This window comes from Rattus rattus, chromosome 10 (genome assembly GCF_011064425.1).
Source record: "Rattus rattus isolate New Zealand chromosome 10, Rrattus_CSIRO_v1, whole genome shotgun sequence".
NCBI lineage: Eukaryota > Metazoa > Chordata > Mammalia > Rodentia > Muridae > Rattus > Rattus rattus.
Window position 1 is genome coordinate 5,190,938 of NC_046163.1, and position 72,089 is coordinate 5,263,026.

At 40.3% G+C, this 72,089-nt stretch overlaps 1 protein-coding gene across 3 annotated transcripts; it reads left to right on the forward strand.

Moving 5' to 3' along the window:
• Positions 1 to 6,444: 6,444 nt before the first annotated feature.
• LOC116911384 (zona pellucida sperm-binding protein 3 receptor) lies at positions 6,445 to 58,233 on the forward strand. 3 transcript variants are annotated; one of them, XM_032915335.1, is made up of 12 exons: positions 6,445 to 6,522; positions 16,733 to 16,836; positions 17,705 to 17,884; positions 21,090 to 21,189; positions 38,697 to 38,782; positions 38,934 to 39,128; positions 41,511 to 41,693; positions 47,681 to 47,878; positions 49,461 to 49,661; positions 50,103 to 50,189; positions 54,928 to 55,130; positions 57,825 to 58,233. In XM_032915335.1, exons 2-12 carry the CDS (start codon positions 16,743 to 16,745, stop codon positions 58,029 to 58,031), a joined length of 1,734 nt encoding a protein of 577 aa, XP_032771226.1. In that variant the 5' UTR covers positions 6,445 to 6,522; positions 16,733 to 16,742; the 3' UTR covers positions 58,032 to 58,233. The 3 variants fall into 3 exon arrangements, with proteins under 3 accessions (XP_032771226.1, XP_032771227.1, XP_032771228.1); XM_032915336.1 differs by lacking the exon at positions 38,934 to 39,128 and having other exon boundaries at positions 16,655 to 16,836; XM_032915337.1 differs by lacking the exon at positions 38,934 to 39,128.
• Positions 58,234 to 72,089: the final 13,856 nt, after the last annotated feature.

Here is a 72,089-nt window from a genome sequence, read left to right on the forward strand (position 1 = left end):
TGTGTGTGATATTTAATAGCAAAATATTGAATAACATTGAGAAATTATTACTACTATTGACTTATCAGGTCAATAACAGGAGGTGTGCAGGTACATCACATTAAAAATGGCTGTGTCACAGATTTCTATAGAGCTGCACAGCTTTAAACACAGAACATCCAAATGGACTGTCCCTCTGCAGCCTCCAGTAGCACTGTTCTTTAGCCACTGCCAGCATCTGGGGTGACGAGAGAGCACAGTGCCCAGGACTTTGGGACAGGATATGAATAATTATCTGGCACTTCTTTTTCACACACCTCCTTTTGCTAATCTTTTCTCCATGTTTTGCCATCAGCATTCGAGACTACATGACCCTCCTCATGGCACCAAATGTCACTCCAAAATATCTCCACTAATTCGATAATTATTTTAAGACTTTTAAAAAACTGTGAGGTGCTAATTGAATAATAATTTTCTCATTTATTACTTATGCTACATTCCAGTACATTTATTCAGTAGTCCAGAATAGAATATAATTATAATTAGTTTGGGTACTATGAAAAAAAACCTCCCATGCTCACGGATTGGCAGGATTAATACAGTAAAGATGGCCATTTTGCCAAAAGCAAACAGATTCAATGCAATCCCCATCAAAAATCCAACTCAATTCTTCAGAGAGTTAGAAAGAGCAACTTCCAAATTCATTTGGAATAACAAAAAACTCAGGATAGCAAAAACTATCCTCAACAATAAAAGAACTTCTGGTGTAATCACCATCCCTGACCTCAAGCAGTATTACAAGAGCAATAGTGATAAAAACTGCATGGTATTGGTACAGAGATAGGAAGCTAAATCAGTGGAATAGAATTAAGGACCCAGAAATGAACTGACACACCTATGGTCACTTGATCTTTGACAAAGGAGCTAAAACCATCCAGTTGAAAAAAAGATAGCATTTTCAACAAATGGTGCTGGTTTAACTGGTGGTCAGTATGTAGAAGAATGAAAATCAATCCACTCTTATCACCCTGAACAAAGCTTAAGTCCAAGTGGATCAAGGACTTAAACATCAAACCAGATACACTCAAACTAATAGAAGAAAAAGTGGGGAAGAATCTCAAACACATGGGTCCTGGAAAAAATATCCTGAACAAAACACCAATGGCTTATGATCTAAGATCAAGAATCGACAAATGGGATCTCATAAAACTGCAAAGCTTCTATAAGGCAAAGGCACTGTTGTTAGGACAAAACGACAACCAACAGATTGGGAAAAGATCTTTACCAATCCTACATCTGAGAGAGGGCTTATATCCAAATATACAAATAACTCAGGAAATTAGCCTCCAGAGATCCAAATAATCCTATTAAAATGGGGTGCAGAATTAAACAAAGAATTCCCAGCTGAGGAATGCAAAATGGCTGAGAAACACCTAAAGAAATGTTCAACATCTTTAGTCATAAGGGAAATGCAAATCAAAACAACCTTGAGAATGACTAAGATCAAAAACTCAGGTGACAGCAAATGCTGGCGAAGATGTGGAGAAAGAGGAACACTCCTCCATTGTTGGTGGGATTGCAGACTGGTACAACCATTCTGGAAATCAGTCTGGAGGTTCCTCAGAAAATTGGACATTGAACTACCTGAGGACCAAGCTATACCTCTCTTGGGCATATACCCAAAAGATGCCCCAACGTATAACAAAGACACGTGCTCCACTATGTTCATAGCAGTCTTATTTATAATAGCCAGAAGCTGGAAAGAACCCAGATGCCCTTCAACAGAGGAATGGATACAGAAAATGTGGTATATCTACACAATGGAATACTATTCAGCTATCAAAAACAATGACTTCATGAAATTCACAGGCAAATGAATGAAACTAGAAAATATCATCCTGAGTGAGGTAACCCAGTCACAGAAAAACACACATGGTGTGCATTCATTGATAAGTGAATATTAGCCCAAATGCTCGAATTACCCAAGATGTGCACAGACCACAGAAAGCTCAAGAAGGATGACCAGAATGTGAATGCTTCATTCCTTCTTAAAGGGAGGAACAAAAATTTTCATAGGAGGAGATATGGAGGTGAAGTTTGGAGCAGAGACTGAAGGAACAGCCATTCAGAGCCTGACCTACATGGGCATACAGCCTATATAGGGCTGATATAGCTGTCTCCTGAAAGGGTCTGCCAGAGCCTGACAAATACAGAGGCAAATGCTCACAGCCAACCATTGGACTGAGAACGGGGTCCCATTGGAGAAGTTAGAGAAAGGATTGAAGGAGCTGAAGAGGTTTGCAACCCCATAAAAACAATACCAACCAACCAGAGCTCCCAGGGACTAAACCACCATCCAAAGAGTACACATGGACAGACCCATGGCTCCAGCTGCATATGTAGCAGAGGGTGGCCTTGTTAGGCACCAAGGGGAGGAGAAGCCCTTGGTCCTGCCAAGGCTGGACCCCCCAGTATAGGAGAATGTTGGGGTGGGGTGCGAGGGGGTGGTGGTTGGGGAGGGGAACCCCTTATAGAAGAAGGGGATGGGAATGGAATAGGGGGCTTACATCTGGGAAACCGGGAAAGGGAATAACATTTGAAATGTAAATAAAAGTATCCAATAAAAAATTTATTAATATGTTCCTAAGTTACTGGGAAGATAATTGTCATATTAAATATGTTATATGTATAAATCTGTGCTGGTTATTTGTAGCTGTGGAATACCTAATAAATATAAAGTGGTTTGAAAGTGGGGTTAAATAGGAACAAGCGTTTTTGTTCTATTCTCAAAATGAATTCCATAATTTCATAAATGAAATAGACTTGCCCTCTCTTAACAGCACTTCCCGCACCATCTTACTATATCATAGAGTATACACCTGAGCTCACTTCTGTCTTCCTGCTCTCCATATGTTCAAAGCATTACATACCACCAGCCACAGTCTTTAAGGCAGAGAAGGAATACGTGAAGCTTTGGTTCCTGGTCCTTTTCCTTTCTTCACGGAGACACATGATCAGTGCAGAATTATTTTTGCACTAATGTAATTAGTCTTCCATTTAAAAATATATTTATTATTATTATTATTATTATTATTATATTTGCTTTCAAAAACTGTCTAAAACAAGTATAACGTATACAAAATAATAAATATTAATAATGGATAGGGGTGGATAAAAGTAGTTAACGCCTATGAGATTTCCTTTTTCTTTCCTTGCACTTTAAACATCAACTTTGTCTTTAGACTTAAACTGCTGTAAATAATTCCAAAAAATATTCACCAGACTACCAACACGCTTATTTCTGGACCTAACAGATTAGTGTTTTAAAAAAAACTTAAATTATAACGATGTTTAAAGAAATTATTCCTGCCAGGATTCACCAGAAAAATTCCATTGTCTTCCTCCCACAGGAGCAGTTTTAGCTCTTATTACATTTCTTCTGGATTTATAGTCATATTTTCAGAAAATACATTTTTTTCTATTTTTTTTGTCTCTGCAAGGAAGGGAAAAGTGGAAAATCCAATGATACTTCCTTCCAGTAGGTAAAAAGAAATAAAATGAGAAGTGAAAATGTATTTGTTCCTAGTAAAATAGAAAAATAAATTTCAAACTTAGAAAATCGTGGTTTATTTTGTAAGAAGCAGAGAGAAACATTAAGAAGCAACACCACTAGCAAACAAGCACAAATCTAGGCTTCAAATTTCCAAATACATCATCAGTCTACATGCACGGTTAACTTATTAAAACATACTGTAAAAGCTATGCTTTTGCAAAAAGTTAGGCAAATACCAGTATCCACACATGACCTCCACACTCCACCTCAGTTTGAGAGAAAAGATCCTGTTGCTCAGTTTCTTTCTGGGAAAATGGCAAGAATAAAAACAGTTTCTTGAAGAGCAAGCAAGTTAATCTTGAACACATCAATTAAAGGTGGACGAGACCAGTGACTGGCATAATAACAAAATCATAATGAAGAACGGCTAGAAGCAGACCTCAATATCTAAGGATAATTTCCTGTCAATATTTCTCTGCTCTTAAAGCATAAAACATTTTGCTTTATTTTCAACTGTCTTAGTGTTCATGAGATGTACTTTTTAGATTAATCTACTTTGTTATCTCATGTGTATGAGTGTTTTGGGTGCATCTATATTTATGTACCCATGTGCATGTCCCATGCTTGAGGGCTAAGAATAATCACCAGATTCCTTGGAACTGGACTCATGGGCAGTTGTGAGCCACCATGTGGGTTCTGGAAATTGAACCCAGGTCCTCTGGATGATCAGTCAATGGTTTAACTCCTGAGCGAAGTTCCAGCACCCTTAAAAATTTTTTTTATTATAGTTATATGTTTCATAAAAGAGAATGACTTGGTGGTGTTATTGTATTATATACTATATTATTATTACTGTAATCAAGTTTTGGGAACCTACAGTATGGCTAGACAAAGCCAGTACCTGTGGGTATGCATGTGTGAATGTTAAACGACATAGTAAAATATTTTTTATTACTCTCTAATATTGTAGGACTAAAATTCACAGCCTGAATCACTGCGTGTGAGATCAGATTTAGTGCAGGGATTTTTATGAGTTGTTTAAATTGTAATAACTAATCAATTTTGCATGTTCTGAGCTAGAGCTGACCTAATGAGTGTAATTTTTTTCTCCAATAAAATGGCAAAGACTATGGGACAGGAAAAACTTCTATACCCAGCTAACCTTGCTGCACTCTCCACTACATAAAGCTTTTCTGCAGTACCACAGTAGGGAGTGGAAATTTTCAGGTTTTCTGGAGACTCGGTTATGCCATGTAATGTTTTGCTGGAAACTGTCTTTCTTATGAGAGGATGTTTTTGCTGAAGCTGACACAGGGGAAGATGCTTTGTTGATGTGACATTTTGCTAGAGCAGACACTTGAGAGTACGTGTGATGTTTGGAAAGGGTATAAGTATAAAGCAACAGACCATAGACAACACTGTAGTACTGGTTCGTCTTGCTTCCTCACTGATCAGTTTGCTGGGGTCTTGAAGTCAGAAGTGCACCAAAGAACTTCTCCTGATATTCTGTCGGCTTCTTGCTGCTTCCATGGACTCTGGCCAATGGGCAGAGCCTCACAGTTTCTTCTGGATTGAACTACCATTGCTGATTCATCAATGCTGTTTGCTAGTGGATAAAGCTACCACTGCTGATTCATGTGAGCTGATATCTTGACAGTGAAGACTAGCATTGCCCAAGAGAACTATTTCTAAACAGGTCCACATCCCCCGTTGTCCTAGTAACCTTTCCTTTCCACTCCCTCCGGTGGGTGGTGCTCTAGAAGGAGGTGAACGTGTTTAAGGACCCTTATTAAAGTAGGTTTTGAAAAATCTAAGCCTACAGCAGTAGGTTGGGATCTGATTTAAATTCTGTAGATAGTAAGGGACCAAGTGACTAATTTCCTGGAAAGACATCAAGCGGTCCATGAAGGCTGTTGAGAACTGCAGTGATCATAGAGAGGTTGGGATACTGAAGGTCCAGAGCCTGGCTACACTTTGGAGCATGGCTTGTGGCAAGGGGTATCTTTAGCTTCGTTCATAGCTATTCCTTGCCCAGTTTTATATATCACCCAGTGTCCTTGTGAATGTTGTGTGAGACCTTTGGGGATACATTAACTTAACAGGTCACTGGATTGCATCAACCCAGAAGACAAGAGGGCCTTCAGATAGCATCTGAGGGCCACAGCAGAAGTTCTCTGCTTTGCTGTCACCCACTGATATTTCTAGCAACGTTTTGAAGAGTGTTGATTTGTGACTTTCTTGGCTCTGTTACTCTAAAACTTTCATGTAACCATGGCCTCACAGAAACATGAGACTTAGTAAACCCAATTCTGTGTTTCTTGCACATGGTCACTGATATTTGGCTCTAGAATAATCAATTTCTTATTGTCTTTGAAGACAGAGTTTAAGGATTACTATCATATATCCTTGTGTTTATTCTATATCATTTCTATAGTAATTATGATATATACAAGATGTAAATACTCTGAAAATTCTTTTTACGTGGTATTATTTTGGGAATAATGCACAAGATAGTTTGTACATATTCGGTACAGATGTAACCACTATGTCCCTTCCTACAAAATCTACCTGTCTAGCACTGCCCCTGCAGAATCCACAAATTCTATTGTGGATTGTATTGTGGTTACATCTGTAGAAACACCCTCCCAGTGGCCTCTCATGGGCAGGCAAGACAAAAACAAACACTAGTATATTTTATCCCATTTGAAAGGTTAGCTGAGAGGAAGGACCTGCAGTTAATCCTTTACAAGAATTATGACCGACTCCGTTTCTACTTGAACTCATCCCCACTTGCTCAGCCAACCACTAACCGCACCACTGGAACTTCAGATTTTGACCAGAACATTTGCCTGAAAGGAAAGAATGTTGTGGTAATTCTGTTCCAGGGAGGGGCAAGGAATGTCAGTAACCAAAGACACTTCATTCTGAGAGGGGGGAAAAATCCCAAGGCAACACTGGAGTCTTCCTACGTCTTATTCAGATACCTACAGGTCAGTCATTTACTAAACACACAGACTATCTTGGGGGAAAGGCTAGAGTTTGATCACCTTGATGAGTATAGAATTAGGGAAATAGTAACAAGGAAATAAGGTGCATAGCAGATTAGAAACGACTGGTACCATTTTTTCTGATTGTGAAGGCGAATGTGTGGTCTGTTTACCTACTCCTTGCATATGGGGGTGAAAATGCCAAATGATACTAGTTACCCATGAGTAAAAGGGGTAGAGAGTGGGAAGCACATAGCACAGGGGAGGTTGGAGCCAGCCACACTGAAAAGCTTCTCTCTTCATTGGCCATAGACTTTTGAGAGAGAAGACAGATGAGATAAGAGGATACCTGTTCCCCCTCAATGCCATCCCTCTAGAGAACGTTTAGTCTTCACTGTGTCTCCCTTACTTTTCCAGAATTAGCCTTGTGCCTCTGCTATAAAAAATAAAGAAAAGACTTTTGACCTAAATGTAAAAGGCAGACTGTAAAGCTTCTATGAGAAGCCACAAGAGTCAATCGTTACTTCCTGAATAGGCAGCAACAAAAAAGAGAAAAATTGGGCTACATTAAAATAAAAAAGCATACTCTTGTGCCTAGAGAGATTCTGTTAAGGATGACTAGAAAACCAGGCATGATGTCTGTCACCAATAATTTCAGCATGTGGGAAATGAGCCTGGAAGACAGGAAAATTTAAGGACACTTTGGTCTACTGAGTCTTTAAAGTAGACAGCATTTCTCCATAAATACAAGGAAGGCAAAAAATAATAATAACTTTCACAGGTTAACAATAAAGACGGTGAATTAAATTTAAAATGAAGCTATTTGAATGCACATTTCTCTAAAAGACTGATTCATATGAACTGCAAACAACTGCATACAAATATCATTTGTATCGATTTTCCTTAGAGAAATTTCAATCAAACTCGCAGGGAGACACCATGCTCATAGCAACAGGGATACTGCATCTCAACCAAATTAACACCACCACCGCCACCAAGAAAAACATAGTAAACACAAGCTTAGAGGGAAAGGTCAAGAAACTAGGATCTTCATGAGTTATTGGTATGAATGTAAAATGATTATTAACTTTGGAAACCAGTTTGCTATCACTAAGAATGTTGACAAACTAACTCTCTGGGCTAGCTATATATGCCTAGGAAAACATGCTCACCCAGAGAGATGTACACAAGTGTTCACGGCAGCATTGTTTATAATGTAGATGATCTCCAACATGACAGATTGACATATAACTTTCAGAACTTCTTGTTGTTAGATATGCACGCTATTGAAGACATACTTTGAGTTTTGAAATCTGGTCTTCTCCTGGGTTAGCAATATCCAGTGCACCAGCCTCTTAGGAGACTGAGCAGTGGTGGAAACTTGCAGCTCCCAGTCAAACATGGCAGTGGGAGGGGAAATGACCGATGGTTTGGGATGAACTGTGCTACCAGTGGGGTTTGGGATGTGGAGTTTTATGGTTTCCATCCTGTGGTGTCTATGAAATGCCCCCTCTTTGTGTGTGTGAGACTTCTAGTACCAGGTAGGTTTGGTAGATGGTTTTGTCCGAGTGTAGTCTAAGTGTTCTGAGTGTGTTTAGTGTAGATTAGGGCAAGCCGTGCTGTTTTGTGGGTATGACGGTAATGTTAATGCATCAATTTGATAGGATCTGGAATCTCCTAGGAAATAAGCTTCTAAAAACACCTAAAACAGATACAACTTAGCCATTTTTCTCAAGCTCTAGCTGTAAGAACTTCCCCACCTAGGAGGCTGTACTTTCAAACCATGGGCTAAAATAAAACTCTCTCCCGCTTAAGTTGTTGCTGTTAGGGTATGTTATCCCAGCTACAGGGAAAGTAAACTGAGACTGTAGGTTCACTATATCATATTTTTTTATTTATGATACATAGTTTTAGTTGGACAATGAGACACCAGAGGGCATCTTTAGTTTAACATATCAACAACCCACTTAATATACAGTATATAATATATTATATATAACATGTGTATGATATATGAAAAAACCCACTTAATGCATATAATATATAAGCTGCTAGGTTTGGGGAAGAAAGGAAATGCTTACTAGTGAGAATATAGCTTTGGAGGATGTGATGAAAAATACCTTGCAATTCAGTGAAATATCAAACCTCACAGAACTAGACACTTTAAGTGGACAAGTTATCCTCAATCCTCACACGTGGGAGGGAGTGACGGAATAAGACCGTCGTCAACTGAGTCCAGTGTTCTGTGTAAAATTTACAGATGTCAGACAAGGCTGTGAGAGCACATGAATTCCTCCTAGGGAGAGAGTGGAAAACCAGGGAAAAATTGCAGGACAGTTCTGTCCATCTGCTCTGCATATAAACAGGCTCTTTCAGAGGACCAAGAGCTCCGGTACCAGCTCTTGGGTGTTTCTTTCCACTGGGGTATACATACATAACTAAAGTGCCCTAGTGACACAATCATCCATTATTATATTTTAAATCATATTATTATACTTTAAATCATACTAATGATGTCTCAATTTCTTTTCTTTCTTTTTTTTTTTTTTTCGGAGATGGGGACCGAACCCAGGGCCTTGCACTTGTTAGGCAAGCGCTCTACCACTGAGCTAAATCCCCAACCCCGATGTCTCAATTTCTAAGAGTTCTGGTTTTGGCAGAACTAATTCTAATCTCGGTTCTGTTACTATCTTCCAAAAATATTTTCTAATATAAAAACATATTTGTGTGTTCTTGGTATTATACCGAGTCCTTTAAAAAGGATACCAATGTTAAATCCTCTTGAAAATTCTAACGGACATACACAACTAAAATTACAGTTTTCTAAAAGAAAAAAAATACTATAATACCAAGAGAAGAACATCTCCGAAGGCACAGTGCCCTCTGTGAGCCTAGCACTTCGGCAGTGGTCTCAGCGCGGGGCTTCGGTGAACAAGGGATGTGAAATGGTGCCTTTACTGCTAAGCAGATAAGCCTGGCATCCGTCTACTGTCAGGACTTAAACCAGCTGCTGCAAGCCCTTCAGAGAAGGCAGGGATCTTCACGCTGCCCCCTCTCTCCCATCCATCGCCTCCTTATAGAGATCACCTTTTTTTTTTCCCTTTTCTTTTTCTCGGAGCTGGGGACCGAACCCAGGGCCTTGCGCTTGCTAGGCAAGCGCTCTACCACTGAGCTAAATCCCCAACCCCTAGAGGTCACCTTCTTACAGATGTGCCTACCTTTAAAACAGGTGAAAACTCTCCTCAGGTAACCCAGGCAACCTCACACTGACATTCTCCAACTTTAGTTTCCCTAGTGGGAGAATTAGGAAATAGTCTTCTTTTAAAATATGTGCTTAGTTATTGACACTGTGTGTGTGTGTGTGTGTGCGCGCGCGTGCGCTTGGGCTGGGGGTGGGGCATGTGTTGTAGTGTGCATATGGCGATCAGAGGAAAGCTTACGGGAGTCGGTTCTCTCCTTCCACCGTATGGGTTCGGAGAGTCAACTTCAGCTCATCAGGCTGGGCAGCAAGCACCTTTACCTTCTGAGCATCTTGCCAGCTCTTCTGCTGTTGTTTTAATTAAAACTAACATTTTTCATACAATATATTCTGATCACCATTTCAAATCCTCATTTTCTCCCAGATTATCTACCTCCCTACTTATCTCTGGCTCTGAGCCTTCATTCTCTCTCTCTTTAAAAAACAAAGTGCCCCCCCCAAAAAAAATCAGCGTTGAAAAAGAGAAAGAAAAAGCACAAAACACATGCATGTGCGAGCGCGCGCGCACACACACACACACATACACACACACCCCCCAAAACCCACAAACCCCACAAAATCAGAAAGCATAATACACAAGCAAATTACCAGTAAGATTAAAACGAAACAAAAAGCCCAATGCATTTGACCTGCCCTTAAATGTGGCTTATATATATCCAGTGAGACACCTCTGGAAATAACTAATTTTTCCTTTACAAAGGATTGTCATTGGAGATAGCTTCTTGGGTCGAAGAGGTCGTGTCTACTTCCCTGTCTCAGCTCTGGGTTCCTGTTTGGGTTGAACTTGTGCAGGCCCTGTGCACACTGCCACAGTTCTTGTGAGTTAGTTCATGTGTGCATTTGTCCTGCTGTGTCCAGAAGACAGTTTCCATGGTAACACCCATCCTTTGTGGCTCTTACAGATGTCTGTCTCCTATTCTGTGTAGTTTCCTGAGGGAAGAGGTTTGAGGAAGACATCTTGTCTAGGACTGTCTCAAGGTCTCTCGCTCAGTGTTGCCCAGTTGGGGCTCTCCCTATCAGTTGTCATGCGTTGCAAGAGGAGACATCTCTAATGAGACTGTGCCCTAGTGAGACCCAAGTATATGTTTGTTATGCACGAGGATGCACTTCAACAACACATCTTCATTGAAGCACTCTATATGCCTCGACACATCCAAGCTCCATTTCCAGCTCTTGCTTTCTCCTCTGACCTCCCACTGCTCCCCTTCCTTTGCCCAAATAGCCTTTCTTTTAGTTTGGTATTATCTACATAGTTGCATATAAAGTTTAGGAGCCATGTGTGAGAGAAGATGAGTGGTGTTTGTCTTAACACGAGGATCTCCAGTTCCATTTCCAGGAAAGGACATAACTCCATTTTTCTTTGGGGCCTAATAAAACTCCACTATTCACATATAGTACATTTTCTTCCCATAACTAAGTAACTGTGAGTAGTGCCACAAAGGAACATGTGCAAGCAGTCTGTGGTGTGCCAGACAAGGGAGCCCTGTAGGGAGACAGACACCACAGTCAGGTTACAGCTTTAAGGAGAGCCCTCTGCTGTTGGGGTGCCTACATGGAAACTGAAATGCAAGTCTGCTATATTTTTGCCAGGGCCCTCATTTCTAGCCCCTGTATGCTCTTTGGTTGTTGGCTCAGTCTCTGAAAGCTCCCAGAGGTCCAGGTTAGTTGACACTGTTGGTCCTCCTGTGGGGTTCTCATCTCCTTCATGGCCTTCAATCCCTCCTCCAACTCTTCCATAAGAGTTCCTGATCTCTTTCCACTGGTTGGATGTGGGTAGCTGTGTCTGTTTCAGTCAGCTGATGGGTAGAGACTCTCAGAGGACAGGTATGCTAGGCTCCTGTCTGCAAGCATACCAGAGTATCATTAGTAACATCAGGGATTGGTGCTTGCCCATGGGATGGGTTTCAAGTCGAGCCACTTACTGGTTGGCCATTCCTTCAGTTTCTGCGCCATCTTTGTCCCTGTATTTCATTTGGATGGGACAAATTTTGGGCTGAAAGTTTTGTAGGTGGGTTGGTGTGCCGGCTGGTTTTGTGTGTCAACTTGAAACAAGCTGGGGTTATCACAGAAAAAGGAGCTTTCCTTGAGGAAATGCCTCCATGAGATCCAGCTCTAAGGCATTTTCTCAATTAGTAATCAAGGGTGGGAGGGCTCATTATGGGTGATGCCATCCTTGGGCTGGTGGTCTTGGGTTCTATAAGAAAGCAGGTTGAGCAAGCCAGGGAAAGCAAGTCAGAAAGCAGAACCCCTCCATGGCCTCTGCATCAGCTCCTGCCTCCAAGACTTCCTCTGGTGATGAACAGCAATGTGGAAGTGTAAGCTGAATGAACCCTTTCCTCCCCAACTTGTTTCTTGGTCATGATGTTTTATACAGGAATACAAATCCTGACTAAGATAGTTGGTGTTCTTCTCCCTTCCTCGGGGTCCTGCCGGGCTACAGTAGGTGGCCTCTTCAGGTTCCATGTCCACACTATTATGCATCTTGGCTAAGGTCACCACATTGACTCCTGGGTGCCTCCCCAACCTCAAGTCTCTGGGACTTCCTAAAGATTTCCGCCACACCCCTTGGGAGCTGCAGACTTTCATTCATTCTCCTGGTCCCCTCCTCTGTCTCTACACACTTGCCCTCCTATTTCCCCCTCCTTCCCTCTTCCACCCAGATCCCTCCCTCCATCTGCCTCCTGTGACTAGTTTGTTCCTCTTTCTAAATGTAATTTATTTTCACTTGGGCCTTCCTTCTTGTTTAACTTCTTTGGGTGTGTGGGATTTATCATGGGTATTCTGTACTTTATGGCTGATGCCTACTTATCAGTGAGTACATACCATGCATGTGCTTTTGGGTATGAGTTACCTCACTAAGAATGATATTTTCAAGTTCCATCCATTTGCTTGCAAAATTTATGATGTCTTTGTTTTTAATATCTGAGTAGTATTCTGCTGTGTAAATAAATCACTTTTTTAAATCCATTCTTCTGTTAAATCCATTTGGTTCATAACATCTGTTAGCTCCAGTGTTTCTTTGTTTAATTTCTGTTTCAATGAGTTGTCCATTGGAGAGAGTAGGGTATTAAAGTGTCCCACTATAATTGTGTGGGGTTCAATATGTGATTTCAGCTTTAGTAACATGTCTTTTATGGATGTGTGTATCCTTCTGTTTGGGGCATAGATGTTCTAATTTGAGATATCATCTTGGTGAAATTTTCCTTTGATGAATATGAAGTGTCCCTTCCTCATCTTTTTTGATAACTTTTGGTTGAAAGTCTATTAAATTAGACATTAGAATGACTACTTCAACTTGAGTTTTGGGTGTTTGCTTTTAAAACATTTTCCCAGCCCTTTATTCTGAGGTAGTATCTATCTTTGTTGCTGATGTGTGTCTTGAATGCAGCAGAATGATGGGCCCTGTTTATGAATCCAGTCTGTTAGCCTGCATCTTTTTAGTGGTTTGTTGAGTCCATTAATGATGAGAGATAATAATGATCAATGATTGATAGTTTCTGTTATTTTAATGTTGAAAGTTTGTATGTGTGCACGTGTTGTGTGTGATACTCCTTTTTGTTTTCCTGTGATATGACAAATTTATTGTATTTTTGATAATAATACAATAGTTACACCACTTTATTTTTTTATTCTTTAATCTTTTTTTATAGTCCAGGTTTTAGCCCCTTCCCAGTTCACCTTCCAACTGTTTCCCATCCCACCCTCCCCCAGTCTCCAGAGGATGTCCCCACCTCTCCACAACCCTACCAGACCTCCCCACTTCTTGGAGCCCTAAGTCTTTTGAGGGTTAGGTGAATCATCTCTGACTGAGCCCAGACCCGGGAGTCCTCTGCTGTATATGTGTTGGGGGCCTCATCTCAGCAGGTGTATGCTGCCTGGTTGGTGGCTCAATGTCTGAGAGATCTCAGGGGTCCAGGTTAGTTGAGACTGCTGGTCCTCCTACAGGGTTGCCCTCCTCCTCAGCTTCCCCCAGCTTTTCCCTGATTTAACCACCTGAGTCAGCAGCTTCTGTTCATTGGCTGGGTGCAAATATCTGCATCTGACTTTTTAAGCTGCTTGTTGGGTATTTCGGAGGAGGGCAGTCACAATAGGTTCCTGTTTGTAAGCATACCATAGCCTCAGTAACAGTGTCAGGCCTTGGGGCCTCCCCGTGAGATGGATCCCACTTTGGGCTGGACTTTTTTTTTCCTTGGCTTCTCCATTTCCATCCCTGTAGTTCTTTCAGATAGAAACAATTCTGGGTCAGTGTTTTTAACTGTGGGATGGTAACCCCGTTCCTCCACTTGATGCCCTGCTGTTTTACTGGAGGTGGACTCTACAAGTTCCCTCTCCCCACTATAGGGCATTTCATCTAAGGTCCTGAGAGTCCCTGAGTCCTGAGAGTCTCACACCTCCCAGGTTTCTGGTACATTCTAGATGCCTCTCCTCTACCTCCTACCTCCCGAAGTTGCCTGTTTCAATTCTTTCTGCTGGCCGTCAGGGCTTTAGTCCTGTTCCCCCCCACCCCAATATCTGATCATGTTACCCTCTTCCCCTCCCTGTCACCTTTCCCTTACACTCTTTATGTTAGAGTTTTCCTTTTAGTATCCTCTGTAGGGCCAGATTAGTAGAAAGATACTGTTTAAATTTGGTTTTGTCATGGAATATCTTGGTTTCTCCATCTATGGTGATTCAAAGTTTTGCTGGGTATAGTAGTTGGAGATGAAATTTGTGGTTCCTTAGGGTCTGGAAGACATCTATACAGGCCCTTTTGGCTTTTAGAGTCTGTTGAGAAGTCGTGTATAATTCTATGTCTGCCTCTACATCTTACTTGACCGTTTTGCCTTGTAGCTTTTAATATTCTTGCTTTCCTCTGTACATTTAGTGTTTTGATTATTATGAGACTGAAGAATTTTATTTTCTAGTTCAATCTATTTGATATGTAGACTTCTTTTACATCTATAGGCGTCTTTCTTTAGGTTAAGGAAGTTTTCTTCTATGATTTTGTTGATTTATGTTTTCTGGCCTTTTGAACTTAGAATCTTCACCCTTTTCTATTCCTCTTATTCTTAGGTTTGGTCTTTTCATGGTGTCCCAGATTTCCTGGATGTTTTGAGTTAGGAACTTTTCACATGTGACATTTTCCTTGACCAATGTATCAATTTCTTCCATGGTAACTTCCATGCCTGAGATTCTCTCTTTCATCTCCTGTATTCTGTTGCTGATGCTTATGTCTGTAGTTCCTTTTCTCTTTCCTAGGTTTTCCATTTCCTGGGTTGCCTCCATTTGTATTTTCTTTATTATTTCTCTTTCTATTTTTAGGTCTTGGATCATTTTATTAATTTCCTTTGCCTGTTTGATTGTATTGTCCTGTATCTTTTTAAGAGATTTATTTGTCTCTTTCTTAAAGGCCTCTACCTGTTTGTTTTTACCTGTATTTCTTTAAGGGAATTATTTATATCCTCTTTAAAGGCTTCTATCATCTTCATGAGATGGGGTTTAAAGTCACATTCTTGCTCTTCAGGTGTGTGAAGCTATCCAGGGCTTGCTTCAGTAGGAGTGCTGGGTTCTGATGCTGCCATATTGCATTTGCTTTTAGTGATTAGGTTCTTGTGCTTGCCTTTCACCCTCTTATTGTCTCTGGTGTTGGCTGACCTGAGTGTCCTGAGTTGGAGCAAGCTCCTAGGAGGCAGGTGGAGCTATGAGGTGGGGCATGGGGAGCCAGCCTGCAACTGCAGGTGTAGGTTCAAACTGAAGGGAGGTGGAGCTATGACAGGGAAAAGCAGAGCTCATGACTACTGGGCTTGCTAGGATACCAGCAGGTTAGGAAATTGGGGCAGAAGAGGATCTCATCTGTATGTCTCTCAGGTTATAGCAGACCTACTGGTAGGCAGGCAGAATTGTGGAGTGGGACTACTCTGATATTTCTCCATTGTTCATTGTATAGGTAGCTATTCATGAGAATTGTATTGAATCACTACTAACATTATGTGAAGTTATTATGTGTGCCTATATATCAGGTAGTTTTGTTTTATTAACCTGGGTGTGTTGATGTTCACTGCATGTATGTTTTAAATAAACCTCTCTGTCCTCTCTCTCTCTCTCTCTCTCTCTCTCTCTCTCTCTCTCTCTCTCTGATACTACCATCTTATGAAGTCACATGCCATCTTAGAAAATCATAATAATCATGTCACTCAAAACCAACACAAAGGTGGCCCTCTCCATTCCCTGAGGACAAATGTCTAATCTTGGTACTGAACATCCCATCAAATCTACTTCTAATCTGTCTCTAACCAATCATCTTCCTAGTAAAATTCATACCTTCTAAATTAATCAAAGTCGTGACTAGAGAAGATCTTATTTCTCACTGTTAATGTTAGATCTACTCTTGATTTTCACTTTTAATATAAATGAAACCTACCACTCTACCTATCACTTTGGAGTTGACAGCAACACTTACTACATAGGAAACCACTTCTGGAATGCCCATTCCTATCTCCATACGGAATTAGTTGGTCTTCTGAGTAAGTTCCTGGTATATGTTATGCCAAAAAAAGCTATCATGGGCTGAAGAGATGGCTCAGTGGTTAAGAGTATCGACTGCTCTTCCTGAGGTCCTGAGTTCAAATCCCAGCAACCACATGGTGGCTCACAACCATCCGTAATGAGATCCGATGCCCTCTTCTGGTGTGTCTGAAGATGGCAATAGTGTACTTATATACAATAAATAAATCTTTAAAAAAAGCTATCATGTATTGTAAACATTTGATTTAGTATATTTTTATATACGCAATTATAATATCTTTGGAGATAGTTCCTATGGTTTGTTTTGTTTGGGAGGTGTGTGTGTGTGTGATGAAAAGCACAAGACCAATGACTATTGAGTTTTCTTGGCAGAAACATATTGGAAAGGCATCAAAACATGTATTCTCCACAAGATTCAGATACACTCACCGAGAGTTCTGTCCTCCACAGAAAAGGGATAATGACAGCCTGGTCCTTGCATGAGCTGTGGAAAACCTCTCATTCAACACTGTTCCAAGTGACCCTGGCCACTGTTCTGATGGCTCCTGTTCTTGGTAAGTAATTGGGGGAAGATAAGCCATATGTCACCCTATGAGTCCATCACATGCAAGCTTTAAGCAATGTCCAGTGGCTATCCTTTTTCACATCATAGGATATATTAGATGGCTGGAGATTCAGGAAAATTTGCTCTACTTTTGACAAAAGATGGTTTTCTAGGTGCTTTTGATATTCTTTTAGATTAGCCTGTGCAAGGATTTGCAAATAATCTAAATTCAAAGCAACTCTGACCAGGAATAAATATGTGTTATCTGTCTGTCTGACTGTGACAACTCCCCACTGTTTAAGTAATTATGTAGAATAGATGCAGACGGTTCCACTGGGTCATGCGGAAGGTATTTAGTTCTTTATTTAATTATTACTAGAAAAGTAGGATTAAGACTTTCTCCCCAAAGGATTCAATGGAGTAAGAACATTGTGAAGATTTTGAAAGCTCTTTTAAGACAGACGATGTATACAAATTTGAAAAGCTCCAAGTGAACATAAATGAAATGCTCCTTTCTATCCTGTCTTCCGAGACAGCTAATCTTGCATAAGGAAATATGCTTTAAAAAAACAAAAAAAAATTTTGACAGGACATATGACTATATTTCAAGTAGGCAGATGTGATCAATGATAAAATAATGAAATTGACATATTTTACTAACTAGAAGAGGGTAAGTGAAATTTCTATGCCATTGTTGTTGTTGTTATTGCCAGAGCACATACATTAATGATCGTCTATTGAGTTCATTGAGATTTGGGGTACTGAGAGTCATGATGGGAAAGACACATGCTCCATGCTCAGTAAACCTTACTACTCAAATTTTAAGATTCTGTCTCTCAAGGTACAGCTTGTGGTGTTCCTTGTAATTTGGTATCCAGGTGACTGTGGACCTCCACCCAATTTACCGTTCGCTTCTCCAATCAGCCAGTTAGATGAGGTATCCTTCCCACCTGGAGCTGTTCTGAAATATACCTGCCATCATGGCTTCAAGAGAACCAATTCAAGCCATATTACTTGTGATGAGAATGGTTCATGGGTGTATACTACTTTTTGTGCCAGTGAGTATCAACATGTATTCTCCTCTGTAATTTTTCTTCTCAAAAATTCTCATAGAAATGTAATAAATTACTCAAGTCTAAAGAAAACATTTGAATAATTTCGTATTAAAAATTAATACTACTTGGGGCTGGAGAGGTGGCTCAGCAGTTGAAAGGAGCAGACTTGAACCCCAGAACCAGTATGCATGTTCAGTTAATGTCTGTAACGTTAGCTCCTAGGCCTTTGATGTCGTCTCTCAGCTTATACATGCATTGTTGTGTGCACTGTGCACAGAAATTCATAAAACAAGTATTTTAAAGAATTAGAATTGACTACAATATTTGGAGAAAGACATTCAGCAATGTATCATATCCTATTTTTGTAACAGTAAGGATTTAAAATTTATTTTCTATTTTCTTCTGTCTGTGACCAAAGGTAAAGATTTTACATATTCATGTATAAAGTTAACCAGTATATTATGTTCCATATTATATTAATCAACTAAATGAAACCAAGTACAGGCTTTTTTTTTCTTTTTAAAGTATTTCACAAAAATTGGTAATGTATTTATTTTTATTTTTCCTCAAAATAACTATTCAATGAATCAGGACAAAACCCAAGAATTTGAATATACCAACAGAACTATCTGGAAGCAGAAGTTGAAATGAATTAAGTGGCCTTTTACCTTTATTTTATTCTTTAAATTTTGTATAGAGATACACAATATCTTAGTCGCATCTGCCCAGTCCTTTACTCTCATGCCTTTCTCCCTCCCACAACTTGTCATCTCTTCACTTTCTGTAACCCATGGAGTCCAGTTACTGCTATCTGTGTGTGCATGTGTTTGGCGCCATGGACTGGGGCACGAGAACTTACCAGTAGACACCACCCAAAGAAAAATTATTTTCCTTTTCTTAGTAGCCATCAACTGCCTCAGCTAAGAGGGAGAATAGAGAGCTCCTCTCCAACTCTATACTGGAATTTTTAATTGTCTTCATCTCATGAAGGTTGCCATAACTGTTATGAGTCTGGGTGTGCAATAGCTGTCATGACCAGAGGACAAATTTCTCGGCCCTCCTCCCTGTCCTCCAGTTCTGACATTCTTTCTGCCCTTTCTTTGCTGATGTTCCCTAAGCTTTGATGGGTCTGCTTTGATATAAATGATCTATCCATCACTGAGTACCCACACTCACTATTCTTAACACTTTGAACAGCTATGAATCTCTGCATTGATCACTATTCTCTGTATTAAGGAGCTCCTATGACCAAATTCAGGAATAGCTTAGGTTTATAGGTATAAACATGAATATTTAGAAAGCAGTTTGATAACATGACCAAACAACAACAGTCGGTTCAATCCTAGGACCTATGACCTCTATAGCCATAGACTTTTGATCAGGTTTAGAGTACCAGGAATGAATTCTCTTCTGAGAAAGAGGCCTTAGACACACTTTATCCAGATCATTCCATGGCAACCATGCTATTATTATACCAGTGGCCAAGCCTTATCTCAGAGGTCAAGTACTACAACATGTAGAATCTAGCACTGGGTAACACCACTGATGTCTTTTCTCTCCCAGTAGCCTATATAGCACATCTGGCACCATGAAGGTAGCCAACAGCAAGTTTCCTTATTTGTTTGAGATTTATTTTATATCCGGTAGCCAATGTGTGTCGTGTCTTTAGCTATAAGTTCTTACCCACTATGGTCATGGGCAACCAAGAGCAAATATGGCTCTGACCAACAACTCCCTGAGCTTGGAATTGAGATGTTGACTTAGTCACCCATGAGTTCTGGGAGCAGCATTGCTCATCCATTTGGGGTAATTCTGTTCACATGACTTTAAAAATTATACTCGCTTCCAAATTAGTGGGATGCTGTAAGGGTTCTCCATACATCCTTAGGTATGGTTAGCCCATTCTTTATCTCTCCTTTCCCTACCTGCTTGTCACCATCCCTACTTTAACCTTTAGCTCCCAGCATACCTGTTCTGGCTTGTCACGTATGTTGATTATATTTTCACTTGGGTTGAAGATCATAGGTTTGCCTTCTTCATGCACACGTCACTTTGATTAAGCTCCTTCCTGCTCCCATCACTCACTCGGTACTTGAACCTTTCTTTTCCTATTATCCTGCCTTTTTCATCACCTATCTTCTATTACCACCCCTCCTAAATGCATTCCCCAGTGGCCTTTTTCTGGTTTTCTGGCTTCCACATGCACTTCAGACTAAACAGACAAGGTAGAAGATCTGAAGCTAGCACCCGCATCTGAGAGAAGATATGCATTGTTTGTCTTTGGGAGACTGGAGTGACTTAACTCAGTATGATTTTTTTCCCCCAGTTCTATCCATTGAAGCATAAGTGTCATAACTTCATTTCCCATACAGCTGAGTAATATTTCTTGGTGTTTTTGTACCACACTTCCATTATCTCCTCATCAGTTGATAGATATCTAGGTTGATTCTGTTTCCTTGCTACTGTAAATAGAGAGGAAGTAAATGTAGTTGTGCAAGTGTTTCTGAAGTTAGATAGAAAGTGCTTTGGAGAAACTATATACCTTCATTAGAGAAAGAGTGAGTACTGTTCAGATTTTGATGTTATGCCAACAGTATCATGCTTTAGGAGGACAGGAAAGCCAATATTATAAAGATACTAAAATTTAGTTCTATGATTAGAACTAGCCACTAGAAGAAGTGGGGAATGAAAGAATAAAAAAGGCAGCTAAAAAGTCAGAAGTTTAAAAAAGCCCTAAATACCTCAAATTCCAGACCCTGCCCTCTACCTGTATTAGCTGACCATAAAGTTAGATTAAAATCTTAGAGAACAATCTTGAGAAACCGGGAGTTTCTCCTTGTGATTTTTCACTGGTATTCTTGTGAATTTCCAATGACACCACCCCTGCCCCCTTGGGTTGTGGTTTCTCCCTTTAAATACCCTTTCTCCCAGCCTCTCGGGGTCGAACTCCACTGCCCCTGCATGGGATATGAGTCTAGACCTCAGTGCACTGGTTCCTGTCAATAAACCTCATGTTTATTACAAAAAAAAAAGAAAGAATGAAAAGAAAATGCTTTGGATATATGCCTAGGTATGGATGAGTCATTTGGTCATCCTATTTCACGTTCTTTGAGAAAATCCAACTGGATTTCCAAAATTAAGTATCTCCCTCCCTCAATTTTATATCTCTTATTTCTAACCACTAATCACCAGTTTAATTTTCCTCCAGGGAAACGGTGCAAAAACCCAGGCGAGTTGGTCAATGGGAAAATAGAAATCCTGTCTGACCTTTTGGTAGGCTCAAACATAGAGTTCAGCTGCTTGGAGGGGTAAGTGAGAACAAGGCAAGTTGGAAGCAATGATTTTTCTTTTAATCAATTTTACAAGGAGTTAACACATTCATGCTTTAAAGAATAAAACTGTGTATCAATTTATAACTTGAAAAGTTCTTCCTTCTACTCAGTTCCATTTATCCACTCTTCCGGATAAATGGACAAGAAATGGCATTGACTAGTTTCTGAGTGTCTTTTCAGCATTTATTATATAAACATAACCGAGACAAATACTTTTACTAATATCTTACCCCTTTTATACAGTTATCTGACTTTATACATTATTTTGAACTTTGATTTTTTTTCCTTCTCAACTGCATTGCATTGTGCTCAATAGAGTTTTTGTTACCCAAATCTATATTTTCATATACAATGTATTTAGAGATGAGGCCTTTTGTATATCGGTTCCCCCATGCAACCCCCAAAAGAAGAGTTTGTTTCCTCTGCAAACTGATAAGCAACCAGTGCTCAACTACTGAAACACCCCAGGATCGAAGCTTCCAGCCTCCAGAGCTGGGCAAATGAGGTTTTTGTTAAAGGCACATCTTGAAGATGAACACATTCCCTAGATCCTTGATCCTCCTGTTGCATTGTCCACTCATTGCAAGTCTCTATCGTGTATGAGGGTATTGCATTAGTTTTCCATTCTTGGGGCAAAATATCCATGATTAACAATTTACAAGGAAGAATATTTTATTTTGGTCCATGACTTTTGAGGCTTCAGTTTAGAGTATCTAGGTACCATAGCCACTATGTGCTAACAATATGGAGCAAAACTGTGTACCCTGTGGTATTTTGGAAGCAAGAAGAGTGAAAAGGAGCTAGATTTCAGGGTATCCTTCAAGGGCATGGCATCATGGACTTACACACTCCTGCTAGGTTCACATTCTAAATTTCAGTCTTCTTTAGTACCTTTCTACCAGCTTGGGACCACACCCTCAATGCCTGAGCCTTTGAAGAATATTCCATAAGCCTACTACAGCAGATGAAGTTTTTCAAAATATACCAGAGCTTATCACTCTTTATTCAATGGTTCTTGAGAAGAAGCTTCTATATGTTTCTAATCTCGTGTTATAAATACAATTCTCTGATTCTCTGTTTGCTAAATGCAGATGACATGTAGATATTTCTTCAGGTTACATCTCCAGGAGTGGGTTGTTCTAAACCAGCAGTTCTCAACCCCATGAATCAGGACTCCTTTGGGAGGGTTGAGTCAGCTTCTCACAGGGTTCGCCTAAGACCATCAGAAAACATATGTATATTATAATTTATAACAGTAGCAAAATTGCAGTCATAAAGTACCAGCGAAAACAATTTTGTGATTCTGGGCTGCTATCGTAATTTTTTTAAAATAATTTTAAATCTTTTTTTATAGTCTAGTCATTATCCCCTTCCTGGTCTGCCCTCCCACATTTCCTCATCTCATCCCTCCTCCTCCATCTCCAAGAGGATGTCCCCACCCCCTCACCCCACCTCACACTGCTGGACCTTCTCATTCCCTGGGGCTTCAAGTCTCTCCAGGGATAGGTGTATCTTCTCTCACTGAGGCCAGACCAGGCAGTCCTCTGCTGTATATGTGTCAGGGGCCTCAGAACAGCTAGTGTATGCTGCCTGCTTAGTGACTCAGTGACTGAGAGATCTTGGGGGTCCAGGTTAGTTGAGATTGCTGGTTTTCCTATGGGGTCACCCTCCTCCAAAACTTCTTCTAGCCTTTCCCTCAAACACAGGGGTCCCCAACTTCAGTCCAGTAGTTGGGTATAAGTATGTGTTTCTGTCTCAGTCAGCTGCTTACTGGGCCTCTTGGAGGGCAGCCATGCTAAGCTCCTGTGTGTAAGCACATCATAGGATTAGTAATAGCGTCAAACCTTGGAGCCTCCCCTTGAGATAGATCCCAGTTTAGGCCAGGAACTAGACCTCCTTTCCCTCAGTCTCTTCTCCATTTTTGTCCCTGCATTTCTTTTAGACTGTAGAATGACAACCCCATCCCTCTACTTGATGCTCTGTCTATATACTGGAGGTGGACTCTACGAGTTCCCTCTCCCCAATGTTGGGCATTTTATCTAAAGTCCCTCCCTTGAGTCCTGAATGTATATCTCACCTCCCAGGTTTCTGGTACATTCTAGAGGGTCCCCCCACCTCCCACCTCCTGAGGTTGGCTGTTTCCATTCATTCTGCTAGCCCTTGGGGTTTCACTCCTGTTCTTCCCTCCCCAATAACTGATCATATTCCCCTTTTTCCTTCCACCTCCCTCTCCTTCCCAGGTGCCTACCTCCTTCTGACCCCCGTAATTGCTTTCTTCTCCCTCCCAAGTGGGATGGAGGCATCCTCACTTGGGCCCATTTGCTTGTTCCTCCTTGAGTTCTGTGGACTGTATACTGGGTGTTCTGTACTTTTTTGGGTAATATTCACTTATTAGTGAGTACATACCATGCATGTCCTTTTGAGTCTGAGTTACCTCACTCAGGATGATATTTTCTGGTTCCATCCATTTGCCTGAAAAACTCATGATATCCTTGTTCTTCATAGACGAATAGTATGTCATTGTGTAAATGAACCACATTTTCTGTACCCATTCTTCTGTCGTGGGATATCTGTGTTGTTTCCAGATTCTGGCTATCGCAAATAAGGCCACCATGAACTTAGTGGAACATGTGCTCCTTTGGTATGGTGGGGCATATTTTTGGGCATAGTCCCAAAAATGGTATAGCTTGTTCTTTAGGTAGAACTATTTCCAATTTTCTGAGTAACCTCCAGATTGATTTCCAGAGTGGTTGTACCAGTTTGCAATACTGCCAGCAATAGAGGAGTGTTTCTCTTTCTCCACATCCTCACCAACATGTGCTGCCACCTGAATTTTTTATCTTAGCCATTCTGATGGGTGTAAGGTGAAATCTCAGGGTCATTTTGATTTGCATTTCCCTGATGACTAAGGACTTTGAACATTTCTTTAAGTGGATCTTGGACACTTGAAATCCTCTGTTGTGAATTCTCTGTTTAGTTCTATCCCTGCTTTTTGATTGGGTTGTTTGGTTTTTTGTAAGTTAGTTTCTTGAGTTCTTTATATGTATGTTGACTATTAGCCTTCTATTGGATGTGGGGATAGTGAAGATTTTTCCCCAAACTATAATTTGTCGATTTATCCTATTGACTATGTCCTTTGCCTTACAGAAGCTTTTTAGTTTCATGAGGTCCCATTTATCAATTCTTGATCTTAGATCCTGAGCCATCGGAGTTCTGTTTAGGAAATCCCTCCCACCCTGTACCAGTGAGTTCGAGGCTCTTTCCCACTACTTCTAGATTCAGTGTATCTGGTTTTATGTTAAGGTCCTTGATCTGCTTGGACTTGAGCTTTGTGCAAGGTAACATATATGGGTCTATTTTCATTTTTTTACATACAGACTGCTAGTTAGACCAGCACCATTTATTGAAGGTGCTTTCTTTTTCCCATTGTATATTTTCGGCTCTTTGTCAAAGATCGTGTCTGAAGATCTAGTGTCCGTAAATGTGTGGGTTTATTTCTGGGTCTTCAATTCTATTCCATTGACCAGCATGTCTGTCTCTGTACCAGTACCATGCAGTTTGTATCAGTATTGCTTTGTAGTACAGCTTGAGCTCAGGGATAATGATTCTCCCAGAAGTTCTTTTATTGTTAAGAATTGTTTTCTCTATCCTGAGTTTTTTGCTTTTCCATATGAAATTGAGAATTGCTCTTTTCATGTCTTTGAAGAATTGTGTTGGAATTTTGATGGATATCACATTGAATCTGTAGACTGCTTTTGGTAGAATGGCCATTTTTACTATGTTTCTTCTACCAATCCATGAGCATGGGAAATTTCTCCACTTTCTGAAGCCTTCTTCAATTTCTTTCCTGGAAGACTTGAAGTTCTTGTCTTACAGATCTTCAATTGTTTGGTTAGAGTTATCCTGAGATATTTTATATTATTTGTTACTATTGTGAAGGGTGTTGTTTCCCTATTTTCTTTCTCAGCCCATTTATCATTTCCTTTATTTTACCATATAATGAAGGCTACTGATTTATTTGAGTTAATTTTATAATCCAACCAGTTTGCTGAAATTGTTTATCAGCTATAGAAGTTCTCTGGTAGAATTTTTGGGGTCACTTATGTATACCATCATATCATTTGCAAATAGTGATACCTTGACTTCCTCTTTGCCAATTTGTATCCCCTTGACCTCCTTTTCTAGTCTGATTGCTCTGGCTAGAACTTCAAGTACTATATTAAATAGATAATGGGGAGAGTGGGCATCCTTGTATTATCCCTGATTTTAGTGGGATTGCTTCAAGTATCTCTGCATTTAATTTGATATTGGCTGTTGGTTTGCTGTATATTGCTTTTATTATGTTTAAGTATGAGCTGTGAAATCTTTTTAACATGAAGGGGTATTGTATTTTGTCAAATGCTTTTTCAGCATCTAATGAGATGATCATGCAATATTTTTCTTTGAGTTTGTTTATATAGTTTTCTTGTGTGTGTGTATATATATATACACACACACAAAGAAATCCATTAACATATATACATATGTTAATGGATTTTCATATGTTGAACCAACCTTGCGTCTCTGGAAAGAATCCTACTTGATCATGGTGAAAGATGGTTTTGATGTGTTCTTGGATTTGGTTTGCTAGACTTTTATTGAGCATTTTTGCATCAATATTCATTAGCAAAATTGGTCTGAAGTTCTCTCTCTTTGTTGGGTCTTCATGTGGTATAGGTATCAGAGTAAGTGTGGTTTCATAGAATGAATTAGACAATGTTCCTTCTGTTTATATTTTATGGGATAGTTTGAGGAGTGTTGGTATTAGCTCTTCTTTGAAAGTCTGGTAGAATTCTGCACTAAAGCCATCTGTCCCTAAGCTTTTGGGTGGGAGGTTTTTAATGACTTCTTCTATTTCCTTAGGGGATACACCATCATAATTGTTAAGTTTTTGTCTTCAATACTCACCTTTCCTTCTTTTCTTACTGACTTTTGCTATTTTCTGACATTCTGTGTCTACAACTATCATTTCAAGAATGTTCTATACATGGAATCACAGAGTGTATAACATTTTGAGATTGCTTTTAATATTTAGAATAATTCTCTGGACATCCCACAAAGTAATGCTTGTCTGTAATTTTCCCTGTCTTAATACTGAGACAGTATTTTACAGTCTAGAATGTGCTTCACTCTCTGCCTATTGATGGGCACATGAGTTGTTTCCCATCATCTTTAATAAAGAAAGCTTTGTAATTACTTATGGATAGATGTGGAGGAGAGGTGTTGAACTTGGATATTCCATCTCCTGACTGTAATTAATAGGTTAACAATTTAATATTTAACTTTTAAAAGAACTTGCCCACTTTCTAAAGTGAATGTGCCATTTTACATTTTTCCTGACAATGAATGAGTCACCTTTATTATCCACACCAGCATTTAGTAGTCCTGCCGTATTTATTTGTTATGGTGTTACAATGTTACCTGACTTTCTGTGTGAGGTAGTGATTTTGAACCTGTTTTCCTCTGCTAGGCTATCTACTGTGTGGATACTTCAGTAAATCTCTTGCTAATGCGAGTATTTGATGCTTTCCTTTTATGCTTAGAATTCTTTGAATATTCTAGATTCTAGCCCATCACTGAATATGTGCAATGGAAAGTTTCCTTCCTCGCTGCAACTTTTTTTCATCTTCATCACAAGACTTATTTTTTTTTAGCAAATAAGAAGATTTTAATTTTGGTGAGATCCAGTTCAGCAATGTTTCTTTTAAGAAATATGGTTTTAGTGTCAATTATAAATTCTCCCTCGTCAGACCTACTTTCCAGAAGGTCCTAAGGCACAAGCTGCCAGGCTCTTGAGCCATATTGAGAATCCTATACAGGAAACCAGGAGTAATCCCAGCACTATGTGGACAAAACTTATCATGTACTTCAGGGAGCTGTTGCCCCTGCCCAGAGCTACAGAACAGAGCTCTGGTCCACCACCTTCTGGGTCCAAAGGTGTACTTGTGGCTCTCCCTAGATATTTATTGTTTGTTCTAAACATCTTATAGGCTTGAATTATATATTTAAGTTTATGATGATAATTTTTGGAAAAGTTCGTTGCAGTAAATCTCTGACCCAAATAAGCCCATGCAAGGAAAACACAACACAATTAATATGAATACAAGCTGCGTGCCTAGATTGGGCAGATCTACCACTGCACTACTCTATTCCCCAGCTATGAGATCCTTATAACTTGTGCTTCAGCTCCGTTTTCCTTCTACCTCTTCCTATTCAGTCTTCCTCTCTCTCCTCCTCCTCATTATCCCCCTCCTCCTTTCTCTCCCTCTTTATCTAAAACCTTTTGCTCCACCTTTCCCTTCCACTGCCCAATCACCAGCTCTAGCCTTCATGTTACAAGTTAAAATGAGGAGAAGGGTCACATGAAGTCACCTGAGTATGTGGTTCACTCGTCATCCGAGGTAGCTCTTCTTGGGGAAGTAGAATTAGTATCAAAATATGAACAGCACCAGGGCAATCCATAACAGAAATTGGTAAAAATTGGTATTATGGAGTCCCCCTCCTGAAAAGTCATGGATTTCATTATGATGATTTCATGCATATTTGTACCTATATCTTTTCCTAATATGTCTCCAGGACCAACATATTAGAAGGAGAGACCTTAGTGCTGCATGCCCCCCCCCAAATAAATGTAGAAAATGCTTTTAAAAAGTCAATATTTTGGCACTGAAGCTGCAGACCCCCTGCGCCTGAGACACCGCTGGAACCTAAAGGGACTGGATTAACAGCTCTCTGCACCCAAATCCCGTGGGAGGGAGAGCTAAACCTTCAGAGAGACAGACAAGCCTGGGAAGCCAGAAGAGACTATACTCTGCCCACATTTCTGACGCCAGAGGAAAACACCAAACGCCATCTGGGACCTCGGTGCATGGGGCTCCCAGAAAGGGCGGCGCAGGCCCTCCTGGTTGCTGCCCTAATGGAGAGCTCATAATCAACACCCCACAAGCAAACTTGAGCCTCGGGACCACAGGTAAGACCAACCTTTCTGCTCCAAACGACCTGACTGGTGGTCTCAGGAAACACAAAGGCAAAATTCCTCTAGGACCAGACACTTCCGGTTTTTAGCTGGATTCCAAACTTCGCTGAGCCCTGCCCTCAGCTCACTGCTCCCGAACCCCGTGGGAGAGAGAGCTCACTGCCCGGACAGGTGGGCACTCCTGAGACTACAAAGCGGAAGAGACGACCAATACTGCCCACCCCTGCCCACATCCCTGGCCCAAGAGGAAACTGTATATGGCCTCTGGGAAACGGTAGATAGGTGCACTGGAGCTGCAGACCACCTGCGCCCAAGACACCTCCAGAACCTAAAGGGACTGGATTAACAGCTCTCTGCACCCAAATCCCGTGGAAGGGAGAGCTAAACCTTCAGAGAGGCAGATAAGCCTGGGAAGCCAGAAGAGACTACACTCGGTCTACATTTCTGACTCACAGGAACACACAGGAACTCTTCAGGCCCACAGGAACAGCTGAAGACCTGTAGACAGGAAAAACTACAGGCCCGAAAGCAGAACAGTCTGTTCCCATAACTGGCTGAAAGAAAACAGGAAAACAGGTCTACAACACTTCTGTCACACAGGCTTATTTATAGGACAGTCTAGCCACTATCAGAAATAGCAGAACAAAGTAACACCAGAGATATTCTGATGGCGAGGGGCAAGCACAGGAACCCAAGCAATAGAAACCAAGACTACATGGCATCATCGGAGCCCAATTCTCCCACCAAAGCAAACACTGAATATCCAAACACACCAGAAAAGCAAGATCTAGATTTAAAATCATATTTGATCATGATGCTGGAGGACTTCAAGAAAGACATGAAGAACTCCCTTAGAGAAATGCAGGAAAACATAAATAAACAAGTAGAAGCCTATAGAGAGGAATCACAAAAATCCCTGAAAGAATTCCAGGAAAACACAATCAAACAATTGAAGGAATTAAAAATGGAAATAGAAGCAATCAAGAAAGAACACAGGGAAACAACCCTGGATATAGAAAACCAAAGGAAGAGACAAGGAGCCGTAGATACAAGCATCACCAATAGAATATAAGAGATAGAAAAGAGAATCTCAGGAGCAGAAGATTCCATAGAAATCATCGACACAACTGTCAAAGATAATGTAAAACGGAAAAAGCTATTGGTCCAAAACATACAGGAAATCCAGGACTCAATGAGAAGATCAAACCTAAGGATAATAGGTATAGAAGAGAGTGAAGACTCCCACCTCAAAGGACCAGTAAATATCTTCAACAAAATCATAGAAGAAAACTTCCCTAACCTAAAGAAAGAGATGCCCATAAGCATACAAGAAGCCTACAGAACTCCAAATAGATTGGACCAGAAAAGAAACTCCTCCCATCACATAATAGTCAAAACACAAAATGCACAAAAAAAGAAAGAATATTAAAAGCAATAAGGGGAAAAGGTCAAGTAACATATAAAGGCAGACCTATAAGAATCACACCAGACTTCTCCCAGAGACTATGAAGGCCAGAAGATCCTGGACTGATGTCATACAGACCCTAAGAGAACACAAATGCCAGCCCAGGCTACTGTATCCTGCAAAACTCTCAATTAACATAGATGGAGAAACCAAGATATTCCATGACAAAACCAAATTTACACAATATCTTTCTTCAAATCCAGCACTACAAAGAATAATAAATAGTAAAGCCCAACATAAGGAGGCAAGCTACACCCTAGAAAAAGCAAGAAACTAAACGTCTTGGCAACAAAACAAGGAGAAGAAAAGCACACAAACATAGCCTCACATCCAAATATGAATGTAACAGGAAGCAATAAACACTATTCCTTAATATCTCTCAACATCAATGGTCTCAACTCCCCAATAAAAAGACATAGATTAACAAACTGGATACGCAATGAGTACCCTGCATTCTGCTGCCTACAGGAAACACACCTCAGAGACAAAAACAGACACTACCTCAGAGTGAAAGGCTGGAAAACAACTTTCCAAGCAAATGGTCGGAAGAAGCAAGCTGGAGTAGCCATTCTAATATCGAATAAAATCAATTTTCAACTAAAAGTCATCAAAAAAAGATAAGGAAGGATACTTCATATTCATCAAAGGAAAAATCCACCAAGATGAATTCTCAATCCTAAATATCTATGCTCCAAATACAAGGGCACCTACATACATAAAAAAAAAAAACCTTACTAAAGCTCAAAACACACATTGCTCCTCACACAATAATAGTAGGAGATTTCAACACCCCACTCTCATCAATGGACAGGTCATGGAAACAGAAATTAAACAGAGACGTAGACAGACTAAGAGAAGTCGTGAACCAAATGGACTTAACAGATATTTATAGAACATTCTATCCTAAAGCAAAAGGATATACATCCTTCTCAGCACCTCATGGTACTTTCTCCAAAATTGACCATATAATTGGTCAAAAAACAGGCCTCAACAGATATAGATAGATAGAAATAATCCCATGTGTCCTATCAGACCACCATGGCCTAAAGCTGGTCTTCAATAACAATAAGGGAAGAACGCCCACATATACGTGGAAATTGAACAATGCTCTACTCAACGATAACCTGGTCAAGGAAGAAATAAAGAAAGAAATTAAAGAGTTCTTAGAATTTAAAGAAAATGAAGGTACAACATACCCAAACTTATGGGACACAATGAAAGCTGTGCTAAGAGGAAAACTCATAGCTCTGAGTGCCTGCAGAAAGAAACAGGAGAGAGCATATGTCACCAGCTTGACAGCACAGCTAAAAGCTCTAGAAAAAAAGAAGCAAATACACCCAGGAGGAGTAGAAGGCAGGAAATAATCAAACTCAGAGCTGAAATCAACCAAGTAGAAACAAAAAGGACCATAGAAAGAATCAACAGAACCAAAAGTTGGTTCTTTGAGAAAATCAACAAGATAGATAAACCCTTAGCCAGACTAACGAGAGGACACAGAGAGTGTGTCCAAATTAACAAAATCAGAAATGAAAAGGAGACAGATTCAGAGGAAATTCAAAAAATCATCAGATCTTACTATAAAAGCCTATATTCAACAAAACTTGAAAATCTGCAGGAAATGGACAATTTCCTAGAGAGATACCAGGTACCGAAGTTAAATCAGGAACAGATAAACCAGTTAAACAACCCCATAACTCCTAACGAAATAGAAGCAGTCATTAAAGATCTCTCAACCAAAAAGAGCCCAGGTCCAGACAGGTTTAGTGCAGAATTCTATCAGACCTTCATAGAAGACCTCATACCAATACTATCCAAACTATTCCACAAAATTGAAACAGATGGAACACTACCGAATTCCTTCTATGAAGCCACAATTACTCTTATACCTAAACCACACAAAGACCCAACAAAGAAAGAGAACTTCAGACCAATTTCCCTTATGAATATCGACGCAAAAATATTCAATAAAATTCTGGCAAACTGAATCCAAGAACACATCAAAACAATCATCCACCATGATCAAGTAGGCTTCATCCCAGGCATGCAGGGATGGTTTAATATACGGAAAACCATCAACGTGATCCATTATATAAACAAACTGAAAGAACAAAACCACATGATCATTTCATTAGATGCTGAGAAAGCATTTGACAAAATCCAACACCCCTTCATGATAAAAGTCCTGGAAAGAATAGGAATTCAAGACACATACCTAAACATAGTAAAAGCCATATATAGCAAACCAGTTGCTAACATTAAACTAAATGGAGAAAAACTTGAAGCAATCCCTCTAAAATCAGGAACTAGACAAGGCTGCCCACTCTCTCCCTACTTATTCAATATAGTTCTTGAAGTTCTAGCCAGAGCAATCAGACAACAAAAGGAGATCAAGGGGATACAGATTGGAAAAGAAGAAGTCAAAATATCACTATTTGCAGATGATATGATAGTATATTTAAGTGATCCCAAAAGTTCCACCAGAGAACTACTAAAGCTGATAAATAACTTCAGCAAAGTGGCTGGTATAAAATTAACTCAAATAAATCAGTAGCCTTCCTCTACACAAAAGAGAAACAAGCTGAGAAAGAAATTAGGGAAACGACACCCTTCATAATAGTCCCAAATAATATAAAGTAACCCGGAATGACTTTAACCAAGCAAGTAAAAGATCTCTACAATAAGAACTTCAAGCCTCTGAAGAAAGAAATTGAAGAAGACCTCAGAAGATGGAAAGATCTCTCATGCTCATGGATTGGCAGGATTAATATAGTAAAAATGGCCATTTTACCAAAAGCAATCTACAGATTCAGTGCAATCCCCTATCAAAATGACAATCCAATTCTTCAAAGAGTTAGACAGAACAATTTGCAAATTCATCTGGAATAACAAAAAACCCAGGATAGCTAAAACTATCCTCAACAATAAAAGGACTTTAGGGGGAATCACTATCCCTGAACTCAAGCAGTATTACAGAGCAATAGTGATGAAAACTGCATGGTATTGGTACAGAGACAGACAGATAGACCAATTGAAGACCCAGAAATGAACCCACACACCTATGGTCACTTTATTTTTGACAAAGGAGCCAAAACCCTCCAATGGAAAAAAGATAGCATTTTCAGCAAATGGTGCTGGTTCAACTGGAGGTCAACATGTAGAAGAATGCAGATCGATCCATGCTTATCACCCTGTACAAAGCTTAAGTCCAAGTGGATCAAGGACCTCCAAATCAAACCAGATACACTCAAACTAATAGAAGAAAAAGTGGGGAAGCATCTTGAACACATGGGCACTGGAGAAAATTTCCTGAACAAAACACCAATGGCTTATGCTCTAAGATCAAGAATCGACAAATGGGATCTCATAAAACTGCAAAGCTTGTAAAGCAAAGGACACTGTGGTTAGGACAAAACGGCAACCAACAGATAGGGAAAAGATCTTTACTAATACTACAACAGATAGAGGGCTTATATCCAAAATATGCAAAGAACTCAAGAAGTTAGACCTCAGGGAGTCAAATAACCCTATTAAAAAATGGAGTTCAGAGCTAAACAAAGAATTCACAGCTGAGGAATGTTGAATGACTGAGAAACACCTAAAGGAATGTTCAACATCTTTAGTCATAAGGGAAATGCAAATCAAAACAACCCTGAGATTTCACCTCACACCAATGAGAATGGCTAATATCAAAAACTCAGGTGTCAGCAAATGCTGGTGAGGATGTGGAGAAAGAGGAACACTCCTCCATTGTTGGTGGGATTGCAGACTGGTACACCCATTCTGGAAATCAGTCTGGAGGTTCCTCAGAAAATTGGACATTGAACTACCTGAGGACCCAGCTATACCTCTCTTGGGCATATACCCAAAAGATGCCCCAACATATAAAAAAGACACGTGCTCCACAATGTTCATAGCAGTCTTATTTATAATAGCCAGAAGCTGGAAAGAACCCAGATGCCCTTCAACAGAGGAATGGATACAGAAAATGTGGTACATCTACACAATGGAATATTACTTAGCTATCAAAAACAATGCCTTTATGAAATTCATAGGCAAATGGATGGATCTGGAAAATATCATCCTGAGTGAGGTAACCCAATCACAGAAAAACACACATGGTATGCACTCATTGATAAGTGGCTATTAGCCCACATGCTTGAATTGCCCTAGATGCACAGAACACATGAGACTCAAGACTGATGATCAAAATGTGAATGTTTCACTCCTTCTTTAGAAGGGGAACAAGAATACCCTTGGCAGGGAATAGGGAGGCAAAGTTTAAAACAGAGGCAGAAGGAACACTCATTCAGAGCCTGCCCCACATGTGGCCCATACATATACAGCCACCCAATTAGACAAGATGGATGAAGCAATGAAGTGCAGGCTGACAGGAACCGGATGTAGATCTCTCCTGAGAGACACAGCCAGAATACAGCAAATACATAGGCGAATGCCAGCAGCAAACCACTGAACTGAGAACGGGACCCCCATTGAAGGAATCAGAGAAAGGACTGAAAGAGCTTGAAGGGGTTCGAGACCCCTTATGAACAACAATGCCAACCAACCAGAGCTTCCAGGGACTAAGCCACTACCCAAAGACTATACATGGACTGATCCTGGGCTCCAACCTCATAGGTAGCAATGAATGGCCCAGTGGAAGGGGAAGCCCTTGGTCCTGCCAAGACTGAACCCCGAGTGAACGTAATTGTTGGGGGGAGGGCGGTAATGGGGGGAGGATGAAGAGGGGAACACCCATTTAGAGGAGGAGGGGTTAGGGGGATGTTTGCCCGGAAACCGGGAAAGGGAATAACATTCGAAATGTAAATAAGAAATATTCAAGTTATTTTAAAAAAGTCAATATTTATTCTAATATTGTAAGAAAAAGTCTTTTAAAATAACACCTTAACTTTCAAATATATTTGGGTCTACTTTGAGGAATTTTATTCCATAATTCTAGTCTGTTTAAATATTCATACACTAAGTTCCTTGCTTTTTATTTTATTTTATATTTTCATATTTCTTCCTTGACCAAGTTATCATTGAGAAGAGCATTGTTCAACTTCCATGTGAATGTGGGCTTTCTTTCATTTTTGTTGTTATTGAAGCCTTAGTCCTTGGTGATCTGATAGGATGCATGGTATTATTTCAATCTTCTTGTATCTGCTGAGGCCTGCTTTGTGACCGATTGTATGATCAGTTTTGGAGAAGGTACACTGAGGTGCTGAGAAGACATTATATTCTTTTGTTTTAGGATGAAATGTTCTATAGATATCTGTCAAATCCATTAGGTTCATAATTTCTGTTAGCTTCTCCATGTCTCTGTTTAGTTTCTGTTTCCATGATCTGTCTATTGCTGAAAATGGGGTGTTGAAGTCTCCCACGATTATTGTGTGAGGTGCAATGTGTGCTTTGAACTTCAGTAAGGTTTCTTTTATGAATGTAGGTGCCATTGCATTTGGAGCATAGATATTCAGGATGGAGAGTTCATCTTGCTAGATTTTTCTTTTGATGAATACAAAGTATCCTTCCTTATCTTTTCTGATAACTTATGGTTGAAAATCAATTTTATTCGATATTAGAATGGCTACCAGCATGTTTCCTGGGAGCATTTGCTGAAAAAAAAAATTGTTTCCAGCCTTTTACTCTGAGGTAGTGTCCTTCTTTGTCTCTGAGGTGTGTTTCCTGTATGCAGCAAAATGCTGGGTCCTGTTTGCATATCCAGTCTGTTAATCTGTGTCTTTTTATTGGGGAATTGAGTCCATTGATGTTGAGAAATACTAAGGAATAGTGATTGTTGCTTCCCGTTATTTTTGTTGTTAGAGGTGGAATTCTGTTTGTTGCAAGATTATTACTTTCTTGCTTTTTCTAGGGCATAGTTTCCCTCCTTTTGTTGGAGTTTTCCATCTATTTTCCTTTGTAGGCCTGGATTTGTGGAAAGATATTGTGTAAATTTGGTTTTTCATGTAATATCTTGGTTTCTACATCTATGGTTTTGCTGGATATAGTAACCTAGTCTGGCATTTGTGTTCTCTTAGGGTCTGTATGACATCTGCCCAGGATCTTCTGGCTTTCATAATCTCTGGTGAGAAGTCTGGTGTAATTCTGATAGGTCTGCCTTTATATGTTATTTGACCTTTTTTCCTTACTCCTTTTAATATTATTTCTTTGTTTTGTGCATTTGGTGTTTTGACTATTATGTGACAGGTGGAATTTTTTCTGGTCCAATATATTTGGAGTTCTGTATGTAAGCTTCTTGTATACATATGGGCATCTTTTTCTTTAGATTAGGGAAGCTTTCTTTTATAATTTTGTTGAATATATTTACTGGACCTTTAAGTTGGGAACCTTCATTCTCTTCTATACCTATTATTCTTAAGTTTGATCTTCTCATTGTGTCCTAGATTTTCTGGATATTTTGGGTTAGGAGCGTTTTGTGTTTTATGTTTTCTTTGCTTGTTGTGTCAATGTTTTCTATGGCATCTTTTGCCCCTGAGATTCTCTCTTGTATTTTTTGTTTTCTGTTGGTGATGCTTGTATCTGTGACTCCTGATCTTCTTCTCTAGGTTTTATATCTTCAGGGTTGTCTCTCTTTGTGATTTCTTTATTGTTTCTATTTCCATTTTTAGGTCATGAATGGTTTCATTCAATTCTTTCAACTGTTTGGTTGTGTTTTCCTGTAATTCTTTAAGAGATTTTTTGTGTTTCCTCTTTAAGGGCTTCTACTTATTTACCTGTGTTGTCCTCTGTTTCTTTAAGGGAGTTAATTATGTCCTTCCTAAAGTCTTCTAGCATCATCATGAGATGTGATTTTAAATCCAAATCTTTCTTTTATGGTGTGTTTGGCTATTTAGTATTTTCATTGGTGAGAGAACTGGGTTCTGATGATGCCAAGTAGTCTTGGTTTCTGTTGCTTATGTTTCTGTGCTTGCCTCTCGCCATCAGGTTTTCTCTGTTGTTAGCTGGTCTCACTGTCTCTGACAGTGGCTTGACCCTTCTGTAAGCCTGTGTGTTAGCACTCCTCAAGACTGGCTTTCTTCCAGCAGGATCTGGGTACAGAGAGCTCTGTCACAGGGTCAGCTCCTGGCATAGGCAGAAACTAGAAGGATCCTGCCCAGACTGTTCCTGGGTTCCTGTGTCCTGAGGGCTCCATACTGGTCCCTTGGAGCAGAAGTCTCAATGTAGTTTTAATTTGTATTTATCTGATTGTTTATGTTGTTGGATATTTTTCTCATGTTTATTGGCCCAGCTTCTTTTCATATAGACTTTATTCTTCTTGGTTTAAGGCTTCATCCTCATGAATCATGATTATTTCCTTATGCAGATATACAAATAATTTACTGTGTCTTGTGACTATGAGGGGTAGGCATGCATGTTCAATTTATAATAATCTATTATAGAATTGTCTGTCCTACATTTAAACCTTTTTATTCTCAAAGTAAGCTTATTTGGTTATAGTACACTTTTCTTTCAAAGCATTTCTCCATTCTGATGGATAAAATTTTATTCATAAACTTTTCACTGATATTCAGGGTAAATGGACATTTCAGTGTTGTAGAATGTGTAGAGCTTGTCAAGAGAAAACATATTATGCTAACAAGTATAAAGTAAATGGTTTATAATGGTATGCCAAGCTTTAAAACCAGAAAATTTAAATCAAATAAAAAACCCGTTTACATTAGTGATATACCTTGATCATGTACTACAAGCAAAATCCTTAAATTCCAGTGAACCATCCATTTGTTATATACTTGTTTGAAACTTTTTATTAAACACATTTATATAATAAGCAAACTATTAAGAGTCTGGGTGCAGCCTAGCATTCAGATTGAGCAGCAGGCCAGTCACTACTGTTCCCATGGACAACTACAGGTGCATCTGAGTACAAGTGATCCTGCATGAAGGTAGAAGGCTCCTCAGGCAACCTCATGAACATGTATGCCTTTCCGATTGGCAATAGACTGAGGACGCACTTGATGGTCTGCAACTCCTTCTGATGGCTCAACTCACACAAGAAAATCATGAACACTGTTTCTGTCAAGGTGGCAGAGGGAAGAGGACAAAGGTCTCTATCCATAGCCCAGACCATACTGTGAATGATTCACTTGGAGAAGGGCTTCTAGGTTAATTCTGGAATGTATTTGTGAAAGTGGTTGAATGGGTTGGCTGAATTTTGGGCTCTCACAGTCATGGTAGTAAAGAAAGAATTTCCTAATTAGCTACAATTATCTTTATGCTTGCTTCAGAAAAGGATGATTATCATGGGGTTGTCAAGTGGCTCCCTGATGCCTCACTACTTTTGCATGTGGTAGGCCCTGATTTTCACTTTCAGCACAACAATAAATAAATAATGAGGAAAAGAAGGAAGGAAGCAACAAAGGAAGGAAGAAAAGTAGGAAGGAAGGGAGAAAAAGGAAGAAAGAACAAAACAAGCCACAAGATAGATTAGGGGTGTTTTGAACCTCTTGTGCATGGCTTCTTAGTGATTTTGCTCCTGCCTTTCACTGCAGTGTAATGAAACCACAAAGGAATGAGAACTATGTGCACATACACATCAAACTATGCTTTGAGGACCAAGTAAGTTCTAATGTGTGGGAGATTTTTCAAGTATTTGTTTAGAGAAAAAGAGTTACATTGTTTCTGAGTTTCTAGTAAGTTGCATTTAGTTTAGAAATAATTATAGCTTCAGAATTATATGTGTTGTTTTTGTTGTTTGCATTATACAACACTTATAAAACTTAATAAACTGTTATAAATGGAGGGAAGAAGTTTTAGGATGAGAAAATGATCTCCAGCTTGATACGGTGAAATTCAACTTCAAGCTGACTCTAATGGTAATTAGTAATCACTAGAACAATCCCTTGTTGTATTTTAAAATGATGAGTAAAATTATATTCATTCAGAATTATTATTCAGAATGAATAATATTCATTCAGAATTTGTATCTAATTGCTATTAGAGTAAACCGCAGTAAGATCTCAGACAAACTCTTGACCTGTCTTTCAGCTATCTTCTGATTGGCTCAGCAACTAGCCGGTGTGAGGTCCAAGGTAAAGGAGTTAACTGGAGTGATTCTCTCCCAGAATGTGTAAGTAAGTAAAGATTCCTTCTGACATGATAATATGACACTTAGTCTGTATTACACACCATTTAAATCTCTCTTGCTTCCCGGACCCACCATTAGACAGAATTTTAGATTCACAATGATACCCTTACTCCTTTCTCTTCCCTTACTCATCAAAGTTGCCACATGTGAGCCCCCTCCAGTCATCAACAATGGGAAGCACAGTGGTAGAGAGGAAGACCTGTACACATACGGCTCCATGGTCATCTACAGTTGTGATCCCAGCTATACACTCTTTGGCAATGCCTCCATTGTCTGCACTCTGGTGAACAAAACAGTAGGTGTTTGGAGTCCACACCCTCCTGCCTGTGAAAGTAAGTTCTTCTTTAAACTGTTCTCATTTATTCATAGGAATAAGGTGCATGCCACTGGAGGAGTGACAGTAGTTAAATACAACTAATGGTTGCAATAATGAAGTAATTCATTTGTTCAGGCGTCACACTATAGTCTTTGGAAGGGTACAGACTAGGTGACAATAATCCACATTACAATCTTGTTGTTTTGTAGGAAAAGCTTTCTGTAAGATCTTCCTCACTGCATTGTTACCCCAGGAAACTTCTCACAAAAGTTTACATTTGTATGGTAGGCAGCTTTGTTTAGATGATCCTCATGCCTCTCTGGCAAAATCGTCCACAATCGAAAACAACAGAAGACTGCAACAGGAGAACAAACAGAAACTGAGGCTGGAAGTATTATTGGTGTTGGCAAGAGTCCTGTGAGTAAGGGCCTAGTGTGTAGCAGAACTGTACAAACCCATGTCTGTTCACCCCAGATGGGCATCAACTGACAAAGCAAAATGTGAACTCACCAGCGTATACCTTGGTGAGACCAATGAGGTTATCAGGCATGCTACAGAGTGTTTAGTTTCTGAACACTGATAAGGAGTTATTTATACAGCCCTAGTGACTCCATAAGTTCCTCCCCATTCTGCCCTGACCCACAAGGCAGTCGACCAGGGTCTGAGGTCCACCTAGGAGCGAATGGGGGACAAGAGATGCAAAGAATGGACAGCAAGTCAAGAAGTCTGATCAAACTGACAACTTTTTAATTTTTCTGGGCAGAAGATATACTGGTAGAAGCAAAATGTAGGGAGGAGTTAGGTAACCACAAAAGAATGGGCCTGGCTCCATAACCAGGATATTGGCTGGGTAAATCTACCAGTGGGGTAACAGTAGGGTGGGTTGCTTAGTGACCTGACCACCAGGGCCAAGTGACCTGACAACCAGGTTTATTCTATCTATTGAGTTCAAGCAGAACTGCAGGTACAGGCCTAGGTATGGCTATTGCTTTTGATCTAACATAGGCTAAAATACAATTGCTTTTTAACATGAAGGCTGTTTCCACCATCTTGAAGCTGCTCCCAACAGCATTCTGCATGGCGACCTCATGGAAGCTGAGTCATGCGGTACCATTTTCAATTCCTCATGGAAGCCGAATCATGCAATACAGTTTTCAATGAATCTTTCACTTCCTATACACTCTTATATTTTTCCAAGGCCACATGCAGTGGAAGAGGAAACTCAGGAGCAATAGCTGGCATCTCCAATGACAGTCTCATGACCCGCTACTTGAGCATGTCAGTAGCTCTATCGCTATCCCCACTGTATTGTTTGCTCTAGTTGTCATGGCGACCATGGGGTGCAAAGCTCAAAGTTAGTATCATATTAGGGCAGTAGTGAAACATCTCTCTATATCACACTGAGAAAGTGAAGTGGTGACATTGAAGGGACAGTTCGAAGTGGGACATCTGTCACCCTCATCCAAAGTGAAAGGGCTTCAGTTGTATCCCTGCAATAGTTGGAAGAGGAGTAAGGAGGAATAGTCAGCAGGAATGGTGAGATCTAGTTGTGTGGGGACTAGAACGTAGGATCGTGTTTGTTCTGTCCTGTGAGGGGCAGGTCACTGATGCTCTCATTTCATAACCACCATGTTACCACGATAGGCTGATGATTTACAAACGAAATCAACCTGGAAATTAGACCGGAATATTGGAAGGATTCAGATGGGTAGAGTTTTGGCTTCGAGACTTAGATGTTGCTAGGCTTGGGTTTTGTTTTGTTTTGTTTTGTTTTAATTGAGAAGCCAACTTTATCACAATGACTAGCATGATGAGGTCTCAGGTTTTTGAGGTGCCATTTTAAAATGTTTTCCTTGCATTTCCTTTAAATGTATACCTGACATAAACTCGTTTTATGAACTGAATTAAGATGTTATAGGCCAGCGTCACATTGTCTTGGGCTATCTTTAGTCCTGTGAAAATCATATACTGTCCACCCCCGTGTCTGACCTAGCATCCTTGTGACTTTTGGTCTTAATATTTTTAGTAAAGTAATAGCTGTCATCGAGTCAAAATTTAAGAATCTAAAGGCTATAGCAGGGCTTTCCCCCCTGTAACCCACCTACCAGGGGTCTCCACCAATACATTTGGTAAACACTTTAATTTATGATTTTCTTTGTTCTGTCACTAATAAAATCTATAACCACTTCCACCTTGGAGCATGGTTCTGGGGGAAACCTGAATCTGTGTTCCCAGGGCACATGCCCTCGCACTGAGTTCCAGAAAGTAACTGTCTTTAATTTCTTTTAAGGTGAGAACTGGGTCAGCCATGGCTCCTGGAACTGTCACAACCCCCGTCACAACCTCTCCACTGCTGTTCCTCTCTTACTACCTAGATGTCTTTCCTGTGTTTCTTTAGAAATCGTCTGTCATCAGCCACAGATTCCAAAGGGAGAGTTGGTCCCTGGATTTCGACATTTCCACACTTACAAAGACGCTCTTGAGATCAGATGCAATAAGGGCTTTGCTCTCAGAGGCAACAGCGTGATCCACTGTGAGGCTAACGGCGAGTGGTTTCCTTCGGTCCCCACCTGTGAACCCAGTGAGTAGGGGCGATGAAGGAGTTACAGTGTTTATATCTGAGGTTATCCAGAGTGTGGGCGGGATACGTTTATGGGTACAAGGCCACTTTAAACTTCACGTTTTTATTTTGTATGTGCATGTCACACACACACACACACACACACACACACATACACAACTCTGTGCACAAGTGGAGGTCACAGAACAACTTCCTGGAACTTGTTTTCTTTTTGTAATTTTTTTTTATTGAATATTTTCTTTACTTACATTTCAAATGTTATCCTGTTTCCTGATTTCCCCTTTGGAATCCCCCTATCCCCCTTCCACTGCCTCTATGAGAGTGTTCCTCCACCCACCCATTCCCTCCCATCTCCCTGCCCTGCCATTCCCGTACACAGGGAATTGAGCCTTCACAGGGCCAAGGGCCTCTCCTCCCATTGAGGCCTGATAAGACCCATCCTCTGCTACATATACGGCTGGAGCCATGGATCTGTCCTTGTGTACTCTTTGGTTGGTGTTTTAGTCCCTGGGAGCTCTGGGGGTCTGGTTGGTTGATATTGTTGTTCTTCCTGTGGGTTTGAAAACACCTTCAGTCCTTTCTCTAACTCCTCCATTGGGGACCCATTTTCAGTCGAATGGTTGGTTGAGAGCATCTGACTCTGTATTTCTCAGGCTCTGGCAGAGCCTCTCAGGAGACAGCTATATCAGGCTCCTGTCAGCATGCCCTTCTTGGCATCCACACTGCTGTCTGTGTTTGGTGATAGTATGTGGGATGAATCCCCAGGTGGGACTGTCTCTGAATGCCCTTTCTTTCAATCTCTGCTCCAAACTTTGTCTCTTTATTTCCTCCTATGAATATTTTGTTCTCCCTTGTAAGAAGGACTGAAGCATCCATTCTTTGGTCTTCCAATTTCTTGAGCTTCATGTGGTCTGTGGATTGTATCTTGGGTAATTCAAGCTTTTGGGCTAACATCCACTTATCAGTGAGTGTATACCATGTGTGTTCTTTTGTGATTGGGCAATGTCACTCAGAATGAAATTTTCTAGTTCCATCCATTTGCCTGAGAATTTCATGAAGTCATTGTTTTTTTAATAGCTGAGTAGTACTCCATTGCGTAAATGTACCCCATTTTCTGTATCCATTCCTCTGTTGAAGGACATCTGGGTTCTTTCCAGCTTCTGGCTATTATAAATAAGGCTGCTATGAACATAGTGGAGCATGTATCCTTGTTATATGTTGGAGCACCTTTTGGGTATATGCCCAGGAGAGGTATAGCTGGGTCCTCAGGTAGTACTATGTCCAATTTTCTGAGGAACCTCCAGACTGATTTCCAGAGTGGTTGTACCAGCTTGCAATCCCACCAACAATGGAGGAGTGTTCCTCTTTCTCCACATCCTGGCCAGCATCTTTGCTATGTGGGTCTAGGAGATGGAATTCAGTTTTTCAAGGTTACTAGCAAGTACCTTTACCTGCTGAACAATCTCACTGTCTCCTCCAACCCACTTTAATGCCATAATCACAAAAGTTAAATTTCTATTTTATTTGCTACCAACATTTTTGCTAGAAGGAAGAAATTTTTATCAATAATCTCTTATTATTATTTGAACTATTTCATGCCAAGATTCTGTTGGTATTATGGATTATATATTTGCTATAAAAATCTTAAAACATAATGATCCAGCATGCTCAGTGTACTTACCCCTGAGCATGATTACTGGAAGTTGATCCCCAGAATCCATATGATGGAAGGTATTAATGAAAGAAACAGTTCTCATCCTAAAGGAAAACAGAAGATGATTCATTCTGCAGTTGACTGTGCGTAACCATGGCCTGATAAAGGAGATTGAGGTTTCCTAATTCAATCTTCCAATAAGGCTACAGCTTCATGACTTTTTTTTATGGAAACAGAAGGGTATAAATCATGTTAGTGGTTACACCTGGTAGTAAGCTTCCATCAAAGTGGGAAACCTCTGTTACCTGCTTTGAATTCTGTAGGATTACTTTCTCAGACGTTTAACTGGTATGGAACTAGGGGGTCTGTTGACCTGTGGAATTGACACCTGATTGTACTTCAGAAACCAGCCTTATTAAGAGAAAAGACCTTTAGGGGAGACAACATTAGAATGGGACAGCATAATCAATTAAAACAGTGTAATAGGACCTTAAAGAAAAGGAAGAAATAAGAGATGGATAAGATATAGATAGATAATTAGATAGTTTGATTGATAGACACATAGATGGTAAATGATTGATTGACAGACATGATAGATAGGTGATATATAAACAGATGATAGATAATTGATAAGTAGATAGATCAATGATAGATAAACACATTTTTGTAAATTCTAGGATCTGATAGGAAGTCTTAGACAATGTAATTTAGTCTATATGACAAGGGGCATGGAGGAGCCAGAGACTGCTTAGCACCAAAAATTAGGAGTTAGAAAATCAGAGCACAGCAGTGTCTCTTAACTCTTCAACCTGAGGAGAGAGCTGCCGTGGATGAAGGGCAGGGCTGATTTCTCAGGTTGTGGGATCAGGCTTTTTAAAGTGACCAGCATTTTACAGGAGCAGGCCTTAATATGACAATCCCAGTCTTTTTGTTTAGTTTTTTCTTTTTTAAAAAAGATAGAAGAATGAATTTATAGGTTAAAAAAATCAGAGGAGGAGACATAAAGAAAAATGGATATTGACTTAAGTCAAGCTGACTAGAAACACAGGACCGATAGATAGATAGATAGATAGATAGATAGATAGATAGATAGATAGATAGATAGATAGATAGATATGGGTGGGTGGGTGGGTGGGTGGGTGGGTGTGGGTGGATGGATGGATGGATGGATGGATGGATGATGGGTGGATGGATGGATAGGTAGATGGGTGGGTGGATGGGTGGATGGATGGGTGGGTGGATGAATGTGATGGATGGATGGAGAGAGAGAGAGAGAGAGAGAGAGAGAGAGAGAGAGAGAGAGTTCAGAAGTTAGATGGTGGGCTCTGAGGCAGCGTCTGACATCCAGAATTAATAATAAGGAAGGCATAGCCCATTATGTTTGTTCAGGATGTCAACCAGTTGCCTGGGCGAATGAGTGAGCAGGCAAACTAAAGAGGGCACGGCAGGCATAAGGACACCAAGTCTAGAGGTCTATGAAGAGTTTTGAAATTCATTTTTGAACTGAAGTTGATGGGACCAGGTGAGGTAAGCAGAAGAATAGACAACAGAACAGACACTGTGAAGATTCTATTGTTTATATATATATTTTATTGTTTATGTTTTAAGGTAGGTTAGGGAAGGCTTGGGGAAGACTGAAAAAGGTAAAGGTGGGCTTTAATATAATTGGGCTTGTTACAGATGTGTCTAAGGTTAATTTTATTAGTCCCCAGTCACAAGAATATTTTCACATGTGGAGGAAGATAGTAGTCAAGGCTAAAAACCTCTGATAATCTTGGCTTTGGATCTGTAACACTGTAACTCTTAGGAATGTCTGTCACAGTTTAACTACACAGGTATAACTTGTTGGAGCTTTAGCACAATGTGCCCTTATTGGTGATAGCACATTGTTTGGCGTGTGGCACTGTTAACTCACATCGCACATGGCTAGGAGCTTCCCCAGGCCTGGGTATGAATGAAGCTAAGGAACCAGGGAGGTCTCCAGGAAGAGAAATTACTTACCAAAACCATTGAGGAAGAAATTCTTGGATCACGTCAATTAATCATTAATCATTAATCATCATTTTTGTCCTCTTCATTTTAAATAACATCTTATATGTGGAATTTTAGAACTAGAGTAATCCAGGACCCAATATGTGCTAAACAAGTTACCAACGATGGAACTGGGTATTTGGAGTTAAACTTAAAAGTGACCTAATCTAATTGGTTGGACCAAATAAGATAGAAGTTTTGGTAAGCAGTTGTTTATATGAATATCCCAAAGGGATTAATTTTGTAAATAAGAAGTCCTGAGATTTCACCTCACACCAGTGAGAATGGCTAAGATCAAAATCTCAGGTGACAGCAGATGCTGGCGAGGATGCGGAGAAAGAGGAACACTCCTCCATTGTTGGTGGGATTGCAGACTGGTACACCCATTCTGGAAATCAGTCTGGAGGTTCCTCAGAAAATTGGACATTGAACTACCTGAGGATCCAGCTATACCTCTCTTGGGCATATACCCACAAGATGCCCCAACATATAAAAAGACACGTGCTCCACTATGTTCATCGCAGCCTTATTTATAATAGCCAGAAGCTGGAAAGAACCCAGATGCCCTTCAACAGAGGAATGGATACAGAAAATGTGGTACATCTACACAATGGAATATTACTAAGCTATCAAAAACAATGCCTTTATGAAATTCATAGGCAAATGGATGGATCTGGAAAATATCATCCTGAGTGAGGTAATCCAATCACAGAAAAACACACATGGTATGCACTCATTGATAAGTGGCTATTAGCCCAAATGCTTGAATTACCCTAGATGCATAGAACACATGAAACTCAAGACAGATGATCAAAATGTGAATGCTTCACTCCTTCTTTAAAAGGGGAACAAGAATACCCTTGGCAGGGAATAGAGAGGCAAAGATTAAAACAGACACAGAAGGAACACCCATTCAGAGCCTGCCCCACATGTGGCCCATACTTATACAGCCACCCAATTACACAAGATGGATGAAGCAATGAAGTGCAGGCCAACAGGAACCGGATGTAGATCTCTCCTGAGAGACACAGCCAGAAAACATCAAATACAGAGGCGAATGCCAGCAGCAAACAACTGAACTGAGAATAAGACCCCCGTTGAAGGAATCAGAGAAAGAACTGGAAGAGTTTGAAGGGGCTCAAGACCCCTTATGAACAACAATGCCAAGCAACCAGAGCTTCCAGGGACTAAGCCACTACCTAAGGACTATACATGGACTGACCCTGGACTCTGACCTCATAGGTAGCAATGAATATCCTAGTAAGAGCACCAGTGGAAGGGGAAGCCCTGGGTCCTGCTAAGACTGAACCCCCAGTGAACGTAATTGTTGGGGGGGAGGGCGGCAATGGGGGGAGGATGGGGAGGGGAACACCCATAAAGAAGGGGAGGGGGAGGGGTTAGGGGGATGTTGGCCCAGAAACCAGGAAAGGGAATAACGCTCGAAATGTAAATAAGAAATACTCAAGTTAATAAAAAAAAAAAGTCCTGCTGATGGTAAGAACGAAGGCTATCCACAGGAGAAGACAAAGGAAACAAACAAAAACTCATAAATATGATGAAGCACAGATCAACTCTTTTTAAAAATCAATAACCTTTGTGTGGCACTTAGATATAGCTCAGACACAAAGCCCAGGCAGTTTTCAAGAGATCTCAATTTTGACAACATCCCAAGTAGTAATCTTGATTGAATCAGACCTTCTAATTAATATTCATCAGGTATAATAAGCAATTCACAATAACCTTTTAATTATCAAACATACTTCATTACCATCTCATTTTTTGCAACTCAGACTCTCTACAGGTTGCTAAGGCTTAACTGTGTTAGCCATTGACTTAGCAAAATGTCTCCTCTATTCATTTTGCAATTCTTACATCCTGCCAACAAGTTTTCCTATGTCCTGGTTTTGCTTTATTTTGCTTTTTTAATAGCATGACCTAGGAAAATACAATTTGCCAGCATAGAAAGAGAGAATTATACTCGAATTACATTTAGAGTCAGAGCTTTAAGAGACCTGTTAAACAGTTTTAGGTGTGTATTATCCTGTTACTGAGAAAGCAGAAAATGTAGTCTATTAACCCTTTAGTCACTGGCCACTTTTAGTACTCTGGAAACAACTCTTGTGTATAAAGTCATTATGTTGAAAGGGAAACCCAGGAAGTTGCTTCTGAAACACAGACATGTGCAGGCCATCACGAGTTATTCTTGGTAAGCAACACTGTGACGGTCATTTTAAATGACATTCTCAGGGCTCCCTGTACCAATCCCAATAACATATTTCCTCATGATTTTTTTCCTGGCCAGATGGTTGTATTGATATACCAGATATTTCCTATGCTTCCTGGGACGGAAATAGGTTTCCATTAGAAAATACTGCAGTATTTGAAATTGGGACCAAATTGAAATACCGGTGCAAGCCTGGCTATCAAGCAAATGCTCACGATGTTCAGATTGTGACTTGTCAGGAAAATCTGACCTGGTCATCTCCTAGTGGATGCGAAAGTAAGTGACCTTGAATGTGAAAGGGCTATTGATTGCATGTGTCCTCTGAATTATCCATTGAATGTATTGAGTACAACCTTTGAAATTTCCTGGAGCCTGTTTCATTCTATGAGATATGGGTAATTTCTGTAAAAATTCAGTGTATGGGGTTGGGGATTTAGCTCAGCGGTAGAGCGCTTGCCTAGCAAGCACAAGGCTCTGGGTTCGGTTCCCGGCTCTGGAAAAAAAAATTCAGTGTGTGTTTGAAAGTATGCATTATTTTTGTGATTATTGTCGTATATTTGCTGATTAGTCCTAATTCTGTGATTGTGATGTTAGAACTTAAATCTATCAATTTCCACTAGAGATTTATTTGAAGGCAGGTTTATCTTCTAGTTTTTAAAACAGTTTTTTTCTTTTTGGTATCTTAAGGTGACATTAATAGAAATGATATGTTTTACTCGTGTATTTAGCCTTTTATTATTATGAAATGACCTCTTATTGCCATAGTTATTTTGTCCTTAAATTCCACTCTCAGGTCAATATAGCTCACGGCTTAAGTTTGTTTTGTGTTGTATAGCTTAGTTTTAAGTTTTCTGTTCAATATTTTAGATATATTTAAAGGCATGTTAATGTGCAATTAAGTAACTAATAGCGTGCTTGAAGTTATGACATGTAATTATATAAAATCTCCTAGTATATTATGTTTTCTGTGTTTTTGTGTTTTTATCTCCTTGACTTCTTTTGAATTGGTAATTTCTTTACTTTTCTTTCTATGTGTTTCTCCCTGCGCCTCTTTTTCTAAACACACACACACACACACACACACACACACACACACACACACACACACCTACCATTCATTTAATTTAGTATGCAATAAAAATTACAGTATGTATTTTTAATGTGATGCAGGTTAATGCCTTTAGCTCTTTCAAGGCTCATAGACTTAAAACCCTAATTTGCTTCCACTGGATTTAAATGTACTTTTTGCACATTTCATTTCTATCCGAGTCTGCTGTGTAACTATCGTCTTTGTGATTCTTACTGCCACTGTTCTCACTGTAAGACTCATACCATTCCCAATGTGTTCTCTGCTTCCTGCTTATAAATCAAAGTATGAGCTCTCACCTGCTGCTTCAACCACCAAGCCCTCATTCTGCCACCACAGACTCTATCCCTATGAAACCATACGTCCAATCAAACTCTTTTTTTTATAAATTGATGGTGTCTTATCACAGAAATAGGAAAACAATAAACAATATGTTTGACCACATAAAGACTTATTCTGCCACCTTGATAAAGCCTTTTCTCTGTTTTTTTCTTCTGAATCATGTTTATCAACACTAAAAGTTAATTAAACTCTATTGATCAGTGTGTATCACTAGAATTGCTAACTGTATTTCTGTATTATTTTTGCATTGAACATTTCCAGAATTCATTCAACTGAGGCTTTATGCCTATCGAATAATTCTTCCTCTTCTCAGAAAGTAACATTCTATCCTGTTTGATTATTAATGTCTTTCATAATATAGAGTGAAAACTTTGGCCAAAGGGGTCTTTCCCACAGGCTGAAATGCACACATCTCTTTTAATCTTCCAGGGGTATGTTGCCCAACACCAAATATGGAGAAAATCAAAATCGTAAGTGAAAGGAGAGATTTCACTGGCACATGTGTCTATGCCTATGGGGACTACGTTTTCTATATTTGTAGTGAAGGTACTTACCCTATGACTACGGATGGAAGGAGTTCATGTCAAGCAGATGGAAAGTGGGACCCTGCAATACCATCATGTGAGGCAGGTAAGAATACTAAGGGAACTTGTCATTGTCCTTTGCCAGATATCTCACAGGATTCTAGGTAGTTCTATGAAGAGTTATCTTTTAAAAAGAAGTGAGTTTGGAATTGTTTGCCCAGTGTGTATTATACAGAAGAGCAAAGATAGTTACTCTGGTACCATCATAGTTATTAAAGGTATACTGACAAGACAGCTTACAAAAGCTTTTGCCAGGAGACACAGCACATTGAATAAGACCCTTCAGTCTCTCATGCTGTTAATGTTCCTCCATGTATTATCTGTTAATTAGTAAAGTAAAAGTCTATTCCCTAAGTCTTTGTGTTTGCACAACCAGGAGGAAAGAATGGCGTATATAATTAATGAAACAGTGGGTGACTTTATTTTGAATGGGAAGGAAGACTTGGGTCCTAGTGACTGACATCAGCGTTTTCATTTTCTTGTTCAGACCCAAGCCTGCAAAACCATTTTGCTCTCACCTTCCCAAACATATCAGAAACCAACGTGACAAACAGAACCTATATGCTTGAAAATGGTAAGGCGCCGAAAATATTATCATAGAACAATGTTAACATCTTACTATGAATGATTCATTGCTTCAACATGACAGACTCTATTGTGGGCCACAGTTTGGGTTAATATAAAACAGAGTTAAAGATGATAACTTGGGATTGAGCAGTTGATTTGGGGTTCATATAAAGGCAAAGTTTAAGAAGATAACTTGGGCTCTAGTACTTAATTGGATCATCATGGGAAAGTAGGGTTGAGAGTTGAGAGATAATCATGAGAAAAAAATAGTAGTCATCCATAGTCTTAAAGATCACATAAAGGAAAGTTAAAGAAGTAACTTATCTCTGATGGGAGGGTTGTTCTTTATATGATTAACATTATTCCACTACTGCTCAGTCTATATTTCCTTCAGTCAGCACTCACATAGGCCTGGGTTTTTTGACAGATGTGATGTCTCTAGCTGTTATTCATGATGAGGATTTCTTGTCTCACAATTGCCTGCTCAGTATAATTTACCTGGGCAGAACCCATGAGATACTCCAGTGATTCTCCTGGGCTCCAGATAGAATATTTCCTGACCAGTATGTACCACACATTTTTGGCTCTTCATCATGACTACAGTTTATTGCCACAGAATATGGTAGTATTTCCCCTCATCCAAGCCTCCCTGGAAGGTGAAGAAGCCTAGAAAAAAAAAATTGATGAAAACAGTAGCTTAAAGATTGGCTTCGCTGCCCACTGATGGGATTGTTTTGCCTCTGGCCTTGCAGGACATCTAGTCCACTATTCTGAAGATACACATAGCAAAGTATATTATGCAAATGTCATGCAAATGTTATGCAAATGTTATGCAAATGATTCAGTGGTATTAACGCTGAGTAGCATGAACCATACCGGCCCTGTATGTTGTTCTTATTAGTCACATAGCTACACAGAGATACTAACCATCATCATGGGAGATAGCATCTCCATTCTGATGTGTGGTGTGGGTGTGGTATGTACATATGGATGTAGGTATATTTTCCTATTTTCATTAATTGTTAAGGTTAACATGCAAACCAATGAGTTTCATTATAGAACTTTTATACGTGTACCATTATACTTTGTTCTAATTTATTCCTCTCCCCTACTCTCCTCTCTCTGCTGCCTACTTTTCTGTTCATTCCACTGAGAGTGTCCCACTGTGCTCCGCTTTCATGCCACAATATATTATTTTCTCTTTATTCCTATCTTAAGAACTATTCCTCCCCTCTTGACTCCCTTTCTATTTACACGACTCACACAAACGCACACACACGCGTGCACACACATGCGCACACATACATACACACACGTGCTTATGCATGCACCCACATGCTAACGTAGAAACAAGAGAAAACAGGAATACAGCCTACACTGGGTTTCTCACAGAGAAGCTAGCTAGCACATGCCTTGCCAAATGGTGTCTGTGGAGAATTCAATTAGGGAAGTATCCTGAAAGATACAAAGTATCTGGTTTGAGGAGATCTGTGAAGCTGCAGATAGTCTGTGCTATGGGAAACCCAAGCCTGTTCACAACCACAGGAAGATGAGAGATGTACACCGTAAAGGGTGTGGGAGATTGCCGATGTACAAATTCCCCCTTCTCTGTTATTGCGTGGAAGAGGGAGTGATGGAAATGATGGAGGGGCTTGACAAAGGCTACACACAGCCTATCTGATCCCGCCAAGCAGAGAACAGTACCACAGAAACCTGTAGCCTTGAACCGAGAAATCTACAACACTCCTCATCATCCCAGTCCCAATATTGTCCCACAGAGCAGAGAACCCGTTCTAGTGCAGCAGTGCTCAGAAGATGATGGGGCATCCTCGTGCAACAGACCTCATCCTGCAGACTCCCAGGATGAGCGGAAGTGGGAGAGTTTGACAGAGATATGTAGCGCTGCCCCTCCCCCCACACACCCTTCACGGCCATGGCAGGGAGGAGCTGATCAGATGACCGGAAGTTTCTGTACAATTTGGTGCAGTATCCTAATGAATAGAACTTAGGTAAAAACAGGCATTGAACTTGCCCTCAACCACTGAGAAGCATTGACAGAGATAATGCTTTATCAAATTTAAAATTTTATTAATTTATAATAAGAACATCCCCCCCAAAAAAATCCCATACCCATATTAACCAGACCTAGAGATTATTCATCTCAATGGACTTCTAATACAGTTAGAAATCTGTTTGAATTTGAGAAACCTCACATCTGACTTGCACTTTCATTATCAAATATAATTTGATGCATTTGCCCAGCAACAGGAAACAAAATCAGTAGCTTTCCTATATACCAGTAATGAACTTTCTGACCAACTATAAAAAATATCCCACTCACAATAGCCTAAAATAATAAAATATCTAGGAATATGGGACTGAAGCAATGGCTCAGTGGTTAAGAGACCTAGTACTCTCCCACAGTACTAGGGTATGGTTCCCAGAAACTGCCATAACTCTAGTTTGAGGGGATACAATATACCTCTACTGACCCCTAGGGGTCAGACGTTCATGGTTCATATACATACATGCAGACAAAACACTCACATACATGAAATAAAACTAATTAACTTAAAGTAAGTTTAAAATATATAAAAATAAACCTAGCCACGGAGAAGAAAAACATTAAGACATTGAATAAAGAAATTAAGAAGACACTAGATATTGAAAAAAATATTTATGCTCCCAGATTGACAGAATTAACATTGTGAAAAAGTGACTGTAGATTCAATGCACTGTCCATTAAAATTCCAGTGACATTCTTCACAGAACCTGAAAAATTCTAGAATTTATATAGAAACACACATATAATCCCACAGATAGCAAAGGTATCCTTAACAGTCCAAACATAGCCAGAGACACATCACCTGACCTCATACTGTGATATAGATTGTTAATGACAAAGACAGCATAGCACTGGTACAAAATCTGACATATAGAGTATGGGATCATAAGGGATCCAGAAGTAAACTTGTCTAGATAGGCACACCTAATTTTTAACAGAAGTCTTAACATTTATCAAAGAATAAAGCCTATCCAATAAGTGGTGCTTGCTGGCAAACTGGACATGTAGCCATGGAAGAATTAAATTAGGCCCATATCTCTCATCCTGTACAAAGGTCAATCCGATGTGGATCCAATATCTTAGTTAAATACCAGAGATGTTGAGACACTTGTAGAAAATATGGTGAAAACTTTTCAGAATATGGATATAGAGAAAAGTGTTAATAGAATTCTAAAAACAGGAAATAGTCGTTATTGACAAATGGGGTTACATGGAAATAAAAAGTTTCTGCTCAACAAAGGAAGCTATCCACAGAGTAAACAGACAGCCAACAGAACAGTAGAAAAGCCTCTCCAGCTACACTTCAGATAAAGGGTTAATTTATAGAATATTAAAAACCACTGCAAAAATCAAATAGATAAGATGTCTTAGTTTGGGTTTGACTGCTGTGAACAGGCACCATGACCAAGACAACTCTTATAATGGCCACATTTAATTGGGGCTGGCTTACAGGTTCAGAGGTTCAGTCCATTATCATCAAGGTAGAAGAATGGCAGCATCCAGGCAGGCATGGTGCGGGAGGAGCTGAGAGTTCTACACCTTCATCTGAAGGCTGCTAGCAGATACCGGCTTCCAGAAAGCTAGTACAAAGCCAACACCCACAGTGACACACTTACTCCAACAAGGCCACACCTACTCCGACAAGGCCAGACCTGTCTAATCCATCCATCCATCCATCCACCTGTTATCTATCTATCTATCTATCTATCTATCTATCTATCTATCTATCTATCTATCCATCTATCTATCTATCATCTATCTATCTATCTATCTATCTATCTATCTATCTATCTATCTAGATATAGATATAGATATTCTAGCCATTATCTATCTGTCTATCTACCTGGTAATATTTAAGATAGGAATGGTAAACTTTAAAACAACGACCAAAAAAAAAAAATGAACTTTAGTTTTCCTCCTGAGCCCTGAAAGAATAGATAGCACATTTCCAGACATAGCCACTCTGAGTCAGTTGTTGGGTATCTTTTTGGAGTACTTAGAAACTAGACTTGATAAGTTGGGTCTAAGAATCTCTTTGTGCCTTTGGTAAACTTTCCACACCAACCTTCATTTCTTTCCAAGTATCCAAGGAAGAGAAGTCTCAAGGGTTCATAGCTCGTGAACTTGCACTGAACTTTTATGATGGCCACCATGTTTCCACGCCCTTTCAGTTTCTATGAGCTGATGATGCTCCTGGTTGCTAAGCCGATATAAAACGAAGATGAGAGATAAGATATGACTGCCTCTCACTGTCCTTGGTTCCTTCATCACTGTGCTAGTAACCAAAGGTTACTCTTTCTACTGAACTCTGGACTGTTAGGAGGGGAGGACAATGAAAGGTGCTCCCTAGTGTCATTCGTTAGATCAAGGCTGTGAAAAGATATGAAAGGCATAGGGCTCTAACACTTAAAAGCTACAGATTTAGGAATTTATCATCGCTCTCAGTTTCCTTGTTGGTAAAATGTTAGTAACAACTGAAACTAATTCATAGAGGTATAATGATAATTTTTATAAGGCAACAAAAATTTGGCCAATAGATATACATAGTAGTTTTCTCAATAGATATCAGGACTATTACAGTTTTCATAGAAATTAGTAAGCTTTGTAGAACCTGAATGCAAGTATGGACAAACTTTCTCACGACTTTCATTGTCTAATTCAATTTGATGCCCCTTTGAAGAAAACGCAACAGAGAGTTTCATTAAAGCTGTGTGTCCCAAACCAGACATCATAAATGGAAAACTGTCAGTGGAGAAAGAGATCTATGCTGAGATGGAAAATATCACCATTCAATGTGATCCTGGATATGACTTAGTTGGTTCCTCAAACATCATTTGTTTAGAGAACAGAACATGGTACCCTGACATACCCTTCTGTATAATGGTGAGTGGAACGACTCAGGGAATCTCTGTGATTTCACCCTTAATTGCAGTGGTCGTTTCCCAGGGCTCTCCCCCAGTCTATGATGGGGTCACCTGACTCCTGCAAGGATGCCCAGTTTCCAGATTCACACTTGTAACTATGAAGCATCCTGGTCAGTTTGAATGAGTAGGTTTTTCTGCTCTATGGCTGGATCCAGAACTTGAGAATGGAGGATTTCCTAGACCTAGTGCCCTGGCCATAGCTTTTCATGCTTGTGGTCTGTATACCTCTGCTTAGCTTCTGAATCATGTGCCGGACTCCCCCCTCACCTACTCTTTTTTTTTCCCTTGGTTCTTTTTTTCGGAGCTGGGGACCGAACTCAGGGCCTTGTGCTTCCTAGGCAAGCGCTCTACCACTGAGCTAAATCCCCAACCCCCCCTCACCTACTCTTAAGGGGTGCTCTAGATCCCTTTGTGGTTCTTCAGCTATACTTTCATACTCTTTAAGAGCCAGGTGTAGTAGCAGATATCTATAATTCTAGCAACAAGGAGGAGGGCACAGGAAGGTCCAGGGTTCAAGTGTGGCCTGGGCTCCAAACTCTGAAAATACACACACACAAATACACACCTCTCTTGATTTTCTTTCCGTCCATCAATTATTCAACCTCACTTTTGCCAAGAATCCCTCTGAGAGTGCATCTTCCCCTACTTAGTTCTGTTTTTTTTTTTATTGGATATTTTATTTATTTACATTTCAAATGTTATCTCCTTTCCAAGTTTCCCCTCTGGAAACCCCTTAAACCATCCTCCTTCCCCCTGCTTCTATGAGGGTGCTCCCCCACCCACCCACCCAATCCTGCCTTCCCACCCTGGCATTTCCCTACACTGAGCAGAACCTGGCCACAGGACCAAAGGCCTCTCCTACCATTGATGCCCAACAAGGCCATCTTCTGCTACATATGTGGCTGGAGCCATGGGTCCCCGTGTGTACTCTTTGGTTGGTGGTTTAGTCCCTGGGAGCTCTGGGAGTGGGGGTCTGGTTGGTTGATATTGCTGTTTTTCCTCTGAGTTACAAACTCCTTCAGCTCCTTCAGTCCATTCTCTAAATCCTCCATTGGGGATCCCGTGCTCCATCCAATGGTTGGCTGTGAGCATCTGCCTCTGTATTTGTCAAACTCTAGCAGAGCTTCTCAGGAGACAGCTATATCAGGGTCCTGTCAGCAAGCACATCCTGGCAACCTCAATAGTGTCTGTCTGGGTTTGGTGTCTGTATATGGGATGGATGCCTAGGTTGAGCAGTCTCTGGATGACCTTTCAGTCCCTGCTCCACACCTTGTCTCTGTAGTTCCTCTCTTGAGTATTTTGTTCCACCTTCTAAGAAGGACTGAAGCGCATCCATGCTTTGGTCTTCCTTCTTGAGTTTCCTGTGGTCTGTGAATTACATCTTGGGTATTCTGAGCTTTTGGGCTAATATCCACTTACCAGTGAGTGCACACCATGTGTATTCTTTTGTGACTGGGTGACTACACTCAGGATGATATTTTCCAATTCCATCCATTTGCCTAAGATTTTCATGAAGTCATTGTTTTTGATAGCTGAATAGTACTCCACTGTGTAAATGTGACACATTTTCTGTATCCATTCTTCTGTCGAAGGACATCTGGGTTCTTTCTGGCTCTGGCTATTATAAATAAGGCTGCTATAAACATAGTGGCGCATGTGTCCTTGTTATATGTTTGAGCATCTTTTGGATATATGCCCAAGAGAGGTATAGCTGGGTCCTCAGGTACTACTATGTCCAATTTTCTGAGGAACTGCCAACTGATTTCCAGAGTGGTTGTACCAGCTTGCAATCCCACCAACAATGGAGGAGTGTTTCTCTTTCTCCACATCCTCGCCAGCATCTGCTGTCACCTGATGACTAAAGATGTTGGACATTTCTCTAAGTGCTTCTCAGCCATTTGACATTCCTTCATTGAGAATTCTTTGTTTAGCTCTCTACCCCATTTTTTAATAGGATTATTTGATTATCTGGAGTCTAACTTCTTGAGTTCTCTGTACATTTTGGATATTAGCCGTCTATTGGATGTAGGATTCATAAAGATCTTATCCCAATCTGTTGATTGCCATTTTGTCCTATTGACAGTGTCCTTTGCCTTACAAAAGCTTTGCAATTTTATGAGGTCCCATTTGTCAATTGTTGGTCTTAAAGCTTAAGCCATTGGTGTTCTATTCAGGAAATGTTCTCCAGTGCCCATGTGTTCAAGGCTCTTCCCCACTTTCTCTTCTATTAGTTTGAGTGTATCTGGTTTTATGTGAAGGTCATTGATCCAGTTGGACTTAAGCTTTGTACAGGGTACTAAGAATGGATCGATCTGCATTCTTCTACATGTTGACCTCCAGTTGAGCCAGCACCATTTGTTGAAAATGCTGTCTTTTTTTCCATTGGATGGTTTTAACTCCTTTGTCAAAGATCAAGTGACCATAGGTGTACGGGTTCATTTCTGGGTTTTCAATTCTATTCCATTGATCTACCTGCCTGTCTCTGTACCAATACCATGCAGTTTTTATCACTATTGCTCTGTCATACAGCTTGAGGTCAGGGATGGTGATTACCCCAGAAGTCCTTTTATTGTTGAGGATAGTTTTAGCTATCCTGGGTTTTTGGTTATTCCAGATGAAATTGCACATTGCTCTTTCTTTAAATTACCTTTAGGAGGGTCCAGAAGACTGCGAAATAGTGAACAAAGGCAGACAACTCTTGCAGTGCCTCTCAAGCCCAGAAGACGTGCAAAGGGCCCTGGTGGTGTACAAGCTGTCTCTAGAGATCGAACGATTAGAACAGCAGAGAGAGAAGTGGGCAAAAGTACACAGGAAAGCTCATTACACAAAAGTCGATGGGCCATTTAGGCCGTTCAGTTAATGTACGGAACCTCCACTCAACAGCTGGACCGACACGTAAGAACCTCCACTCCTGTTAAGAGGTTTCTGGGCCAGAAGAACTTAGGTTGTTTCTTTTTGTTTGTTTTTGAAACTATGTCATTCTTTAGTGTCTAGCCATTGTGGTTCAATTGTCTCCTTGGCTCGACTCACTGAAATGGTTAAATATAAACTCTCAAATATCACATTTTTCTGCTGTCTTTCTATTCAGTGTGTCACAAGAATATGACTTATCTGGAACACAAATCCACTGTCCAAGATGTCTGTAGGTGATTTTATTTCTCCTTTATTTTCTACCTTACAAAGAATGCAACTCACATTGTCCCAATCTCAATCCTGCTGGATTGTCAATGAGTGCCCTTACACGGTGTCTCATGAGCCCAGTGCCTGCCAGTTCTGTACCTGCAGAACAGAATGCTAATTTAAGGAACGAGAGAGAGAGAGAGAGAGAGAGAGAGAGAGAGAGAGAGAGAGAGAGAGAGAGACAGAGAGAGAGGCAGAGAGAGAGGCAGAGAGACAGAGAGACAGAGAGAGACAGAGAGAGACAGAGAGAGGGGGCAGAGAGAGAGAGAGAGAGAGAGAGAGAGGAGAGGGGCAGAGAGAGGAGGAGGAAGAGGAGGAGAGGAGAGGGAGGAGGAAGAGGAGGAGGAGGAGGAAGAGGAGGAGGAGGAGGAGGAAGAGGAGGAGGAGGAGGAGGGAGGAGGAGGAGGAGGAGAGGGGAGGAGGGAAGAGGAGGAGGAGGAGGGAAGGAGGAGGGAGGAGGAGGGAGGGAGGAGGGAGGAGGGAGGGAGGGGGAGGGAGGGGGAGGAGGGAGGGGAGTGGGAGAGAGAGCTTACTGGCCTGTAGAGATTCTTTGGTGCCCCTGCTGGTCACAATCCACACTACAAAGATTTCTCGTCTCTCTTTGAAGGAAATGGTTTTGTGTTCCTCCACATTATAAAAATTAAATCCGATATATGCCCTGGTTTTTTTGGTTTTTTTTTCTTTTTTTTCGGAGCTGGGGACTACTTAGGAAGGATTAACTTCCTAATGCTGCAACCTTGACCCCCAACCGTAAAATTATTTTCATTGCTACTTCATAACTCTAAATTTGCTACTGATATGAATCATTATCTAAATATCTGTGTTTTCAGATGTCAGGTAACCCCTCTGCAAAGGTCATTCAACCTCCAAAGGGATCTCAATGTGGAGATGAAGAACCACTGAATTAGGAGGTGTATACCTGGTGAAGTAGGTATGGCCTTGTCAGTGGAGGTGTGGCCTTGTTAGAGGAGGTGTGGCCTTGTTGGAGGAGGTGTGGCCTTGTTGGAGGAGGTGTGGCCTTGTTGGAAGAGGTGCGTCCCTGAGTATGGGGTTTGAGGTTTCAAAAGCCCACTCTAGGTGGAGTCCAAGTCCATCTCAGCCTGCTGCCTGCAGATCAGGAGGTGAGCTCTCATCTACTGTTCCAGTGTCATGTCAGCCTACCTCCAGCCACATTTCCCTACATGATTCCTGAGATGCCAAATCTTTTAAGTTCAGACTCCATTTTAGAGTACCTGACCTAAGTTAAAACTCAGATAAACTAACAGGCTGGTGCCTCGCTCCAGTCCAAGTTGCCCCCCAACAAAACCCGAGCCTAGCTCCAGTCTCTAGGCCAATTCCCAAGACCAGCATTTCCAGGTTATACCTTCAACAAGCCCAGCATCCCCAGGTTATTCCCCCAACAAACCTGCATGCCCAGGTTACAAGCCCACCCCTTGCCTAACAACCACCAATGCAGAGGGGAACAGAAATTAAGTTTGTATGACTCACAGCACCAGACAATTATGTTAAAGGCCACAGTGGCTTTCCAATTAGATGCTTGCACATGTACTCCTTGCTTGTTGCTACTACAAAGCCTTGCCTAGATAGACATTCTAGGCTCCCCCTGCCTAACCACCAAAACCAGCCTGCATGATGGTGGTGCATTGACATGTGGGGGGCAAGGGGAGGAGGAAGTGTTAGCTGGAATAGAATAAAGACCCTGTTGTGAGTTACATCAGATTGGCTCCTCTCTGATTTTGGGGGGATCACTAACTTTCCCTGGCACGACAATTACCATGGGCTAATCCTCTGAAACTCTAAGCAAGAACCAATTAAATGCTTCCTTTGAAAAGTCACCTCGGTTATGATGTTTTACCACAGCAATAGTAACTAAGAAAGAAATGTATAATTTAACTATGTTTTATTGTACTGATGTCATTTCAGTACAAACAAATTGAGCACATAAACTTAGCTTTATTATTTGGCTTTTGGTTGGTGATGCTGGGTGTATTTGGCTGAATAGGGCAATACCATGGCGTATATCTACTAAAACTCTATGTCCAGTGAAGCCCCACAATATCAATCTACTGATGTTCTTTTTTTCTGATGTCAAGTGAGTTTCCACAGTTTTACTGTAGCAGTTTCCTTGGAGGTTGAAACATTCCATCTCCCAGGGAAGCTCCTTAAGACAGAAGATAAATGATACAGCATGGCTTAAGGAAGTCCCTGAAACTGACCAGACTCACTAGGCCCCTTTTCCTCCCAGAGTAAACAATAAAAACCACTAAGGGTTACTTTCAGAGAAGCCACACAGTAAAGATGTCTCTGAAACCAGATCAGCTGCCAGGAAGAAGCAGAAAGCAGCTGAGCTCTCTGGAAATGGTTTGGACGCACAGAATCTCTTGTAAAAGAACACACTCCCACCCGTTAAAGCTGCCCTGTAGGCTGTGCAGTGTGTGCTCCACATCCCCAGCTTTGTAAACTGTCACCAGTGGTGGGTGGGCTTTGGTAATGCTCCCTTTGAGTCTTCTGTGGTCATGTAGTTAACGCCTCACCCATATTCCTTTAAGGAACACAAATAATACTGATTAGTGCACCAGGACTTTGGTGGTGGTGTGGGCGGCCTATTAGAGGTGAGTAGATATGTGAACCGTGTCTCCCTAGGAAAATTCTTGTCACACAATGATAGTGTGTGGCAGAGAAATTCCTATCAGGACAGAGAATACGCTGCCCAGTAAGTCCACTGTGGAAGAAGCCTGGCCACAGGGATGTAATTCCAAATGGAGGTGAAAATCTATTGCTGAAAAGACCAAACACTGTCCTCCAGAATAAGAAGTCAAGTGATTGGCTGGCCTCCCTGGGACACGGTACCATAAAGGATGCTGGTAGATAAGAACCGCCGGTTCTCATTTCTTGTAGATACAATAGAACGCTTCCATGTGGGGTTCCCTAAGGGACATAGCTCAGTCTGCAGGGAATTGATCACCAATGCGAACTCTATGTACTTTTTTTTCTCATCCATTTTCATTCCTTTTGTTTGTGACTATTCTGTGCTCCTTTTCATGGTTCTTTTTTGGACTCAGTTTTAAGGACTTCTTGGTGTACTAAGGTAATCAGATTTTTTTTTCCACCAGATTTTTCATGTAGATGTTTTTAAGAAAGCGTTTCATTTTTAAGTGTTTTTAAACATTTTACACACACACACACACACACACACACACACACACACACACACTTTTTTTCCCCTCCATCTTTATTAACTTGGGTATTTCTTATTTACATTTCAATTGTTATTCCCTTTCCTAGTTTCCAGGCCAACATCCCCCTAACCCCGCCCCCTCCCCTTCTTTATGAGTGTTCCCCTCCCATCCTCCCCCCAACAATCACATTCACTGGGGGTTCAGCCTTGGCAGGACCAAGGACTTCCCCTTCCACTGGTGCTCTTACTAGGATATTCAATGCTACCTATGAGGTTGGAGCCCAGGGTCAGTCCATGTATAGTCTTTGGGTAGTGGCTTAGTCCCTGGAAGCTCTGGTTGGTTGGCATTGTTGTTCATATGGGGTCTCAGGCCCCTTCAAGCTCTTTCAGTCCTTTCTCTAATTCTTTCAACGGGGGTCCTATTCTCAATTCAGTGGTTTACTGCTGGTATTCACCTATGTATTTGCTGTATTTTGGCTGTGTCTCTCAGGAGAGATCTACATCCGGTTCCTGTCAGCCTGCACTTCTTTGCTTCATCCATCTTATCTAGTTTGGTGGCTGTATGTGTATGGGCCACATGTGGGGCAGGCTCTGAATGGCTGTTCCTTCAGCCTCTGTTCTAAACTTTGCCCCTCTATTCCCTGCCAAGGGTATTCTTGTTTCCCTTTTGAAGGAGTGAAGCCTTCACATTTTGGTCATCCGTCTTGAGTTTCAAAACACACACTTTTTTTTTTATTCAATGTGCATGTATGTGGCTGAGTAAGCATGTGCCACAGCACACATGTGGAGGTCAGAGGACACCTTGTGGGAGTTGGTTCTTTCCTTCTACTATGTGGATCCTTGATAAGTTTAATAGCAGATGCCTTTTCCCTGATGAACCACCACAGAACCTTCACTTGTGTGTATTGATATGATTATTTGTGGTGTGTGTGGGCCACAGGAGAGGGATGCCCTCCATGAAAATTTCAACCCTTCCCTATGCATCCTGTGCTTTAAGAAAACATACTTACTGGTATTTACAATTTTCCCCTTGGCTTAAAACTTAGAATTTCCGGGCTGAAAAGCATCATCGTGACGGCAATTCCCAGTTGTCAACTTGACTACATCTAGAATGAACTACAACCCGGAAATGTCATCCAGATCTTGAGTCTGAAGAAACAGGTTTCAGACCTGGATCTTAACATGTAGTTCTTGAGGCATAGTGGCCATAGAAAGCTTAACCCAGGCAAGGTAGTACACACCTTTAATCCCAGGAGACTGAGGACAGGAAATCTCTGAGTTCAAGGTCGGCCTGGGCCAGAGCAAGTTCCAGGTCCAGATGTGGTGGTGCACACCTTTAATGTAGTCCACACCTTCTGCTGGAGGCCTACGTAAGGACACTGAAAAAAGGAAGATTCACTCTTCTTCCACTGTTTGCCAGAACATCTGTTGGAACCTGCTTCTACAGAAGACCAGATCACACAACACTGAGAGAAGAGCTTTAGAGGAAAATTTGTTAACCCCCAAACTTGCTTCGGTAGTCACTCTCTGAGTTAAAGCTGCTCCACTAGTAGCCCCCAGGTATCTTATACCAAGACCGTATAGTAGACCCTTGGGAAGGAGCAGGACGTTATGAACCCATTTCTTATTGCCTGCTTGGGCCAGCAGTATTTGTTACCTGACATTCCAGAGACAATGGTGAACACTGGGGAAAATTCAAAAGTAACCCATATCGTTGTGGGACTGAGCAACTTCTAGATCCTTGGACTTCCCTTTCACAGCTGCCCATTGTTGGGCTACAGACTGTAAGTCACTACAATAAATCCCCTTAATATATAGAGACTTTCCATAAGTTCTGTGACTCTAGAGAACCCTCGCTAATACAATCATGGAGATCATTTTAGTTTCAAATTCCCTTTAACACACAAGCAGATACAGGCCTGGACTTGGCTGATCTGAGTTATTCCCTGTAGGCTTTTATGGGGATTTGGTCTCCTGAGTAAGCCACAGTCTGCGGTCAGTCCTACCACAATAGGAACGTGAGGTTTTTAGGAACACTGACCAAAGCGACAGTCTCAGGGATCCACCCAGGAAATGTTTGTAAATTAGTTCATCAAAGGGTAAAGAGCTCGATGCAGATGAGTTTATCAGACTTGGCAATTCATAAAAAAGATAGACCATGAACTCTGACTTTCTGAATCACTTCTATCTGCAAAATTAGCAATGCTCATGGTGTAACTTCACAGGAAACCCAACGCAGTACCGTGTGGAAGGCTTTGGACCCTGATCAATAAGCAGAATCAGCGACTTGTTAAAATTATCCTGGGACTTCTTTGGAAGACGAGGCGATCATGTGGTGGCTTTATTTGTTTGCCTTTCCCTCGGGGGAAGCTGACATTTAACCTTTGATATTTCAGGGAGCAGCGCCCACTCACTTACTTCTGGGCAATGTTCCTCTTTGTTTCTGGAAGCTATGCACATGACTGTCACGGTCCGGTTGTACTTGTGACAGCTCACTTTGACGATATGGGTTACTTTTGAATTTTCCCCAGTGTTCACCATTGTCTCTGGAATGTCAGGTAACAAATACTGCTGGCCCAAGCAGGCAATAAGAAATGCAGGTTCATAACGTCCTGCTCCCTTCCCACAGGGTCTACTATACGGTCTTGGTATAAGATACCTGGGGGCTACTAGTGGAGCAGCTTTAACTCAGAGAGTGACTACCGAAGCAAGTTTGGGGGTTAACAAATTTTCCTCTAAAGCTCTTCTCTCAGTGTGTTTGTGAGAGGTTTAATGTTGGGGTAAAAAGGTTCAGATTCTGCCAGCATCGAGTATTGCTGTAAGTTGCCACTCTCCCGTCTGCTGTAGTGATGTCCCCATTGTTACCATTTAATGTCCACGTGTAGTTTATCTGGTTTCCAACAGAACCACAACATAGGCCTTTATTTTTCTAATGATCTATCCCCGGTGTTGATTGATTTGATGTCATAGATGTATCGAGAATATACACTGTTGCTGAAGAGCTGCCTGGTCTGGATGTTGGTGTAGATCATGTGTGAGATGCATAGGTGTGAGGGGGTGGGGTGGGGGGTGGGAGTGGGGACGGGGGTGAGTTAGAGCCAGTGAGCATCCATGTTGTGAGCAAGAGGAAACAGTAGAGATGAGAGTCTTAGAGTTGAGTCCATGAGATGGCTCAGTGTAGCCGAGCCTGGGGCCCTGAGTCTGATTTCCCAGGGCCCATGTGGTGGAAGGAGAGAGCCGACTCCTGTAGCTTGTCCTCTAATCCCCGCACTCTGGCTCTTATGCAAGCTCATGTCCGTCTCTGCCAGATTTGAGGTATCACTGGATGGAGTGAACCTGGCCTGTTCAACTCTGACCTTCCCCTTCAGTGACGTCTTAGCCACTTAGCATCAACCTGTGAATGATTTAGAATTTCACCTTTTGCTTGTTCCAGGGTTTCTGAGAACAATGTGTCTAAGGGCTTCAGCTCTGAGATTACCCAGCATGCCCTGTTAGTTACAGGGAGTTCTTAGCACCGTAGGTCCTCAGAGCCTTGTCTCTACTCTGGTACTCTTCTGTCCTTTATGATTATGAAGTTATGAGAAATAGTAAGTAGTTTAAATTAAGGAATTAGAAGAACTCTTAAGAAGTAGTTAAGCAATAGCTATAATTCAGCTCCATGTTAACTACAATGAATTACATGTTAAATGAATACATTTAATTATAAAATTATAGAATCATTGGGAGGCTAAATGTAAACAATTTTATATTAAGGTATGATATCTAGGTGAATACTCTAAATTATTAAAAGCTAATTATTCTCTGGGCTTATCTTTCTCTAGTGTAGTGGTCAAGTAGAACGTTTTTCTATTAACATGGTAAAACTTCACATTACTGTAAGAATAAATGAAGTTAATAGTGTAAGAGAATTAATTGCTGCATAAGTAGAAGATATTAAATAGTGTATTGCTTCATAATTTGCGTCATTGTCTCATGTCCACAGGCATTAACAGTTTATAACAACCAGCATATCCCACCAGTCCTAGTGAACAATGCAGATATGAGTAATTGCTTTAATTTATAGATGGGATGATACTTCAAGAATGTTGCTCCTCACCCCCAAATAGCTATATGGCAGAGAGCTATGTAAATATTTGTTGGGTACAAATGGCATTGAAGGTATGCAAGCATTCCCTGGAGACTCAACTATTACAGCTACAGAGAGACTAGGTAAGACAACCTGTCCCTTGGCTATCATCATAATTGTCCCAAGAGAGGAAAAGAAATGTTCCTGGTTTGCTTACTGCTCTCTGATGTCCTACTGTGTGCTCAGCCTGTTTGTTTAACCTGACTTTAAGAGAACAGTGTAACAACCAATCATGCTTGCCTTGGGTTCTCCATGTAATTAGCATTTACAACTTACGCTAATGCCTGGCTTTAATTTGTCGTGTTTTTTGTTTGTTTGAGATAAGGACTCTCTTTGTAGCTTAGGCTGGCCTGGAATTCACTTATGTAGTCTAGGATGGTTTTGAACTAACAGAGATCTTACGTGCCTCTGACTCCCAAGTGCATGTGTCACTATTCCAGGCTCATATCTTAGAGAACAATGTATGTGTGTCTGTGTATGAACAACAATAATAATCATAATCATAATCATAATCATACTAATCTGCCAAAAATAGCAAAGGTGTCAAAGTGACCTTATAAAGCAAATATCCAGCATGTTGACAGCAGTGTGGATACAGTCTGTATGCAGGGATGTTTGCACCACTGCTTTTCCTGTCTACTGGGGTCACCTGGGTTCAGCCGGGTTCACTAAGTCTTATCCCCTGCAAAAGCCTGTCAGTGATTTTTACAAAGTATTCCCTACTTCTCAATGGGATGCTTTCTGTGCTATTAATAAAAGGATCAATAAAAGAGAGACAAAGCCATATTCCAAAGAGAGATTCACAAGACAGGATTCGACAGGCTCAGACTGAGGCTTGTACAACAGACAAGCCACAGACAGGCCCAGAACCATAAGCTCCAGATCAAAAACACCAGGAGTTCAGTCAAGTGGAGAATTCAACCTTGGGCTCACTCTTGGCCAAACTATGCCAAAAGGAAGTGCTTTTGTTTCTCTCCCTACTGTGACAAAGCTGCATTTTGGTGCCTCTGAATTTATCTCCAATGTGTTCGCTCTATATGGTTGTCAATTTGGAAATTCTTTTGAGGGCAATCTTATTTTTTCTGCTCTCCTGGCTGGCACCTGTCTTACAACTGGGAAGGTGGAAGGTTGTCTGTCTTTGGGTTTTGCTGAGCCCTACGGTTCTGTTGAGGAACAGCTAGGATGTCCAGTATGGATTGTGAATCCTTGGAAAACATGGTCTGAAATATCTTGGTGGCCTCATAGGTAAAATTTTAGCTGACTGGGCTTTTGTAAGTTTAAGTTTATCTAGCAGCTCACTCTGAATTAATGTTAATTGTTAATTGTTAATTGTCTAATGTTAATTGTTTTGTGTATTGTGTTTAAGTAGCATAGGGTAAAACTTAATCTCCACTTAGTGCCCAGAAGTAACCAACTAGCTAGCCTCTTGCTACTCACTTTTTAATTTTTTTAAATTTACTATATGATAGAATTACTATGGTTAGCCTGCAAAATTTGAAGTGTGTGTCTGTGTGCACATCTCGATGTGTGGGTATGTGTGTCTAACTACAAAGGCAACTAAAAGGACAGAATTGTCAATTTTAAGATTTTCTTTTCTTTCCTTTTCCTTTTCTTCTGGTATATGGCCCTTTCAATTGTCAATTTTGGAAACTGATCCTGAGGAAATATATTGTTATGATATTCATAAGTGACACGTGAATCTCTAAATCAAATATTTCAGAGAAACAATGTACGTCTGAAATGTTTTATTAAGCATGCAGTTTAATTTCTTAAAATGGCATACATTTGAATCATAAGAAATAATGTTTAAGGTAAAAATTTGGTATTGGCTTCACAGATTTTGATAAGGGGTTCTCCCCCCAAAAAAAATCCCAGAAAGAAATTAAATTTATATTTTTAGTAGTCAAAGGCAACAGAAATCAAGGACACAAAAATGCTTTTATTGATCAAAAGATCAACAAAGACTGAGCATTAAAATATTTTTGTTGGGTTATTCTTATGAGCTTGTTTTTCAGGAATACTCTTGTGTGTGAACAAATGATGAACTAAGAGTTGTTAAGGTTTTGATAAGTATGAAATGATGGGTGGATATGACTATTAAAAGTCATTTTGTTAACTTTCTTTATCATAAGATGAACTATAGGTAATACAAACTCTATGAAAGTACTGATCAGAATCTGGGCCACCTTAGTCTGTTTGGGTAGAAATTCCTGGACAGAAGACACACCTGCTTGAGAATTCTGCACAAGCTGACTAGAATTTCAGCTACTGCATAAAGATTGAAATGTTACAAATCCTTGCTTACATAAAATGTATCATGGTCAGTGAAATTCTTTTGACAGTTCAACTATTTTTATTAGTACCATTCAGATTTAAAGACAGGAAAAGAAAATCCTGCCATTCAGGAAGTCCTGCTGTTTGAGAAACTAACCCAATAGATGTATTGTATATCAGAAAAGTAATATGCCCATGGTCAATAGCACTGGTTTTAAATTTGTAAAAGGCCTAGAATTTTTATTTTTTGTCAGTGCTATTAACCTTCTAGGATTCTCAAATTATCTCCAAAAAATTGAAGCTAAATTAATATATAAAATATTTGTGTCAGTCATCTGCATAATGTAGTGCTGGCTCCTTGATCTGCTAAATATATTTGTGTTCCCACTATAATACATACATCTTGTCAGATGCAGACCTAAGGGAACACTTTACCAAGCTGATGTCCTCCAAACAAGAAATGCTGTGAGCTCTAACTATTCTCCCTGCTCCTAATCGTACCACTGCCAGCCTCAGTAGGCAAAGGTAATTATTATCAATAAAAGGCTGGGGTGTTTTTGGTTTCAGACCTCATAACAAGGGATAAAGTGCATACTTTACAAACCAAAGCAGACCTAGCCGCCAGGTTCTCCCAGCAACCCTCAGTCCCTACCTAGCATACACAGAGCCCCAAAGATAAACTTTCCAGGCTGGGGTTGGGGGGTGGGGGCCTGCCCTTCCCCAGGGCTCTTCCCTATATAATCCAGACATTTTGATCTCCCCTCTGCCTCCCTCTTCCTCTCCTTTCTCTGCATGAGCACTTTCCCTTTCTTTTTCCCCTCTCCTCTCTCTCCTTTCCCATGGCTGCTTCCCTGGCTTCCTTCCCTGGGGACAATGAACTCGCAGAACAGCAGCTTCTTAATAAACCTGCATTTAATATAATCTAATCTGGTTTGAATTGTTTCATTTCACTGGCACAGAAATACGGTCAGTAACTATTTGGCATAAACTAAGATATTCTAAAGAAAGACACTTGTACCCTTCCAAACAATGGTCTTCAAGAAATTGAAATTTCTTCAGAAATGTCACTTTGTTCTGTAAAACTCTAAAACTTCATGAAACTGCTTCCATGTTGGAACATGGAATTGGGAATCCTAAATCTGTGCTCCTGGGCCATGGTCACTAGAAATAAGAAATTATTTCTTATTTTCTTTAAGATGAGAGCTGTTGGTTTTTTTGTTTTTTGTTTTTTTTGTTTTTTTTTTTTTCATCAACAACCTTGAGGAACTTGGCACACACAAACTGATTTAAATCCAGTGTATGCATGAATAGGGCAATTAGCCAGCAAACTATTTGCTTTCACTGGGACTATAACAGAGACCACTAATTATTTACCAGCATTGGCTTCCTCCTTGGTCTAACTTGGCTATCCTGGTTCCTTTGTGCCAGGAAGAAACATATCCGACTGCTTAGCTAGATTCTTCCTTCAAATAATCTTCCAATGTGTGCAATTTCACTGCCCCTTTCTTAGAAAGAAATATCCACTAACTACTTCCTTTTTGTCACTACCAAGGGTTATAAAATGCTGATGATGCCCATGAACTAGCTTCCATATTGCTGATGAAGACGCCCTAGGGAATGTTGGAGTGTCCGACAGAAAGGGATATAGTTCCTGGTTGACTTTATATTCTGAGTCACAGAGTAACTTCTATCTCTGTAGTGTGTGGAAAAGATTAATTTCTTCCTAGTCAGACCTTGTGTTTAGTGTGTGTGTGTGGAGGGGTGTGGCGATGGTATTCAATATGGCCATTTACTACACACTCTGGGTGTATACAAAGTATCAGTTTTTATTGGTAGCACTTCGTTGATACCTAGTTTCTTCAGAAGGTTCATAAGGTTCACTAGTAGTCATTATGCTTGTTTGTTTGTTTATTAGAATTTTTGTGTTGTGATATGAAATACGGTTTCTGTGTCTTTTTAAAGATTTAATCAGATATTGTTTAATGTGTTGTCTCAGTGCATGTCTCATATGTGTGCCTCACATCCTTTGACACATGAAGGGGCATTAGATCCCCTGGAACTGGAGTCACAGATGCTTGTGAGCAGCTTTGTGGGTTCTGGAAATAGGACCCAGGGCTTCTGGAAGATCAATGAGTATTCATAAGTTCTGAGCCATCTCTCCATCCCTAGTCTATATTCTGACTTAAATATAGTGTCATACATGTGTGATTCCTGAATTTAGGAGTATGAAGTTGGAAAAAAATCATGAATTTGAGGCTGCACAGCAAATTTAATGTCAGTCTGTGATATATAATGAGAGACATTATCTAAAAAAAAAAAAACAGAAACAATATTTCCTAATATTTAATTAACACAGTAATTAGTTTATTTTTTAACTCCAATTGGAGGCTATAGTAAATCAAATATTAACTTTAATTCTAAAGACAACGTATCAGTTCTACAGGCAAGAGACCAGCCTGGGCCACAGAGCAAGATCCTACTGCAAATAAAGGGGAAAAAGGAAATGTGTTTGTTACCTTGAACTTTGCCCCACACTTCCTCATCCAGCCCCATCCTACCCCATCGTGGTTGTCTTGCAATGTCAAAGTCATTTGTGTTCTTTCCTGATGGGAGTGCTGCCTCAGCGGATGGTAGACCAGTTGTATTTATTCAGGAAATGGTTTTCCCTTCACTATGCCTAGTTCACCACTGTGCTTCCCCAGCATTGATGGCTTATCCTACCACAAGCAAAGAGATTATGAAGCTATGTGAGACACTAACTTGTTACTTGAACACCAATTGCAAATTTCTCTTGCAAAATATTTTCCTATAACTACAGAGAAATAATTCTGTGATCAGCAGTGACTTCGGGTTTAATGGAGAGCACAAGAGACTATCAGATTAAAAAGTTACCTATGGAAAAAGACTATGGATTGATTGCTGTTTGTCAGAAGGGATGAGCTGAGAGCTGTGTCTTTTCATCTACACCGACTACTAGACTTATGTTCCCATCATTTAGCAAATCATCAGTTTTCTGATGCTGATGTTTTCAAGTTCAATAGTCTCATCACTGCTTGTCAATGCTAATACATAAATGGTGCAGATTTATATAACTGAATATTATCACATTTTCCTTCTTAGTTTTGCATTTCATATCTACCTAACAACAAATAGAAGTGTAAACATTTCACATAATAATATTCATAACAAACTTGCTAAAACAAAAATCAAAACCATATAAAATAAATTCCCCTTAGCTAGGGATTCCATCAATGACTCCAGCACTCGAATACCATGGCAGGCAGACTGCCATTGTGAAGCTAATCTATGCATGTAAACAAATACGCATAAAATAAACATAAAAATTCTCCAAATTAAAATTTACATTGTAATATGATTGAGCTTATTTTTAGTCAACCTAAAATAAAAAAATATAATGGGCTAAATACTTTCAGTTTGGTAAAAATTAAATCTATATCATATCTATATACATATATACACACACATACACACACATATATATACACACACACATATATATGTATATATCTATAATGTAATCCTTATACGTCTAAGGCTCAGGGAACACTGGGAAAGGAGGTGTGGGAAGATTGAAAGAGACAGATAAGAACATTTGCCACAAGCTGGTGTTTTCTGCATCTGACAGGGAAGCTGCTCCCATGACATCTAAACAATATGGTTGTCTAAGCAAGACCTTTATAATGACAATATCAGTTGACGTTCTAATAAGGATAGGGAGATCTTACAGGGCTCCACTCCTAGATGAAGAACTGTAGACAACAATAGTTGCTCAAAGGAGGAGAACCGCACCAGCACCCTGATTACTTACCCAGTCTCAAGTAATCGGATTAAACATGTACATATAAGCAACATTTAATGAACTCAAAGTTAAGTGTGCCTGTGTGAATATGTGTGCATGTATGGGTGTATATATGTGTGTATGTGTGTATGTATGTATGTGTGGTGTGTGTATGTCTTGTATGTGGTGTGTTTGTGTGTGTGTGTATGTGTGGTGTGTGTATGTCATATGTGTGTGTGTGTGTGTGTAATAATAGTTAAAGAGGAAAGAATCTTGATTAAGGGAGTAGGGGGACATGGGAGGAGATGGAGAAGGAAATGATATGAATATAGTACACATGTACTATAACTCAAAAAAATTT

Excerpts from the sequence above, each read along its gene's own strand:
- LOC116911384 (XM_032915335.1), top strand. The coding sequence starts at position 16,743 with ATGACAGCCTGGTCCTTGCATGAGCTGTGGAAAACCTCTCATTCAACA. Across the intron at positions 38,783-38,933 it reads TTCTCTCCCAGAATGTGTAA|TTGCCACATGTGAGCCCCCT; the intron begins GTAAGTAAAGAT and ends TACTCATCAAAG. Across the intron at positions 41,694-47,680 it reads GGTCCCCACCTGTGAACCCA|ATGGTTGTATTGATATACCA; the intron begins GTGAGTAGGGGC and ends TTTCCTGGCCAG.